The following is a 60,077-nucleotide window of genomic DNA, read 5'->3' on the forward strand; positions in this document are numbered from 1 at the left end:
GGACACGTTTTACCATCATTTACATAGTCTTGTGCATGTTTATACACAGGAAAGAGCACTCACAAGAGCAAAATTACATTTCAGACACACCTGTAGAGAATACTGAATTTTGAACTTATATGGAATCTTAGACCTGAGATTTTTGAACAAACTGAATCACATTGATGTGCAGCTCCAAAGCGAAAGCATTCTGCTTTCTCAGATACTATACCATAATACCAGCAGTGAATAAATTGTGTAGCCAAAGGAAAAAGCACTAAACCAGGAAAGTAATTGAAAAACGCTTTCATTTACTCAAAAGAATACAGCATTTGATGACCATTTATACAAACCAGAAATCTCATAAAAGTACAGATATAAAATATATATATTACAAAATGTTTTTCCTTGGATTACCAATACTTGAACATTTATTTAAAAAAAAAAATGTGATGAGAAATAGCATTAGTTTCCAGCTGGAAAAAAACGATTCTATTTCTAACTGCATGATTTGGGCAAATAACTAAATTTTTCTCATCCTTGTTTTCAACAGCTCTTCTACCACATCCACTTAAACTGCTGGCTCTGATGGAAGGATGAATCACTCACTGTGCATGCACACAGTACTAATACCCAGGGACATGATCAAGGCTGTGATCTCTGGGCAGAACACAGTTCCAACCTCCTCTTTGACCTTCCCATTTGGGCCTACACAAAGAAGTATGAAATAATGCTTTCATTAATAAGCACATATCTTTGTGTTAAAACTTTGAAGGTGAAGGCTTGGATTTAAAAAAAAAAAAAAGTCTAATTTGTAAAGTAGCAGACAATATTTCATAAAAAATATTAAGAAGTAATTGTCACCATGCAGGTTCAATTATTCAGGATCTACAAATATGTTTGGCCTGACAGGGAAAACACTGCTTCCTGTAAACACAGTTTATCCTAGCAGTTCTCCAGTAAATGACACATAGAATTGTTTAAGAAACAGTGAATTAATTTCATATCAAAAGAATTAAAGGAAACGTAGAAATTAGGGACAGACAATATTTACAAGAGAGCAACTATAATAAGCAGACAGACTAAAAATGCAGAAATGTTAAAAATAGGAGTTAAATAGGAGATGCGTCAAACTCCTGCTTAAAAGTATAAGTTTTATATATGACTGATGTCTGGGTGGACCGGAACATCTTTAACACTGAGAAAATATGAAAAAATGTGAACAGGACTTCATGGCCTGAACATAACTTATTTGCTTCTATACGTAGAATAACAATTCCTTAAGGAAAGGCAGAAAGAGAAGGAATGCCTGAGAAGAAAGTGCAGAAGCAGCATCTTGACTACAAAAAGAGCAGTCACCTGAAACTCTGGGATCTCAACCATTTATTTCATTTTGCTCTAATTTTTAATCTAACCTCTGGTCAGACAACTTTAGAACAAGTCAATACAGGCATTCTGGAGGATCACAAGGCTCCGCAGAAACTGCATGTTTTTTGTCACACAAGATACTAGTTGGCAAATTAAGCACTTTAATCTTCCATTCAGTGCTGAAGGCTTCTGTTTCTTTCTAAGCTACGTTAAGAAGCAATCTGAAATCTCTTGCGTGAGGTTGGAGGATTTCTCTGAAAGGATTTGTAGTAATGCTGTGAGCCTAAAAAATATAAAACTCTGTTAATTGTGGTAGAATCTGAAAGACACTCCCATACAATATATGAGTTACTACCATCAGCCTGCTCTGATCAGTATTTGCTGATCCATCTTTATTCTCACAGCACCTTTTATATAATTATTACAATCAGATAATTATTTAAACTCAAGGAACTTCCAAACAAAAATGGTTACCTACAAGCACTTAAATAACCTTGTCATAATTGTAAATATTTTTATTGAGATTTCAGTGTATAAGAGGAGTGGGACATCATTTTCTCCCATGGCATAACAACCAAAGATGCTTTTCAGGGTTCTTAGCAGTCAGCTTGGGCCATCTCAGACCAAGCAGTGAAAATGAACTTCAAAACAAGGCACAACAGATCCTGCCAAGTACACCCATTCTTTTATAATGAGATGAGTGCTCTCCCTGAGCACTTTATTTCTCCACTGTAGAATGAGTTAGTAGGTTTTATTGACCTTTCACCTTCCAAGTGATTTTTACTTTGCCTACCTATTAAAAATCCTTACCTGTCCCTCTACGGTTAGCAAAATCCATGGGAGTCAGTGATCTTTTCTGAGGTGTGTCTGTCTGTAAAAAGGAAAGAAATACTATTAGATGGTATGGTATCCTTACCTGCTGAAATGGTTTGACAATCTATTTTTTACGGTCTAGTCCAGCACAGTCAGCCCAACCAAGCAGTACTAAAAACTGCACACTTCCATGCAGATTGCCTGAAAGGATCTGTTTAAGACATTAGACCCGAGGAAATCTCTTCCTCATACGCTGGCCTTGCTTTATGTTCATATTCTCCCAAAGCCTTTTAACATCCTGCTGTGTAGAGGGAGCAGGAATCCACGTACACTGGAAATCAGGAGACACCCAGTTAATGAGACCTTCTATAGACCAACAATGGGCATAAATCAAATGGACACTTCTTCACTTTTCCATGCCTGTACTTACACTGTAACATACCCTGAATGTATGAGTTGTGTTGGGCCTTGAAAATTGATCAATAACAACAGTTCGTTCTCTGAGCGGCTGCTGTTCTGTACTGCCAGGCACTGCGCTTGATACTCTGCTATAAGCATATTGTCCTCGATGCTGAGAGAATTAAAGAGAGCTCTGAGAGAACGCAGCGATTGAATTGGTTAAAATAATGTTTTCATTGCCATACAAAAAGGCACAAAAGAAAAAGAAAAGAAAAATATGTTCTCACTCACCAAGAGCACTGAATTAAAGTCATTTAAACCTACTCATGTTTTTCATACAGATTTGAGCCTTTACCTATATACCAGTCTATAAACCCTGAAGGCTTATATTAGAAAAAAACAACTGTACTTGTGTCTCAATTCAAAACAGTATTCAGAAGTGAAATAATATCATAATGCCAATTTACTTCTGTTCTTGTTACTTATTATTTTTTCTATTCTTCATAAGTAGGCCAGAATCAATTTGATTTACATTATTTCCAGACAGTATTATCTTCTAGTTCTCACACACTAACAAAAAGAACAAAATACTGAAAAGAGCTATTTAAATCCGGATGCATAGAAATACAAATCTGGTTGTTTGGCTATTTGTTTAGTTTTTTTACTCCGTTTTCAGAGAAAAGTTTTTACTATGATTTTTTTTTTAACCTGAGCCTTTAAACTGGTGTCTCTTGCATTTAAATGTACCCCAATGTACTACACATTAGCACATTAAGACCAGGTATTAAGTAATAACCAGCATGAACTGTAGAATTGCTCATTTCAACCAGTGATGCAGAACAATTTGCTTATTTTCAAACAGCCTGAAGTTCTTTACAAGTACAAAACGAACACTACTTACATAGCTCTGTTGTAATCGAGGGACTGAAAGATACTGTTCAGCAGCCTCTGAGTTTATTGGTGGTAACTTGTTTCGGGCTGTATGTGCACCACCAGAAGATAAATGATCCAAGCCAGCAACCCTACAGAATTTTAAGGGATTCTCTTTTAGGAAAATTCACATTTAAAGCTTCTTCACTGTAGTAATGTGAAATTATTAAGCAGTTCATTTCTTAATAGAGCTCAGCTACAGAAATTAACAGCACTTAACACAGAAACAAAAAAATAAAGAAGTGCCCCTCCTCAAAAAACACAGTTCTGCGTGCTATATTTTTCTCTCTGAATTCTAGTATCAATAAAAAATCTTGTGCTAGCTCTCAAGGTTTTTGCTAAATCCTTCACTGGTGAAGGTTCAGTAAAGTTCTGAGGAAAGCAAAAAATAAAATGAAAAAACTCACAATTTAGTCCCCCTAAGGATTTCATCATTGTACATATTAGGAGCTTTTGAGGAGGGTTGGTCAGAAGTGAGAGAAGGTAACCTACGATGGCTTGGTAGCTTCCTAGAAGATGCCAGCAGTACCCGAGATGATGAGAGAACACAGTTATCAGCAATTCTCCCCAGTCTAGTGCGCACTGAATTTGGAGCACTGGAGCCATTCTTGTGTGGTTTGTCTTGCTCATTCCTAGCAAAAAAAGAAAGGAGAATGAGATATGGAAAGATGGGAGAAAAAGGTAAAAGTATTTCTTATATTTCTTGAGTATCATTGTAACCCTCTGCAAATCTAAACATTGTCACACTGGTGATGCACACAAAGATGGATGCCTTTTTAGAACTGCAAAACATCTTTCATGTTATTTGAATTATGCTGCATTTTAGATATTTTCATACCAACACTTACTGTATTTTTTCTGCTGTGGCAATGTGCCTCTGTTGGAGTGGTTTTGCTTGAATTGTCATCACACCATTCAAATCACTACAGAAATTGCTGGAGAAACGGTGAACCTAGTAAAAGCAACAAATATGCATTAAATTTTCTTTTTCTGAGGGAAGATTGCAAGAAGCACATACTTAAAAGATATTTTACTTGTTTATTTAGAGAAGCTTCTGTTAAGAAGGTTTGATAGAATTCAAGTAGCAGGTGAAGCAAATACGTTGTTTTGCTTATTTCAAAAAATCACACAAACAGAAGTTGGGGAAATTAGTTATTGAATTGAAATTTAATTTGCAATGTAAGCTTCAGCTGAAACTGGAATTCAGTTCTCAGACTTTCCATTTTCCCTCAGCACAGTCCAACTCTGGGGCACTGAGTCTGAGCATTACTTATCTGAGCATTTTACTTCTTTTGGCTGCTGGGACCACTACAGAGCCAAGCATGCCAATGGGGCATGTGCTGTGCAATCTCTTCTGTGTTTCTTATCTTGTTACCTAACAAGTGTTGAAAAAGATCAGATGGAATAGAATGAAGTTGCTTGCACTGAATGCACAGACAGAAAGAAAAAGAAAAAAAAAGCCACAGAAATAGCAGTTGGAAAAGAACAAAAATGTGCAAAACAGGAGCAAATGGACAAGGCAGGAGGCAGCAAGCAGAATAACAACAAAAGTATTTTACCAATACAAATACAAGCTTCCATGAAGACAGGTATGCTCTAATGCCAACACTGTGGTGTACTGCAAAGTCCTCATTTGAAAGAAGCAAAGGAAAAGAAAAGGAGTGAGTCTGAAACACACAGGGTTTTGAGTACAGCAACTGAAGTTGCGGTTTCACATCCCTGCAGTCCAGGGAGGAAATTGAATTTATTTTAATTCTACGAAGAGCATAAGACTCAACCACAATAAAAGCAGAATTGTTTTCTCAGGAGGGAATACAGACTTTTACAAAATACAATTTGAAAAGAAAAATAAATAAAACAATAATTCCAAATCAACTTCAGCAATATCTTAGTGGTAATGGTGCCCTTAGGAACCACAAAATAGGAACAAGCAATAATGGGAGAGAAGTACTTTAATGAACTTCCCAGAATGCTGCTTGAGGTTATTTTTACCTGCAGTGATGAAACAGAATGAGATCCAAAAGATACACTTCGTGCTTCAGAGCCTCTGGAAAGGGGGACACTGCCAGCATCTGCTGTAACTCGACCAACAGGCAAAAGTGGCAGTTTACATGTAACAGCTTTCAGTTTCTCCACCTGTTTGTCCTTCTCTGTACAACAGAAAAAAAAAAAGAAAAAAAAAACAAAACAGAGGGAATAAGAGCCATTTTATATCCCAACAGACAGAATGTGCTGATCCTAGCAATATGAAACTTCACGGTAAATAATTTCTTATTAAGTTTCCATAATATTTAAGTTGCCATGATATTTTAAAATCTACCATAAATGATGGGTTTTTTTGAAAACATTTCCTATTTGTTTATGATTTCTCTGACAATGAGGAACAAGCTGATCTATAAGGATAAAGTTTGTTTTTTTTTATTGTTGTTGTTATTTTTAAAAAGTACTTATAAAGTTTCTTAGAATTTTATTTTAAAATTCCCAAAGAATTTTTTAAGCAGAAAAAAAATTACTGACAGAAAAAGAATAGTTTATTGCATCTATACTTTTCTGTCAGCAGCTAAATACTTTTTTTTTCAGGAGGGGGGTATACATCATCATCTTATTTCTATTATAAACTCAAATCACAGAATCACAGAATGGCTGAGGTTGGAAGGGATCTCCAGAGATCATCTATTCCAACCCCTCTGGTATTTGGGAAGCTATGGATTTGTCACAAGGTGATGCCCTTCATAAAGATAAAGGAACTAAGCTGTCCTCTCCAAACTATAACATTAACCTAAAAAACACACTTGTGGTGTGAAAAACCGTTTTCTACTTTGGTAACACATGAAACATTAAGTTCAGGTGCTGAAAGTATTCTGAGAAATTCTGCCATTTCTTATTTTTTTTAGACTTAAATTTGAGGCCGAGTGTAATTTCCAGTGCTTACACCCAGATATTCTTCTGCTATTGTCCTTTTAAAAAATATTGAAAGAAGAACTAAACTCTCCCTCAGCCTCTAACGATAACGTATGCACACCGAGGAATAGTTTCACTTCTACTAAGTTTTCCTAGCTTTTGCTTTTCTTGACCACAGTCTGTTAGTACTCCAAAGGATATACATATAAAATTATAAAAATATATAAATTTTATATATAATTTATATTTATTTATATATTTATATTTATATATAAATATATTATATTTATATATAATAATAATTTATATATATAATAATTTATATATTATATTATTATATATAATTAATGTTATTATTAATAATTTATATATAATATATAATATATAATTATATATTTATATATAATAATTTATATATTTATATAAATTTATATTTATATAAATTATAAAAATATATAAAATTTATATATAAATATATATATGCGCATCACCATTTCTTCATCCCACATAAAACTCTTGAACTCCTGCACTGTCAGCAAGGCTGTCTCTCTCTGTAACAATCTGACTACCTAAGGATTCCTTTTATTAACAAAGGTCAAACACTGAGGATTAGAAGACTTTGATTCTTAGGTCCCAGATTCAGACCATGTTGTCAGTGATCCCCTTCTAACAGTGCCAATTGGTGATTATGATTTAAAACCAACCAAACAACAACAACAACAACAAAAAATGGTCTCCAGAAATGGAGTTATTTTGGTCAATATTGTGCCTTTTTTAAAAAACACTTCTAAAGCAAAATTCACTGAAAAATAGTAGTTTTTTTTGATTATTATTTTGTCAGGTGCATTTGTGGGGTGGCTTCTAGTAAAGCATTACATACATTATAATGCTGTACTACAAACACAGCTATCTTAAAATACTCAGATTTCCCAAGCTTTATTTAAGGGAAAAAATATTTTTGTCAAGTTAAATTGTATCAACAGCATATCTAAAAATATCATATACCTGTGATATTGGTTTCCCAATTTTTTTTAATCAGTTCTTCCAGTATTCCAATAACATTGCTCCAGATATGATCAAATACTTCAGAAGCCACAATATCTTTGATACAGGCATTGGGAGAAACAGGGGGAATGCCATGCTTACTCCTCTTCTCAGCAAGATGTGTACTCTTTTGTTCCAAACTCTCATCACTAATAAATGAAGCCAATTGAAACAAATTACCAAGGATTTTGACTATTTTCTTTTCTTTCTAACATACTCAATAAATAGAAACATACATATGGAAGAAAATAGTCAGATGTAGATCACAAAAAAAAATTAGAAAATCAAACGTACCAATCAGCTATGCAAACAGTACCAATCGAATATATACCATGCTTTCTATTTCTTTTGCTTGCAAGTGAATAATAATTTATAAAAAAAGTCAAGGTATTACAACAGAAAGAAATGCAGCTCTAGAAGAAACAACTCTAGAAGGAAGGCACTTAGTCATTTGAGACTAAATCCTATGTCTTTTACCATAAAGGAATTATTGTCTGTTGCATTTGGCAGGAGGACCGTCACACAAAATATTTCTTTTACATCAGGTCCTGTGTACCTGTATATATCTACAGCACTCCACTAGTGATCAAAACCAAACAACTTTAAAGGATTCCTGCTGCCTCACATGAATACCAGAGCCCATGACCTCTTTCCTTTCCCCTACCGTGTGGACAGTTACTTTTTTTTCTTCCTATCTACATATGGAATTATGGTGTAGCAACACTTCCTAATTTGGTCTTCTAATGTATTTCCTAGGAAGAAAGATTTAACCTATATATATATATATATACACACACACACACATATATATATATATTATGCTATCATATTTCCTTTTAAGGAAATGCATTTTTTTCTGAGATTACAAGGATGATCCTAAATTCATAATGGTTTCTACTACCTCCCTTCCTATTTTCAGTCACTTCTTCCTCAAACTGGACTGCAATTTGAAGACTGAGTTCTGAGACTTGTCTGTATGGTCCAACTCACAAAATGACCAAGTTATTTTCATAGTAGACTTTGTAATGCCTAATGTTTTAGTTAGGAAGAATAAAAATATTTCAGGATTGAATCACAACAACAAAACAAGAAATATGATAACAGGAGGCACAGAGTAGAGAAACACACCTTCATCTGAGTCCCTCTCCCAAGCTTTTTGCTTACTCAGTAAAACAAAGTGATACATCACTTCTAGGAGGACTTTCAATCCTTTCAGCTTCCAAAAAGGCAGGTGCCCACACCCTTTCTTTCAAAAACAGGATTAAAAGAGTCTATCTGGATCTCCCTTTGCCTGGTTCCTCAGTTTTTCAGAACAACCATGTATTTTCCTATAAGTGCCTCGAGCTTGAGCACAAAAAGTTATGCTTTGTGCTCTACTAAAGGTTCCCCCTCACAGAGGTCTTTTAGAAAACAGACTGTTACAGTCTTTCTTCTACCCATTTGCCTTCTTGCTTGAAAATTCAACTGGGCAGGCCACGGGAAAACTTGGTTGCATTTTTGAGAAGACACTTGCATTACTCATCACTCAAGAGAATGCTCTAAATGCTGGCTGTATCCTGTGCCTCTTCTTGTAAAGATGTTCTGTGCTCCACAAAAAAGGATTTAAGATTCATTAGGGCAGACTGAAAACACATCCAGTGCAAAGACCCTAAGCAACCTGGTGGTCAAGGCACTCACCTGCAGAAAGGGGATTCCTTCATTCTAATCCCTGTCTCAAAATTAGTCACTTTATTTAATCTCCATGTACAAAATACCTCAAAACAACTAGTGGTTAAGGCATATTCCTCTGACAGGGGAGATGTGAGTTTTAAACCTCTAGAAAGACAACATAGCTTATCTTCCACATGCCCAGTGAGTGCTTTGACCATTCTGCTACTGAATACAAGTAGAGAAGGAACCATATTTTACAGAAGAGAAACCCATTTTATGAACCCTGACCAGACTTAATGAGAATTTTTCATGATATTCAGAAATACATATATCTGTTATTTACAGCTCTCTGTTGTCAAAGGCAAGGTATTCTTCTATTTTTCCATCCACATCATAGATTTCTTCTTCCAGGAATGAATACATGGATGAGTCAGAGGCAGAAGTCATAGTGGAAACTAAATCTAGTGATTTATGTACTGGAGGTGCTGTTGGAATCAGTTTAGAGCCTGAAATGCAGAGCCTGAAAAAATATCAACGAAATGATAATTAAATACTCAAGGAAACAAGAAAGCGCATATTTAATTATACTGAAATGTTTCAGTAATATACAAGTAATATTTGTACAAATTTCTGAAAAGAGAAGATCAAAATGAAACTCAAAAAAAAAATAACATACTCTTTTATATTGATAGTACATTCACGGAGGCCAGGTAAACACTTAGCGTTCACAGAGCTATCACTTGGGCTCTCAAAATGCTGAAAGCCTTCGTCCTTTGGCAACAGGAGCTGCTTTCCTATAACCCTGGGGAGAAAAGAAGAGTGAGAGAGAGAGATCTTAGATGGAAATCCACTGCAGGTGCAAGTATCAAAAATACAAATATCTGTAAACAGTAGGCAATGTAAAAGCATAACTTAATTAAAATTGCTTTGAATAAGCACAGTATGGAGCAGCCATACAATACACTGCCCAGTATTTAAGTCATTAAAGTTAAGCTCGTTTATGAAGACAAGACACTAGCGTACAGCTTTTAAGAGCAAATAAAGTCAAGCTTATCAGATTGCTATAAAGGTAGATGAAGTAAAAAAATCATTCTCCATTTTATGGATGTTTATTCATAATTACACTTTATGAATGTTTATTCACTTTTACAGCATCTATAAATGGGAAAACATGGATTAACGCTAGTGAAAATTGCCTCAGATTCACTTGATAAGTTTCTCTTATTCCTAAGAAAGTATGACAAGCTTTCTTAGTAGATTTCAGTTTAATTTGCAGAGGCTTATGACTAGTAAATACATATAAAAGCATTAAAAACATCACTGTTATTGACAAATTCATTTTAATGGTGTTAAAAAATTATTAACTAGAATATAGGCACATGAAGGTCTATGTCTACAACAGCCAAGAGACACCACACCTCACTAAGAATGACATGCAATCATTTATGAAGGCAGGAACAGTCCACAGCAGTTCCACACTGACTTCTGTCCTCTGTGCTGTAAGAAGCAGTCATTGCCCTACCTGGACATTTTTCACTTCTATGTAAAACAATTCTCTTTAATCATATATGCATCCTTGTATCTGTTCACTAGGTGTTGCTGGGCTAATATCATACAGTGTTTTACACTGATGTACATAGCCTACATGCAGCATATTTGAAGCATGTGGTTGCCTTCATTTTTTATTTCTTTTTGGAAGAATCAGTAAAAGAATTAGCACTAAATTTCTTGGGATTTCACAGTATGCCTTCACTTACAGTAAAAACAAATGTTTCTTTATAAGATGTATTCTTTGACTAGAAAAAAAACCCTTTGACATTATGAAAATGGTGCATTATCATCTTCTCTTTACATCCTGCTAAAATATCTTTGTTTGCAATCATTGTATTAATCAGAATAAAGAACATTGACTGCTTAGTGCACCACCCCCCAGAATTACTGTTTAACAATGGCACAGCTCAGTCCCTGAGATCCACATTTGATTGCAGAAGTGTTACTGATACAATACATCAAGAGCAGTTCATATGAGGATAGCCCAAAAATTCAAATTAGAGTGATAACTGGTTAAAACAAGTACCAGCAAGAAATTTCCTTACCTTAAATGAAGAGACTGCTCAACCCAGTCTGCACATTCTGCCTGCAGGCTCTGAGTTTGGGAGGTCACTTTTCCTTCAAACAGCATTTCATCAATATCCCAAAATAGCTGTTGCACTCTCTGTGTGTTGGCTTTATCAAATTCCTATAGATAATAAAAATAATAGTTGCCAGCAAGCACACATATTGATATTAAAAAACAATATTTGAAGAACAGGACAACTTAGACTTGGCTAGGCATCTCAAAATGGATCTTCAGACCACCTGCTTTGGACATAGTTCATATGCTGCAGTACGAAAAGAAGAGGTAGGTGGCATAACCTCTTCTTTTTTTTTTAAACATATCAACTGCACTGATTATCAATTTGCAAACAAAACTTTTTTAATATTCAATTGATATTCTTAATCAGAAGGCTGTTATGGTTGAAAGCAATTAACTCTTCTAATAGGACATGTGCTGCATGTCCATTTTCTGAAAAAAAAAAATAATAATCTTTTCCAGAATATTTAAAGTAAACTGTAAAAACTTCTGTGACGTACATCATCCCTCCAGGAGTAAACAGAACTTCTTTCAGTAGACAACCCTGTAGTACAGCTTTTTATTCCAGACCAAGAATTATTCAAGTCTGTGGGTGTTGTATGACCACTGGATGAAAGCGATGAAAGCGTTTCACTGTGAAAAGAAGACAAAATGAAAAATTAAATGGTTTTCTATATAAACATTTTAAAAATAAAGCAACTGATCCCATAAATGGACAGTGATACATATTCCTGTTGGGTGCATGACTTTCAGGACATGCTATTAGAGCTGATGTAAAGAGTTTTAAGTGTATGCTTTTAAGTACAGTGCAATGGGTACGTGCTTCTATTGGTACCAGTTAGTGCCTTAAAGGCAATTTCTTCTACTGTATTATGCATTTGTATTTATGTATACCATTGTAACCATAATGACACTCTAGAACATGCACAGATATTCCAATACATGCATACACACACATAGATGTACCTACATTTCCACCTCTAACAATTATTTTGTTTTCTCCAGTACAGTTAATGGACACACAAAAACTACCTGTTAAAGATAACATAAGCCCTCTTTAACTCCATTAGAAGCTATCACAAGAAAATGATGTAAAACCAAGCATTAAGTCTCTACAAATGTTTCAATTAGCATGGAGCTACATATCCATACAAAGTGGCTTTTATTCTGTTAGACCTGGTAGACTTTAAAACGTGAGGTCTGGGATTGCAGCTTCTCAGAAAGCTCAGGTTGGTTCCTGTGAGCCACCACCAACCCTGGAATGCAGCGAAAGCCAGGGCAGTCAGACACGTGGGCCTGGCAAATCCTAACCAATGTCAACTGGAATGAAATTTCTTGAAAGTTAACTGACCTGCAAAGCTGGTTTGCATCATTTGCATTTAACCATGAAGTCTGAGTTCCCATCCAGGCTTAATTTCTGCCCTTCATTATCCTCTAAAAATATGCAAGCCCGTAACACAAACCACGAGTAAAATCCAAGCCCACTAAATAATGGTTTAGGTCAATTAATACCCTAAATTCTGTGTGATCTGCACATTTCTATACATTAAGAGGAATTACTCAGCTGGCAGAAGCAGAAAGAGAAAACAAAGCAACATATTCTAAGCAGGAAATATACAAAATATTAAGTAATTTATGGAAAGCAAAGGTAAACAGACATTTTCTTACTCTTAAATAAAAAATAAAAAATAAATAAATATAAATAAATATATAAATAAATATAAATAAAAATAAATAAATAAATTAAATAAATAAATAAATAAATAAAAATAAACATGACTAATATTTAGAATCCTGAACAAAGCTATCTCAGCTGATTAAACTGCTGTTTTACTTGCAAATTCAAATAATTTCAGAAATCAAATTCCTTACTTCTTAACTGTCATCCATGAGAATGAGTAAAAGCATGACTGGTGAAAATTAATACCAATCTTGAAGTAAATATTTAAGCCAAGATTCCATTAATGAAGTACTTATTCAGAAGTTAATGCATACCAAGTGTAGTTATTGATGGCTTCCTGCACATTTCTTTCAAAAACTGCTGGAAGAGATTCTCCACTCTTTCCTGAAAGACACTGATTTGTGGAACCTCTGAACAGTCCCTTCCTAATAAAAATAAAAAAAAAGACATAATTTCATACAATTAAATAAACTCACACCTCCACTGGAAAAAGACAACAGCAACTCTTTGAATTTTTCAATCACAGAATTGTTGAGGTGGGAAGGGACCTCTGGAGACCATGTAGGTACCTGGTACCATTTGCTCAGGGCCATGTCCAGGTGACAATCCTATTCATCGTAGATAAACATTTGCTTGAAACTATCGTGTTTTAAAATAGGTTTTATTTTACCTTATTTACATGTAATTTGAGACTTATTTTACTTCACATGCATTCTACTTCAATTTTGCACTTTAAATTTTGCTATGAAGCACATGCAAATGCTTCATTTGCAATGAAGCAGCAGCACCTCACTACTCCCAGAACAGAGCAAAGGCACAAAATAGCAATTGTCCATACAGTAATTACTTAACTGTGTTTCTGTTTGACCATTAACCCAAAGCCAGTTTTCTCAGATGTACATCTGCATAAAAAGTTATATATATGGCGCCAAGCAAACAATGGTCTTAACTAAGACTATGAACACTCAGCGTGGCTGTTCTGTTTAAGTGAACTGAGAGGTTAGTACAGCATCAAGAAACATGGGCATATACAAATGGGCTCAATATAAAACCAAGCCAAAGGCTTTCTATTATTATGCCTTTGAAGCATAAAATAATATTAATAATAATAATAATAATAATGATAAATTCTAGAACCTGACTTTTTTGGTTCTCCCAATACCTGAACACTTGTTCAAATTTTGAAACCATATCTTTCAAACCACACTGAAGAGTAATAAAATGCAGTAAGGAGCAGGAGTATCTCCATCTTTATTACTAGTCTTAATTGAATACCCTTTAAGAGAGGAAAAGACTTTTAGCTGACACTGTTAATAGTTATATACTTCTGTAATTCCACTAAATTCCGTCCTAAACAAACTAAATCCACCTCTTCAGAATATATACAGATGTGTCAAAATGTTGCTCAGAAACACTTTTAGAGTAACAGATTACTTCACCTGTGAAACTACCTATTTTCATTCCATAAAATCCTTAAGTCATAACCATGAATAGCAGCATGATTGCATCAAAGTACATTTGTGAATGAGTAACTGTAAGGAAACAGCTCACAGTTTACGAGTTCTCTCGATTTCTTTAACCAAGAACTATGCACTGGCCCTGCAACAGTTGGGATTCCTCAGCCTTCCTCCTATCCCTTGTATTTGCCTTGCATCTACACAGACTACAAAGATACAGACCTCAAAATCCAACTGCCTACTCAAACAAATCATGTCACACATCATCCTACTCCTATGTCTTGGCTAATAAGCCTCCAAAAACCCACCACACGTTTGAACTTCTCATCAGGGAATAAACACCTTGACTTGCAAATCCTTGGAGGCTGGGACGACAGCAATGGAAAGCATCTCTGTGTGCTTGCTCTGACCTTCCTCCCTCATCCCTGCACATCTGCTTTGGGCCACTGTCAGAACCAAGGGGCCCCACGGAGAGTGGCAGAGCCCAGCCCCATGAAAACGTCATGTTTCCTGACACCAAGCCCTACCACGCCGGCAATAATGGTGAGCCCACAGCCCACCTTGCCACGTGGGAAGCTGGTTCCCCCGCCCTTGTGCATCTATCTCTGCCATTTCATTTGCCACATTATTGCCCAGGCAGTTTTCCAAGGTCTTTCTTCATTTTTTCATAGCTGACTCTTGCCTTTAGTGCCTTTCCACAGCTTAGTATCACCACGAAGCCTTTTCACGTCACTGCTCACCCCCTTACCCGGTCAACTAGCTTGAATTGCCCAGGACCCAGTGCAGACCTCTATGAAACACCACTGGAGGAAGGAGCTATGTGCTTCCTACTGTAGTGACCTGCCCAGGCAAGAAACCTTCCCTCTTGCATCCTGGCTGCTTCATTTACTGGCAAGTCTTTTAGGAGCCCCACTGACCACATCTGCTGGATCTATAAGGATCTATATCCTGATTCTTCACAGAATCTCAAATGCTTTTCTGGTGGCTTCAAAGGCAACCTGAAGCTACAGATGCACAAAACAAGAAATACCACCAATAACATCCCTGTGAAAAGACGCATATAGATGGCATAGCGCGGTGCGTAAGATGTAGCAAGAAAGCCTTCCTGCTGCATCACTGCGCTGCACGCACCCGTGTTACCCCGGGGAGCACATGACACCAGAAGCCGGGCCACGAACTGACTGCAGAAAGCCCCCAAACCCCCTCACAGCACCCTTCCCCAGCTCTGGGACCAGCAGCAGCCGGCTCCTGACAGCTCCCCGGCCCTCCCCGATGTCCCTGCAGCCGCACGCACCCCGGGAAGCCTCCGCCTCAGCAGGCAGCGGCGTTCATCTCCCAGCTGCAAAACCCAGCCCCCCCACGGCCCCTTCACTCACCCCACGACGAGGAGCCCCCGCGGGTCAGCGTCCCTGGCCCTGCTCATGGGGCTCGGCACGGCTTGGCACGGCTTAGCACGGCAAGGCACTGACCGGCTCGGCAGCAGCCCCCGCCAGGCCTTCGCGCCGCCCCCCGGCCCGCCCCGCGCTGCCTCGCCTCGCCTCCCCCCCTACTACTTGGGCTGAAGAGGGCCTGGAAACGCCCCACTAGGTAAAAGTCCGGTTGCTCCACTGGTCTGCATGACAGTGGCAGCAGAACATCATTTTTCAGGGAATTTCACAGAAATCTGGCAGTCACTGCCCCGCTGCCTTCCCTCAGACGTGAAGCCAGAGCTGTGCCGAATTGCTCAAGGTGTAGCGCGTTGCAGTGAAAGGACGCTTTCCACCCTGTTCCACCAATTTATACCAAAAAAGTTAATAGGAAAAAACACAATACCAACTGCATTTCTCTAAGCCAAGCCTTTTCTTTCTCCCTCCCCACCAAGACAATGATAAATGTATAGATAAGAAATTGAGGAGTACATTATTATTACTACCTTAATTTGGAAGCAGAGAGCGTTACAAAAGGAGATGCCAAAAAGTATTCAAACAGAGTTTAGAGAAATCAATGAACAGAGAAAAAATTTACTAATTTTACTATCATGCATGCTCATCAGATCTCTCTATCAGATGGGTAACATCCTATTTTTTAGCTTCAACCTCTGATGGAAGTATTTACTATACATGATCACATTTTGGACAGCATATAATATCTCTAATAAACATGCCACCTCGTTGTCTTAAAGAATTGATTTTCTCAGATCCCCCATCTCCCTTACATGCTCCTTTCTATTTTGCAAGTGTGATTTGTAACAAATGTAAACATACTAAATCCATCATACTCTCACAACATCATGTGCTTCCTCTTATTACCTGATACAATTCATTTCATTCATATTTTCACTTTCCGACTGTTGCTCCATCCCACACACAGTTTGTATAACCAAGAGATAACTATTAGGTGTATGACAGATTTATAGAAAACATCGATATGAGACTATAAAAATCAAAATACAAGCTCCCTTTAACATAAGTATATCTATTGGAATGAAGTGATTTTGGAATCACACCATCCTTTCTTACACTGATTTGGGTCAATCACCACTGGAGCCTATTTCTCCCCTTTCTTTGAAGTGAAATAATAAACGGAAGCTGTACTTGCTACTCCATAAAACCAGCCTGCTTAAATATTCCTGTCTAAAGGGTTACTGACAACACAGAGCCCCTTCAAGGAGCAGCTTCCTGGAAGTGAATAGACCACTCATGGTCACTGTCATGTTCACAGAGCAGAATGCACAAAATTCATTACAAACAGCACACTGCTTCATCGTCACTGCACAAACGGGCCCTCCTGCATCTCCCCCAGCTAACGTTGCTCCACCTGTGGAGCAGGGAAGAAACAAACATGACCTGGCTTCCTTCTGAACGATGAATGATATTCCAGGCATGCAATGCAGCAACTGAGTTGAACATTTATACCACAGGAAGTACAAAGTTCATTGGAAATACACGCACCCTTCTCCCTCTAGGTGAGGCAGCCATCCATCTAACTTGGTTGCACTTGACCATGGCACACTTCTCCTGTGCTGCTTGACAAGACAGATTTAATTGGGGTTTTTGTTGCCGTTTGTTTTTAAATAGACTCAAAGGACCTTTCAGAAGAGCATTTTTACCCTCTTGTAACAAGTTCAGTGACCACAAACTGCCCAGTACAACAGACAATATTGAACATCATTAGCAGATCCTAGAGGAGGTGTGTCTGAAGAGTGCTCAGTAGCAACAGCAGTCAGGGCTCAGGACACTTTATGACAGTGCCAAATTCTTCCTTCAGCAGTCTGGACATTTTTATGAGACAGACCCCGTGACCCTGAGAATTGCTGAAACACTCAGTTTGGTTCAGCTTTTAGTTATTTACTGGAGTAATGGAAAGGAAATGAAGGTATGTGACAACCGTGCCTGTTCTGCTTATACTCCTTACTCTTCAGCTTAATCAAAGATAAGACAATTGCAGCAATTCTTGAAAAGTCATTCTTGAAATAGTTCAGTTGAGGTAACTTCAATGGATGCACAGAGAAAGAGGCAGAATCATAAGAAATTTAGTAGATCTTTCATCTAGCCAACCACAGAAAATTGTTTTAAGACAGCTACAATATCTGTCTTGCCTCTTTGCTTAGAGATGACATGGCTTAATAATGGGGAAAAAATCTACCTTGGAATGAGGTATAGCAAATATTTACCTTCTAAGCTTCCAACAACACAGTATCTTTATCGTTATTATTACTGAAAATGCTGGAGCCTGTGAAGACTTGACAGCTAGCAAAATGCAGCATGAAAAGTGACAGCATGTGTAGGTTGATGAGCATCACTCCAGACCCAGAGATGATGTTTATTTTGCTCTCTTATCTATTAATGAGCATTTCTGTACTTTCAGTTATCTTGCTCTTTGTTCAAGGAAGTACTGACTTTATTTGAAGTTCGAAAATTAGGATCTTTATCAGAATTTTTCCTTCTGATAGCCTTTTATCATACCACCCAATTTTGCAGAAATGGCACTTAGTATCTTTGAACCTATATATGAATTACTGATGCTTTGATAATTAGACTTCTCCAGGAGTGTTCCAACAATTGAACTTTTAGTGATTTTTCAGGTGACAATCTTTTCGACCAGACCAAATTAGTATAATTTGCCCCAATGCAAATTACCTTCATATGAAGCTAAAAATCTTTTCCTAAATAATCATGAAATTCACGCCTGATTCAAAAGGAAGATAGCTTTGGAATATACTGCCTTCATCTCCAAAGATGAGGTATCTTGAAAGATTTTGCCAAATGAATATCATCACTCATCAGTGTGACACAGCTAATCAATACACATCCTAACCAGGATGTGATTCTGCAATGGCTTGCAATGGTGATGGTCTAAGGCAAATGGCTTCCAAGAAGGCAATGATGAGATTTTATGTCTCAGCTTTGGGGAGCTGCATAACAGCTATGAGGGAGTTTAAGAAAAAAAAAAAAAAAAAAAGTCTTGTCCAGCAGCATGTTAAGAGCCCCCCTGCGGCTCCAAATCACCCTTCCTCTCTGCTTGCAGGTGGCAGAAGGTTCTCTCAGAACCCGAATCCCAAAGCACAGAGGTTCCTCGGGGCTTTCCAGCATGACCATCTGTAAGCTGTTCGCCCTCCACAACAGCCTCCTACACACAGCATTCAGTAGTTGCACCTGTTTTACCCAAGACCTACTCGCCCTATGGATACAGTCGTCATTTGACATTGTATCTGGAGTGAATAGAAGAGAATGTAACCTCTTTAAAACCACAGACAACACAAACAGTAGCATACATGTAGTATCATCCTTCAGGGCTACTTCTAAAGAGGTGGAATAAGGTAAAACTGGACATCATTTTTAATACCCTAATAAGAATAGCATGCTGTACGTACAACACTGTCTTAAGTGGACAGCAGTACTACATCCACCTAGGTGGAATGCTTAGTATTAGGCATTTTCATACTGAAACCTGAAATAGATTTAAGGCTCTTGCAACCATGACCTTTGTTGCACCCTGCTCCTGTCTTTATAAGATAGAGAAACAACATGCTCTTCTGATTTTAAAGCTAGGCTTAGTTCTTAAAACTATCTGCATACACTACACTCATTTTATTCTTCTACAAATTTTGAATGCATTTCAAAATTATAAAGCCTTTAACATGGCATGGGTTTGGTGAGTATTTTATAAATACATATATTTTATATTTCTAATATTGGTTCACTGTGAAAATGAAAACACAAGTATAATACTTGGTTCCAGAAAATAAACAATTTCTGAGAGCAAAATATGCATATTAAGTACTGCTTTTATTTATGGAAGTAAATCTGACTTTTTAATATAAATTATGAATTAACATTAAGAAAAATACTATCATCTTAATTAACTACAATAATAAAGAATGCTAATTAGCATCTTAGAGAAGGTGTTTTATTTCTTTAGATCTGATAGGAGGCATTTACTGCTGAAGGATCAAGTGTCTGCAAACAGAGACAGGGAGAGAGTAGCAGCCTAACAAAACACTTGGAAGTGGTCCACAAGGCTTCCCCCATGTCTTCTCATTACTCGTGTACATTTGAAAACTCAGTTGATGTTTTTTCTTATAACAGACTTATGCAGACGAAAGAAGATCATGGAAACAGCTCTACAGTACACAGCGGTATGCAAGCAATGCAAGCACGTGGAGACCTTAGTCTGTATATGCTAAGGTATACAAAGCACCTTTCTCTTTCCTCTGGGACCAAAGACTCCATTTCTTTCATATCAGGAAGCATTAAAAAGGACATTTGATTCATTTTAAAACACAACTGCTCATTATGTATATATGCTGAAATAGAGGTCTATTGGCCAGAGGAGAGGGATTACATACTGATGATGGATAGTCTCCTGCTGTATATCTATGAGAAATCCCTCGTGCACACAGTCACTTTCTGTAAAGTAAAAATGCACCTTGACCACCAGTGAGCTAAAAACACCAAAGAAAATTGTCAAACCTGCTACAGCCAAACACTTAGAAACAACAAAGTTTTTCAGTTTCCCAAATCAGCCTACTCTCCATGCCATCCAACATCACTCCCTTCCTGTTGATCCCAGCTTCCACACACTTCAGCAGCACCTCCCACCTGACATTGCAGGAGTGCTGCCAGTAAATAATAGTAATAACCCTGGGCTCTTCCTCTTTTGCTTTCCATCACTGACAGTTGTGATCCCACTCACGGAGTGCTGGCTCAGAAATGGAGCACGTTTGTAAGCATAACACCAGTCTCTCCTAAACAACACAGCCTATTATTAAAGGTAATAGGTAGGTTCTGGGCATCTGAAAGCAATAAAAACACTTTGAAGAAAACTGGCATTCTTTGTTTTTAGCATTTTTGGCATTTATTCTCTGACTAGCTACTTGCTGGAAACTGCAGGAGACTTTACCAAGAAACTATAATTACATAAAATACTAGGAAACACTAAAAATTACTTTTAATTCCATCCATCTAGAAGAATGCTGAAATCCTGACCAGTAGTATCATGTAAAAATAATACCTCTAAGCTCTTTTACACTTATTTGCAATGAAAAAAATGACCGAGGCAAAACACCACATCATTGCATTTGCACTTTTAGATCAGTACAACAAGTGCAATGAGAAGCAAAGTAATGCTACAGTGCTCTGTATAGGTTAATATGCATTACAACATGAAAGGGATCTATTCCTATTAATGGTTAAAACAGGAGACAGGGAAGCAGAGTTTCCATTTTCTTCTGCAGCTCATCAACTTGCCTATACCTGTACTTTCAAAGGTCATCATTTTGAAGGCCAAATCTTGAGCTACTGAGAAACAAAAAATCTGGCAGTAGGCAGCAACATTTTTACATCACAGATAAAGCTACCCTTCTTGTACCACATTCACAGACATGTTCTTCAGGCATTAGAACTGTCCCGAAATATGTACAGCAGTTCAAGCAATTTCTACAAAATATTACCCATTCCTAAATAACATAACTAAAACCTTGTCTGATTTATCTTTAGATCATCTAATAGCTGTTATCTCCCATAGTTATCACAATGTTTTAGGTTACCAATAATCACGTTTCTTAAAAAGGAATTGATGTATCTTGATGTCGCCAACATGCTGTGGTAAGTGTAGCATAAGGTATCACATCATCCTCCTAAGGATAATGTGACCTTATATAGCTTTTTTGTTTGTTTGTTTTTCACAAAACAACAGTAGTGCAGGTGGACTTTTCTCCTTTAAAAAAAAAAAAAACTATTACTGCTCCTTCAATGGGATTAGAAGGATATGAAATCAATATGTAAATAAACAGTAAATACAAAATCCTATAAACTACTGCTATGGTTTAGCCCTATACTGTACTAGGACTAATTTTGGTCATTGCAGAGCTGAGAAAATTGAGGGACTGAAATATTTAGAGTACCCAGGAAAGATAGGAAGAAATCAGTGCCAGATTTTCTCTGTTTTGCTCTCTCAGTCATCTTGATTGTTATTGACTTGTCAGCAACTAAAGAAAAAAAAAAAGTAAAATATGGATTTTTATTATTATTATTAACCAGTCACTCCTAGTTAAATTGCCATTAATGAAAGTGCAGTAGTCATTGACAATGTCTTCTCAAACGTTTTAAACACCAATAAAACTTGTCACGAAGGAATTTTGTTCAGGTGAGCAGAAATTTCCTACATGAAACTATCAAGGACATAACACTGCATTCTGCAACTCACAAATTCAAATCTGAACTGTAGGCAAGGAATACTAAAGTTTTCAATATTTAATTGAGATACTTCTTCTACAAACTTAAGTGGAACCATCTAATTAAAAAATGCTAATGTGGAGGTATAGACTTTCCTTGTCAAAGTGATGTATCTTATTCCTTCTACATCCTTCTGGTTTGGTTTGCATTTTGTGTGTGCGTGTGTGTGTGTGTGGTTTTGGTTGGTTGGTTTTTGTGGTGTTTTTTTTTTGGTTTGTTTGTTTTTGTTGTGGGTTTTTTTTTCAAGACAGACAATACTTTATCAGAATAAGCTTGACTGCTATGAATAAAATATTTGAAATGCCGCCATGCATACAAAAGTATAACGATTATGGAATAATGAGGGAATATCAGTTAGAAGTGTTTCAGTAGTAACCTGGAATAAGCATTTTGCTGCACACCAACCAGTTTTAATGTAATAATGTTTATTCTTCATCCCAATACAAGCAAATAGTTTAAGAGTGTCATCCTTTATTTATTTTTTTCAACAATTAAAAAAAAATCAGCCCTTTAACAGGAATACCAGCTCAGACAGCATTATACCCAGCTTTATTTTTGGTATTTAAATAAAAAATAAAATAGTGGGAAATTACAGACAAACACTGACTTGGTTCTAATATTATTTATAGAAAGCATCAAATACATTTTAAACAGAACTCTGTCAATACACCTCAAACCACATTAATCCCGCTACTCCAGAAAGGCTACTATTCTAAACAAATGCAGAAAAATGTTAAGCCTGAAGGAGCTTACAATTTGTTCTGAAATAAAACCCACAACTTTAGATGGAGGTAGGAGGAAATAAAAGCAGCACAGCAGGGAGGATGTTACCCTTCTTGTATTATTCTCACAAGTTACATAGCTTAGCTATCAGGCAATTACAGTATCTCAATTCATTTATTATTTGCTAAAATAAATGTACAAATACCTTTAGAAAAGTGTTTATTTACAAATAGCCATTGGCAATGGTTATTCAGAGAAAAACAGGCTACATCACCTTTACATGATGCTGACATTGGGACTAGCAGGTACAGTTCAGAAAGCAATCCTGGAGTCATCACAGACTCAATATGCAGTGACAGCCAAAGCCACCAACAACACATTGGTCCAGACCAGGAAGGAGACTGACATGGAAAGCATCTCTTTGCTGTGATGTAAAACCTTCCTGCCTCCCCAAAGAGACTACTGTGTGCAGTTCTGGTCCCTGCATCTCAAGGACAGGCAGCACTAAGAAAAAGGCTACAAACATGGTTAAAGGCATAGAGGGGTGCCTAAGAGATGATGTGCTCGAAGTTTCCAAAACCACAGAAGAGGCAGATAAATCAGAAGATGATCAAATTTTTATACCTTGCAACACAAGCACTACAGTCATTCCTTGAAATCGGTGGGAGATCAGTTTAAAAAGACACGAGGAGAAAAAAAATAATATATATATATGAAAAACCACTTTTTTCCTCTCCTCAAAACAGAGCAGACAGTGCCTTTCAAGAGACTGTTGTTACTAAAGCTTATCAGCAGGTTCACAATCAGATGCATTCGCGGACATCAGGCCCATAAACTGCTTCCAAAAGCACTGGACAGGTGCCTACCTTCTAACACACCTACTGTATCAACCGTGAACACGGGGATGAGCACGGCTTCTCTGCCGGGGAAACCCTGAGGACTGTAACACAAATATTCTGCTACGTGGAAGCCATCCATTATTAGTATTTTTTCTAGGGGGGAAGTACAAAATACACTTCCAATGCAACAGTGTAACTACTACAGATTCTAGGCAGCTATTCTGCTTTACATTTTCTAGGAAACCTTTCCGCTTTGGTTCAGCAAACAGCCACGAAGTGAGCCCCCCGGCACACACCCCCCTACATCACTCAGGAGCTCTCCAAGCCGGGCACGGGGCGTTTTCCCTCCACACCGCCCAGCACACACCGAAGGACCGGGGCACCCCCCGGGCCCGGGGGCGCTCCCCCTGCCGCTCCCTCCCCGGCTCGCACTCACGGGGGGCTCCGCGGGCTGCGGGATCCCTCCTCGGCGTCGCTCTCCTCCGCCGCCGCCTCCTCGCCGATGTCGGGCAGGGTGATGAGCAGCGCCCGGCCGCTCGCACGGCCCCCGGGCTCCATGTCCCCCGGGGCGCGGGGGGCGGCGGGGCCGGGCCCGGCCGGGGGGCGGCGGGGCTTGGTGAGGGCCAGGTTCATGGCGGCGAGCCCGGGAGGGGCGGCCGGGGCCCTGGCCGGCTTCGGCCCGGTCCTGGCCCGGCCCCGGGTCGTTGCTAGGCCAAACAAAGCCCGGCAGGGCACGCACCGCCCAGCAGCGAGGCCTGGAGGCCGCCATCGAGCCTACGCGCCCCATGGCCGCGTGGTGGTGTAGGGCGGTGATGGTGTAAACGCCAGGGAAAAGGTCCCTAAAGGCAGCAGGGTCTCCGTTCATTCGTCACCCTGCCAAAATGTCTTTCCCCATACCATAGTAAAAACCAACCTCACTGAGCACTCAGGTGGGTAATGTGTTAGTCCTAGCTGCATGTCACCCGTCTGGGAGCTTGCAGCCCTAACATATCCTGCATTAAAACTTAGCGCAGAACCGATTCCGAATGTCACTAACTTGTTCATTTCTCTCTGTCATGCAAGAACCACAGAAACAGGCGGGTTTCACCCCAAATCTACAGACTTCAGCATTCTACCTCACTTCAATCCGTTAGATATTCTACTTTCAGCACCTCTGTAGTCCAAGGTAATATCTTCGATGCTACAAGTTTGATACTATTTTTCATTTATTTGATTTTCATCTCCTCAGCAAATCACCATAGTACGGTCTGATGCTACCCAGTGTCAAGAAAACAAACAGCTCAGATACATACTGCTAATCCTGAAAGGACTTACAACTCTTCACCATAAGTAAACCCATTTATTTACTCTCAGTAATACTGAGAAACGTATGTATAGGAGCAGAGCAGAAGTAGAAAACTTCCAGACAAACAAAGAATTTTTGTACAAACATATATATATATACACATATATATATGTCAAGTATATTGATGTTTTATCATTGGTCTTGTGCTTAAATGCTTTTGTGCTCTTTTTTTTTTTAACATTAATTTAATTCTCACTGCAACCCTTTATAATGCCTTCTTCTGTTGTAAATTATTTTAAATTGAATGTAAATACTAAAATAACTTTTTAGAACTCACTGTCATACTTCTATCATTTAAAATGATTTTCATTCATCAGCAGTTACACTTACTTTGTATTCTTAGCTATATTACAAAAGTATCCATAACACATTTACTCAGTTTTCCAAGACCAATTTGGGGGGCATTTGGAGTAACAAGGGTGTCTTTTGAGAAATTAGACGTGATGTCTTTTAACACTTTAATGGCCAGAAAAGACCATTCGATCATTTAATCTGACCTCTTGTATCGCATTTCACCTCAGCATTTATTTGTGCATTCTCCGCAGTGTTACAATATTTTTAATATACATGCGAATATAAACAATTGAGTTGAAATGAGAAATTCTGCTTTTTTTGTCATTACAGATGTAGGAAACATAGGTACCCTTTCACGATAATCATTAAATAAAAGAAAGGACAATTGACATGGTGCATACCTGGCACCCCATCCTCACCGCCTTGCCTCCTCAACTTTCACAGCCTATGCATGAAGAGAGAATTTGTCACTTAGCCTGAAAAGGACAGAAAGATGAGATGAAAGCATCACAATGGGATAATCCTATTACTGTAATTAGGGAATCATCATCTATCACTTCATCTGTAAACAAAGCCTTTTGTTTTCACTCCAGGACTTCCTGAGCAAGTGAAGGCAGTCAACACTCCTTTCACTCTTCCTGCGCATGCAAAACCTGTTTCATTAAATATTTCTCATTTATTTTCTGTCATCATGGGACACAGAAACCTATTAAAACCCGATGTTTTTCATCTATGAATGTAAAAAATCATAAGAAAAGCTGCTTAAAATGTTAACTATCGAACCATCTGAAATCTATTGTCTAAAGCAGTAAAGCAACATTCTTGGAATAATGGTGGTATTGAAGCTGAGGAGAGAAATGCTAGGGAAAAAACAGTAAAAATATTCCTCAGCTAACGAAGGACCAAACAAGTACTAAAAATTGATGAAGACAAAGTTTGAAAGGTCCTCTGAAGGAGCAATTAAACATTAATAGAAATATACAAATAACTGTGTAGAGTCAATAAGTTGTGCTCAAACACTCCATAAAATTGCAAACTGTCTCAAACATGATAAACATCATTTCAGAGCACATTTCCCTCATTCTCAGCTCTCTCCAGATCAAGCTACTAGCCTGTAAATCTGTATCTTAATACTAGGCAATTGCCTACTACCCTGTGCTTCTGAAAAGTACAGAAGAAGGAAGGAAGAAACAGCCAAATTAATGTATAAGAAATTACAATACAGCGTTCTGTCTGGTTTGTTCCTTTTCAGTGGCTTTGACTACAGAAATAATTTCCATGTTACTTATTGTGTTTCATATAGAAAGTTTTTCAAGTTTAATCTCTCTGAATCACCCCTTCTGCTTTGAAAACAAATAGTAGTGTCCATTCTACTTTCTATTGCATTCTCTTTAACATACCCATTTAAAGGGGAGAGCCCATGGCTTTTCCACATTATATCAGATGGACATTTTCCCTAGGACTTCAGTCATTCAGAATTTTCAGAATTCAGTCATTTCACAACTGCTTTTTGATACACAGACTGAAATGACTATCAATTGTAGTCCACTTTAAATAATGCCACCTTGGTGCAGGTGAATTGCACTGTAGACAACTAAATTTAAATTAGTGACTCTTGTATTTTTCCGGCATGACAAACTTTTTTTCATTTTTTACTGACAGCTTGCTAGTTTTCTAATGATAGAAAGCTGACAGCTTGACTATCAACATTCACCGTGCTTTACTATTAGATTTAAGTGCCATCACTAATTGCTGATGAAATGCATTGACTCTTTCTTTCTGGGCTGGCCACTTCAAGATGCAGCGAGATCTGAACATTCCTCTTCTCAAGCAAAGTGCATGATTCAACTTGTAATCTTGGATGTCATGAAGAAAGACCAATATGATGGAGTCCCGACTTTGTTCAATAGCTTGCTGAACAGCATGATACACCTTAAACCTGAAGCAAAAATAAGACAAAAAATGCATTTTATTTCATGTTGGGGAAAGCAAGGACAAATAGTTCTTTTGACAGCTCACATATTAGCACATTAGACCCTGATTTTATAAAGTCAAATGGGTTTTAATGTACATTCTGTGATAAGAAAGTGTCACGACTTATGTTAAATTAGTTACTTTTTAACTACAGAAAAAATTACATTCTAAAAATATAACCTAAATCGTACAGTCTTTTCCTTCCCTTTCAAGATCACTACAGAGAAGTAATGAAAAGAGTTGTTTAAAGATAAATAAAAATCATCTTTGTATGCTAGTGATCTCACCAACAAAACTTGTTGTGTTTCAAATGTGTAATTTTAAGGAAAGCAATTTACAGAGGTGATATTGACAAAGGTTCAGATATCCACCAGTGTACACGTAGAGCACTTAAGTTCATTAATTTTGTAACTGTTCAAAAATTATGATATATTAAAGTAGAATTTGCATTGCATTTTTAATTAATCTACATAGCAAAAATAAAGATTACCTTATTAAAAATCTGTTAAGAATTTTTTCCCCTTACATACAGTGTTTTATATTCTACTCACTTCTTGCACCAGGGATCCTTTAAGAGATGCTCAGTCACAACAAAAATAATCTTCCTGCTCCTTCTTATACAGTTAATTATGGCTTCAAATTCTGATATGCCTGCTTCAAAGTCCCGTTCTTCTAAACAAAACCTAACTTCAAATTGCTTATTTTTTTCCAGAGAGATGAAATTCTTCAACACCCAATTCTTGTCGTGTCTTGCATGAATAATGTAAGCATCATAATCATACTCTTCCTGTAGTCTATCAAGTTCTTTAAAACCAAGTATTCGATTTACTGAAATGTTCCAGTAGAAAGCTATTCTCCACCCTTCAAAATGGATGAGAAGAACAATGAAAATGAGTAGCATCACTACTGTAGTAGTGATCACAAACAGAAGTTTAAATGGAGCGCTGTCTTTGCAGGCTGAGCTATCAAAATGCAACACCAGAGTACCATGATACTTAGGAGGAGTGTTGCAAATGTACTGAGACTGCAATCCAGGTACATATGCTTGGGTCGCATTAAGCCAACTAGCAAACCAAGCAATACTTTCACAGGTGCAATCAAATGGATTGGAATCCATCTCTAGCTTTCTCAAGTTCTTGAAAGCTGGGCCAAACACCACTTCTTCAACTGAGGTTATTAGATTTTTCTGAAGGTTCAATGAATTCAGAGAGGTTTGGTCATCAAATAAAGTTGCTGGAAGCAGATTCAAATTATTTGATCCTAAATCCAAATATTTTAACTGAAACAGACCCTTGAAAACCTGAACTGGAATCTCATCAAACCCATTTGATTTTAAATTTAGAATATGCAAGTTGGGAAGGTCTTTTAAAAAAAGAACAGGGCCTCCTGGATTTGCATGTTTCCAAAGCCGAGCTAAATTATTGTGCTGCAAATTCAGAATATCAAGTTTGTGAAGTCCATCAAACAAATCTTCCTTTATGTTTGCTATGTTGTTATTGCTGACGTCCAGGACAGTCAGATTTTGTAGAGGATGAAAAGGTGAAGGAGAAATTGCCAGATTACTGCAACCTACCTTCCTTAGCATCAGCATTCTAAGGCTTGGAACAAAAGAGAACGATTCACTTCGCAAAGTCAAGTTTTTGTTATAGGAAAGATAAATATACTGTATATTATTGAGACCTTTAAACTCATGACCTGTGAGCTCTTGACTAATTTCATTAAGACCAAGATCTAGAATTTTCAGGTGTCCCAAGAAGGAAAATGCCCCACTTTCTATTGTAGAGATTCTTGTTTTTGTGAGGTTGAGAACCTGCAAGCTGGAATTAGCAAGCGATAAAAATGTTGTATTAGTTATTCTTTGTAAGTTTATGTTGCAGTTAGAAAGACTCAGGTATTTAAGGTTGTTCAGACCTGTGAACATATTAGTAGTGATTCGTGGAAAATTGTTATTATCCATTAAAAGGTACTCCAGGTGGTATAACCAATGGAAGGAAAAATCTTCAATTTTCCCAGTGAGCGAATTTATCAGATTCAGATGTTTGATGCTGGACAATCCATGAAATGAACGTGAAGATACACGAATAATGTTATCCTTCAGGTTTAAGTACTCTAAATTTGAAAGCCACTGAAATGAGTCGTCTTCTATCACAGAAAGAGAATTTTTGGAAAGGTTTAAGACTGTGAGATTTGTTCCTTGCAGTCCCTGGAAAGTTGTCTTGTTAATGTATGAAAGCATCACATGGCTCAGTGAGAGGTTCTGAATTGCTGTGTTTGATAACTCTGTACAAAGTTTCTTTGTGCGATTTTCACCAAGTTCAACATTGTTCAATATAAGGCCAAACAGATTTCCAATTGCACGTAAACATCCTGTGTGAAACTAAAAGAAAAGGAAAAAAAAATGGTCTAAGCAAGGGGATTACAGAAGAGATTTGACCCGTGAAGCCTAAATTTGGGAAGCGTATTCAAGTGAGATCATCAAACAGAATAAAACTCCCAACTTTTTCCACACCTGAGTTTAGACAAACTTCTTGATTTACTGTTTCACATGCTAGTGGTTCTAAAATTCTAATATGATTATCATAATTTTGAGTGGTACTATTTTAGAATAAATAAAAGGTTTCTTAGTCAGATGAAAGTTGATTACAATTGCGTATCCAACTAGCGAAAACCTTTTTGCTGCAAGTATCGTAGAAATATAGATGATCTCTTTTAAACTTCCTTTTATTGGTTTCTGCTAAGGATACCAATATACCAGAGCAAAAACAGATGTAAAAAAAGTGATTTAGGCCTTCAGTTAACCAAGAAGAAAACCAGTCTCTTCGTCTGAACAAAATCTATATTCAAGAACCATGATACTACACACTTCCTTCCGTGATATAAATTGCAGGCCTCTGTTATAGTGCTGGCCCCTCATCTTGATTTCAGATGTCGGTGGAATAATTACTTAATTATTACTTAATTAATACTTAATAATTAATAGTACAGTGCGATTAAAATGCATACGGCTGCTTTTCAGATAGCAGTACTGTAAATTCAGAGCAAGCTAAACTAGCATAAAGTAGCTCTGCAAAAGAAAGTCCCATCCACTTATCCACCCGCTGCACACTTGTGCCAGTATGGGTATTCATGTGGTCATATGGTGAACCAGATAGGGAACTAGCCTAGCTACAAGATAACCAAGCCAAGAAATCTGTAGAGTTTCCCTAAGTGAGCCAGTCCATAGCCTCATTATAGTTTGCATCAGCAACAGGGAGGCATGAAGCCTAGAGGTGAACCAATTTAGACCTGCAACACTTAACATTACTCTTTAATGAATTGTGTTTTAACACTGAGGGGGGCAGAGAGAACAAGGTAGAAAGCAGTGAGGTAGGTGGCAGAGCAAACAATGCCTTTTTTTCTTTTCTTTTTTTAAGTAAAGAGTGAATATACTTTTCTGTAATAATTATTTCTCTGGAGTAGCCCATATGCACAAATGAAATTTCTCTCTGATAAATAGAAAGGGAGACCTAGATTGTTTAATTAGTCTTGCATAATATCATACTTTCTCCCTGACTTAGAAAGATTTTTCCAGCTGTTCACCTTCAGTTCATACAAAAAACCCACAAACCCTGCATAGAACATACGTGATGACGGCTCACAGAGGTAGAATCATAGAACGGCTCAGGTTGGAAGGGACCTTAAAACCATCTGGTTCCAACCCCCCAAAGGTTCCAACCCCTGTTAGTTACTCAATCTAGCTCTTGCTTGAGACTTGTGATCTACATGAGAACACCTCTTGCTGATAACAGTGTCAGAAAAATAATTGTGTATTACTGTTGAGGGTCAGGAGCAATGCTGTATACAATAGAATGGTTTCAACTTTGATCTTGGTGGATTCAAATTATATATATAAAACATAAGCCATACAATCATATGGGATAAGTCAGGATAGTTCCATTTTGTACTTACACCAGTTGAATTCTGTTGAAATACTTCCTACCTCTTTCAGGGGATTTGATGACAAATCAAGACTTTTCAATGAAGTGTTGCTAAGAAAACTGAGGTCCTCCTTTTTTAACTCAGTGATTTGATTGCCACACAACACAAGCTCACGGAGGTTCTGCAGCTGCTGTTGCAATCCTAAATTTGCTGACTTCAAGTGATTATGAGTTAGATCCAAAATATTCAAGTTCTGCAGAGAAGATGCAAACAAAATTATAAAAAGTCTTTTTATGTAATAAAGATATTGAAATATTGCAGTTGTCTAATTCATGAGAAATTGGCTGCAATACTACAAATATTACTACACCAAAGCTGGCTGTAGTCCTTCACACTTAGTCGAGAGTCATGCAAGCAATTGCATTTTACATAACTGAACTGGAATACTGAGTGTGCCAGAAATGTTCAGCCTTGCCCAAAACCACAGCTGTGCTCATTAGAGCACTGTAGGACAATTAGTTCCCACACATTGTCTCTATGTTCTTTTGTCCTTAGGCCCTTCCTTGACCGCCAACCTCATAGATGCTACAGAGAATTTTTAACCACATAAGAACTAGCAGGAAAAACAAAGGCAGCTAAAACCTTCTTATTCTCTCAGTCCCTGAAGCCCTGGGAGACACTACATTTAGCCTAGGCATCAGTCTTATCCGTCTGAGTGTTTACACCTTGACCTTGAGAATTTAGGCTAGCTATCATTTTTAGACCTCATGCAACTCAGACTCCTGACCAGCCATTCCACCCTATGCTTCATCTGCTGCTGCTATTCTTTCAGCACAGATCCTGTATGGAGAGATGCCTCAATCGGATGCAGCAGAGGAAAGGGGAAGGAGAGCATTGGCTCACAAGGATGGCCGCAACTCCAGTGTGTTCAAACACAAGAAGCCGCTAGGCCTTTTCTTTAGAAAAAGGATGAAGAAAGGTTATATGCTGGGTATCTTCAAATGGAAATAGGCAGCTGTTTCTACACACACACATATATACTTTATTTACAGGAAAAGGTGCATTTTTAGCTTACCTCCAGGGTTTTGAAAGGATCATTTTTTACATCTATTATGTTGTATCCTAGATTGAGCTCAGTCAGGTTGGTGCAAGAAGCAAATGTTCCATCAGGGAGCTCATGCAATTGATTATGTTCTAGCACCAAAATTTGCAACAGGGGCAAATTTTTGCATAGTTCTGGTTGCAGTTTAGAGATGATGTTGTATCCTGCGTTTAAGTAAACCAGCTTGCTGTACTTGGTCAGATTTGCAGGACATAGTTTTTTTAGCTGATTATGAGAAATGTCCAAAACAGTTATATTGTTTGGGAGATCAGAAGGAATTTGAGTCAGTTTTAGGTGACTGCAGTCTGCCATTGTATTTCTGATTTGACATTGCTTTCCGACCGATGCACACAGCAAGCAGACAGACACCAGTCTCAAAGATAACCTGTTCCAACAAAGAATATCACTTCCCATGGCTTTATCTGCAAAGGCAAAATGAATTTGCATTACAAATTACAGTCATTTTGACACAATTCATACATTATAACTTAACCCGAAGGGTAAGCAAGCCAGGCACAAGAAATCATGTAGTTTTATACTGAGCAAACACTGATTATTTTTTACCTATAGAAAAGGTATGTTTAATAATCACTCTGCTGAAAATAATTATGTTTAAAAATCTACCAACAATTTATCTATAATGAGTGCAAATTTTCAATTGTTTTCCATTTTCTGATTAATTTTGGATTGATTTAACATGCATAAAGTACAATAAATATGACAAATTATGCACAGGCCCTTCAGTGTTAATTATCTGTGCTCTGAGCTTTACTACGCTTAAATTACTTATAGTTATATGCAGTAAGAATACCTAATATAAATGCCATTTTATTTTACAATTCTTGCCAGTTTTTGTTTTACAAGTCACTCACAAAATTCTAACCATCTATTAGTTTTGTTGCTTGTCTAACTTTAGTTACAGCTATAATAAAAGAAGGAATACCAGGCTATAGAAAGGTGTATGAGAAAGAACAAACAAACGCAATCTATACCTACCTAAGCAAAACAACAAAAGTGAGAACTGTAGAGAAAATGCTGTCCACAGACTGAAGGCATTTTTAAGATAATTTATAATGTCTTAACAAAAATTCAGTTCCTTGCTGGGCACTGCACGTGGACCTGTCCTGTCCTTTGCGGCTCACTCAGCCTGGCTCTCTGCTCACCTGCTGCTGGCAAACAAACAGGGGAGGTGAGGGGACAGCAAATATCTGAACCTGGCAGTCCTACAGGCAGCTTGACCTGCTAAAGCTGCTGCTGAACACAGCCCCCTATCCCTCCAGCTGAGGAATATGAAGGACTAGTTTTCCTTCCTCATTCCTCTGCAACCCAGGAGCTGGAAGAGTGGAGGAAACCAAAGGGGGAGCTTGTTTGATGCCTCTAGTCTGCATGCGTTTGAGGGTTTGTTTTATAGAGATAAGGTAACTGCCAGGCTCCTCGGTAATTATTAGCAGTTCATCTTTAAAGTTTGAAAGGAGCAAGAAACACACTATACAAACATAAACCCAGTTCTTTGGATGACTTCCAGCGAGGCTAACAGGGCTGCCTCCTTGTGCTTGGCCATTTTCATTGCAGCAAGTCTGGAGACAGCTTTAACTGTTTTATGCTTTGGTTAGGAATCCAGTGAAGTAAAGACAACCGCTATCAAATTGGAAAGACAGGGTTACAGAATAATATTTAAAGGAGAGCAGACAGAACCAGAACTGTCAACATTATTAGGAAGAATCTTAAAATTGGAAAACTGCAGCAAGGGAGCCTCTAGCATCTTCTAGTGAGTGATATTCCCTCTCCACCGGCGATGTTTGCAATTTAACATAAATACCTCCTGCCAGCTGGGGTCCTCACAGCTAGACACAAGCACCCAAGCACGCTCTCATTAAGCAAACAGCAAGGGCACCGACTTCGTGCAAGTTCAGAGAAATCTACAACCAGGGAAACTGCCAAACTCCTGAGCAGTGCTTTAGCTTCGCCTCTCTGATAGCTGTATTTATTACAAATACCTGAAGAACAGCATCAACTTACCACCGTGGGCTTTACCTCCTTCAGTCTGGGGGCATCCAGGCACCGCACAAGTTCCTCAGTGCACAAAAACCATCAGGAAAAAAGCTGCCCGGAGCTGGAAGGAGAAGTGAAAGCGAAAGTGAAGTAGGGCAAGCCTCCGTGCCAGCGGGGCAGCTGCTGCTGGGAGTGCACAGGGGTTTCACAGATGAGCAGCATCACACAACCCAGTAACAATCCTGGCTAATTCCCGTGTCTCTGAAAAAAACTGAGGACATATCCCAAAAGCAGATATGTTACTGACAGGTTACTGGCATAGGGATATTACTCTTATGTGGAAACAATGCACCAAAAGGGTTCTACAGAGCCAAATAAAGTATGCCTCTTTAAAAAGGGAACTTAAGTGACAGCATAATATATTAATAATATATTATATATAACACCCTTATAGTAATAATATCATATATTATATATTATATTATATATAATAATAATGTTAAATATATTAATTATTAATTATAATAATACATTAATCAAATATTTTCTATTGTAATAAAATAAGGAAATGTTTTCAGAAGTCCAAATAAAAGTTTCAGGTACAGCTTTTAGATGTTTTTCCTTTTAACGTCACTTGTGAATTCACTTTTTCCAGGGACCTGACCATCACTTTTCTGGAGAGAGAGGACTTGTCCAATACATGCTTCTGGCTGTGACAAAAGGTCCTGCTGCTTGAGCTACATTGGCATTGGTGCACCTGTGTGTCACAAATCAGGAGGCTCACAAACCTCTTACTCAAGAAACCTCTGCAGGTCTTATCCAGCCATAGGTTCAGCTCACATTATCAGGTAGTAGCGCTGTCCCTCGAGTGGAGACAGTAGCTGCAGCAGTTGCCTAGAAAAGAGTAAAAGTGGGCTGTAATCCTTCCTTCGAAGTGTTTGAAATCACAGCCTGAAGGAACATGTTAACCCCCCACCTGCCAGGAGCTCTGGGAGGGGGGGGAGGCTGTGCTGGCTACCATCCTGCATCCTGTTAAATCTGGGACCACTGGCAGCTTGGCAATGTTGGGGAGCACAGGGAGGCAGAGCAACTGCCTAGTGAAAACTATTGCTTACTCTTGGAGTTAAGACACCAAAATGGACACCAGAACCACAATCCTTTACAGCTAAGAGGCTCTAAGGCCTGTTTCATTCCCATTTCATAGTCAAATTTTTGTCTTCCATTTTAGCTTGCTGTGGGAAGAACAAATTTGTTCCATATTGCCCTGTGTGCTTCTGCAGAGATAATTTGATCGTAAGTGCAGTCACACTAAATTACTCTGAGGAGGGTTTTCCCTCTGTGTTTTAAAACTCTGCTGCTCTGGAACAGATGGGATTGCATTGGTGGCAAAGAAACAGAATAACTAACAACCTTTGCAGAGCATTGTTCTAACACAGCAATAATGTCAGGTATTTTGCATACCATTTCCCTCTACACCATAATCTTTGCAAGGTGAAAGCTGCTCTTTGATCTCACCTCTCAACTGATTCTTGCACAACACCTCTAGCCATTTTGCAGCATGATTTGCAAGAACCAGCAACTTACAATGTGCAAGGCAGACTCTAGGGCATACACAAACAGTTCAGATTCACCAAGTACAGGATTTCTGAGGCAGAGGACAAAAGTTGACACATCTGTGCCTATTTCAGTGGTGTGAAATCACATCAGGTTCTCAAGTTTCCATAACTTCACTGTAAATTAAATGGCACTTGTGTTTTCAAGAGCTGCAAAGGACATGGTAAACTCATAGGGTAGGAAAAAGTCAAGCACTCCACCTGTCCTAAGAATATTTTAGGGAAAAAGCAGAGCAAAATTAAGCAATGACCCCATATGGTGGGTGATGAAAGCAACTCACGTCAGTTGGTTCTGAATGGTGACAATAGGCAGCAGGGCACAATCCTGGATATGTAGCCATTTCACTCGTAGCTAACAGCAGAGAGCAGCCAGCTGCTGCACAGACCTAGTATAAGTTTATTTGGACTCCAGGCACAGAAGGGTGGGGACATAGGTGCGGTATCTGATGGAACACTCCCAGAACAAACATGCCACCGAAACCTAGCATAGAAAAAAAGAAAAAAGGAAATTTACTAATCTTAATCTGGTCTTTAAATACATACAGGTGTTAACACGGTAGCATGCAGCTAGTGGGACTTCAGTGTTTTCATAAACTGAAGTCAGACTGCAAGCATCAGGGGAAGACCCAAAATAACACACAGACACTACGCATGGCTCATGGTAAAAGCTCCATATATTGTGGTTGGGTATAGAAAGAAGTGTAGAAAGAACTGAAAGAGTTCTGGAAGCGAGCCAAGCTACCAGGAGAAAGCAAGCAGGAAAGAGCAGAGAACTGAACAGTTAAGATCTGAGGCAAGGCTTGACAAGGGACATCCTTCAGCTTTGAGGAAAACTGATGAGAGGACAGTGGGGCAGATAAAGCAAGCTTCTATCTACCTCTAGGGACAGAAGAATAGATGTTTTTCTGTCACTGTTCTTAGACAAATTCAGTTGTGCTGCTGAGGAATCTAATAGGTCAGGTGCCTTTTGGGTGCAATGGTTCCTTTAAGGCTGCTCACTCATCGTTGTTAATTTAGCGGTGACAGGTGGTAAAAATTGATTTTTTCCATTAGCTTTTTGTGGGTGCAGAAGTGGAAAAGCATATCTGAGGGCTGACATGCAGGTAAAGTAGACCATATGCTTATTTTAGTGTATTCCCAAACTTCTGGGTACTATCAAAGACAGGAGAATGTTTCCACAATCTTTTTTTTTTTCCCTAGCTGAAGACATTGCCTGGGCAGGTGGCTGAGAACTCAGTCCATAGCTTGGGTTTTAAGCTACCCAGTAGCCAACAATAAACAGGATGAATTATTCATCACTTGGAAGTTACATGAAAAATACCACTGGACACAGATAAACTCTGCAGCAGTTGCTCATCAGCTCCAAGAGCAGTCACAACACTTCCCTGATGCGCTGCAATGACTGAAGATCAACTGCAACTCCACAATAAATCACATTTACTGCAGGACAAGCTGCACTTTACTTTCCAGCCAGGGAACCCTAATCCCAGAGAAACCTGGAGTTGCTTCCAGGTTAATATTTTAGTCTGGATTAGCAAAGGTAAAAATGTTTCACTTTGGTACATTTTTTTTTTTTTTTTTTTAGGAGTTATCAATATTTCATGTTTGCACCGCTGGATTTTTTTTAAAGTATATATATTTTGCAATGAAATGTTTTAGCTTTTTAGATACTAACTATTAAAGAGATTTGTACTTGGGATTTGTATGCATTCCCATGTTGTAGGAAAAAAAAAAAAAAAGCAATTTCTGGCTCTAAGAACTCTCCAGCGAAGATGGCAACCTTCCTAAAATCTTGTTCTTATCCAGCTCTAACAATTAGGCATGCACATCAAATATTTCTAATTTGCAATAATTTCTATTTCTCAGGATTTTCTCACAGCATTTAATAGTTTGGTTTCAGAATCCCTTCCTTTTTCAATGTTCCCCCTTTTTTTATGGCAGATTTTCATGTTTGTGTTCACAGTGTAACTACTCAGAAATATTTCCCTACTAAAGGTTATACCTTTAAAGGCTATGTGACCTCCAGCTTCTAAAGTTAAACTGTACTTAAAAGAATCACAGCTGCATTTGACCTTTCCATTTAATAAAATCTGTATTCAGTTATATCCAGAACCTTTTTGAATTGCACCTTTCCCTCAATATTACTGTGTCCTGAAAGCCCTAGAAGCCCAGATTCACTAAAAGCTCAAAGCAGTAAAATGCACAAGCCAGGAATACACAAGTGAATGAATACACAAACACACCCATTTGGTTCACCCTTTTCCTCCTCACCCTCAAGAAATATTTTGCTTTGTTGGTAACTGACTTCAGATGCAAAAGAACTTCTTTAAAATGGCCCCAGTTACATCTGTTGACCACACCTATTCACTGTTGTTTCTCTCATTCTCGCTTCAGGAATAAAAGAAGTCATTCTTCAGACTTCCTTACCTTTATTCCACCCAAGATGCTGCATCTAACTTCATTTACAAGGTGCCAGACAGATACTGAGCATGCTTCTTAATGCAGTGAAGATTCTTTATATTGCTTTCAGTAGCTATAATCTTTGGGTTGCTTAGCAGAATAACCAAATAAATTGCTACTTTTTTTTTCCTCTTTTTTTTTTTTTTATAAAATCAAATGTTTTAGGGGAATAACTACTTGGACAAAGCTTTTGAGTAAAAATACCAAATCGTATCAGTGGAGAGTTCTTAGAGGCAGAAATTGCCATTTTGACATGCTAGTACTTCATTTTAGTAATGGTAAACATGATCCGTATATTTTAAATATAACAAATGTAGCAAAAGCGATGAAGTTCAATACAAGCATAGGATGAAGTAATACGATTCAACTTTGCTGAAATGAAACTCCTGCTCTACCAGTGTTTTAAATATCTTTTTTTTTCATTCTGAACTGGAATGTACACAATGACCATTTGAGCCCGATACAGAGCCCTTCCAGCCTCTTCTCTAGCAGTGCCATTACGTAGCCCCTACTCTTTACAAGTGGCTAAGGCTCAGTTAGGAAAACATTTACAGGGAATAAAACCAAGCAAGATCAATCATAACTGTTATCAGAACTATCAGCCTTTAACTATAATTTTGTTAGGTTAAAATCTGAGGACTGAATTTCAATATCAGTGTGTTAGATTTTTACTAAATTCATCTGCAGAGTTTAAAATCTGTTGCTATTCAAAGATTAAGATTGTGAAATCTTTTAGCTATAAATAAAAGTGTGGAACAATATCTTTCAATTCCTTCTAGCCAGGACAAAGTCACAAAAATAGAGAAGTGTCTTATTAGAACTAGCTAAAAAAAGAATAGGTTTAATGATTAATACACATTTCCAAATTCATTTAATTTGCAAGGCTGGTTTTGTATAAGTATTAGAAATATGGCTATTACAGACACTAATTATGTCTACAAAAGGTTAGAAGTCAGGAAAACATTTTATAAACAAAATATAAAGTACTGGACCTGATTCAATGACTTAAAATTAGACTTTTTTTTCCCTATATTGCAAAAGACGCATTCCCCGAGGCTAATTTTTATTTCATTTTGCCTACCACTTAATGCTTTGAGCATAGAAAAATACATTTAGAAAGACTTGTTTGCAAATTCAAATAGGCATTGGTGCCCATGGCTTAGCTTTGATGAGCACATGAATGGTATATCCCAGCTGAGAGCTGATCATAACCCAAGCAGTGCATCCTGTCCCAACACCTGGAATCACTAATGTGCAACATTCATGGAAAGAGGCCCTAGCGTTCAGTTATGACTGAAAGACTCCTCTCAAAGGGAACTAAGATCCTACGACCTGAAGTCGGTTCAGTATACAGATGTTAAGGCCCCAAAAAATGAAGAAAGGAAGACTCACATTCCTTAGCTCTTAGTGATTCCTGAGCAATGTTCTTTTGCATCGACTTGGAGTGAATATTAAAGCTTACTGGTAGAAACATTCATAAGCGAAGACGTTTGGGGCTTTGGGGGATTTGTTTTTAAATATAAGTTTCAAGTCAGTGAACCCAAGTGCTGGAAACTAGTCTCTGTTGCAGCATGTTATGTGATCCTAGCTCATAGCAGCTTAAGTCTTGCATACTAAATATTTTTGGTAGTATACAAACATGCAATACATTAAGAATCCAATCACCCTGATTCACTGCAAAACCAGTCCGTATACCAGGGCTTAAAGTTCTGTTTGAAAACCATTCAATTAGTAAAAAAGTTTCTACTCAGCTGTAATATTGATTCCACTGACATATCTTGAAAATTAACACAAACTACATGAAAAACGTCAGAAAGTCACCAGGCATCAGGAGAACAGTATTCCTCAGTACATAATAATACATACATAATTCAACATGGAACAAGATACTGACTTCTGAGTAACATAGCCTTCCTAGTGTCTGGATGTTACATTGCGTGCTTACACCCATCAGATTTCAAAACTGAATGAAATCAGAATTGCTGAGTTGCTTAGCAGAACAGAGATTAAGGTGCTGCTTTTAAATAAATTCTGAGCTAAAACCAAAGCCGTTTTTAACATGAGAATTACAGATTTTAACATACCTAGCAAAATATGTCTGTGCATGTATTCAGAGTAGCTGTTAACTTTGTGGTGATAGTATAATATCTGTATATAGCAAGGCAGCAAACTGATTTGAACATTGTCCTTTTCATGTCAGCCTTCTATAGAGTACTGCTACTTTGCTATGTAACAGTTCTGAGTTTTAATTAAAATTCAGTGAGCAAAAATCCTGACTTCAAAGGACAATTTCCAGCAACTCATTTTATTCTGAGTTGATACTTGTATTACTGTTTCTTCTTAATATCACACAAACCTCAAGCAGAGCTATAATGAGCATAGTCTAGATCAGAGGTTAATCTATTTTATGATTAAATTTTTAAAATATTTCAAATTCTCCAGCTTCATATAAAAACTAATGTATACAGCCACATTTTGTGTCTACATTTGAAACCTTTCAAAAATTTAGGATTGAGAGTTTAGGCTGTATGCCACAGGACAAAGTCACCATTTTTCTACTCTATCTTTACTGGAAGCCAGCATTTGGACATCCGGGAATTTGGGTGAGAAATGAAACTTCACTCTGGCTGAATAAACTACTTAAGTTCAGCATGGATGGCTTATGTCAAGTCTACAGTGTAATGCATACTGGGGGAAGTAAAGCACACGTGTTGGGCTGCATAAGAAATCACCTACATTTAATTTCCCTTTTAATTATAACCCACAATTTGAATGTTTTGTGCCAGGCTATTCCTGACCACATTGTGAAACCCTCTGCAAAATGAGGGTCATGGCCACGGTCATAAAAAAGACAATAAACTCAAATGCATTCCTTTTCAAATTCAGCACCTTTAATCTGCCTAATATCTGTAGATAAAATGAAAATATATGAATGTGTATGCAGAATCAGAAAAGGCATCTCAAACTAGATATTCGTACCCCTAAACTATACAACTAAAGTACCTGCTTTGCAAATGATCTTCCTTACTAACATTGTAAACAGTAGGTACTATGCATCTCTTCTGATTGTGTTCCCTGTGTTAACATGCACGTAAAAACATCATTTGAAAACATTATATATATATATATATATTTTTTTTTTTTTTTACTTGGAGCAACCAGAAGCAACAAATACAGCAGATTTCATGATATATGGTACTATATGATCAAGTACAGAAGTAAAATACTGAACATATTCACTGAAATCCCTTTAGCTTTTGAGACCTGTGACTATTAATCACTGCTTTATTATGAGTAATAGATCAAATGTAGTTTAATGAAAAATAATTTATCCAGAGTATTTTAAAAATATTTCTGCACTTGCAAAAAAAAAAAAAGCTAATAACAGATAATATGGGAAATATATTTCAGGTACTTTAACTCCAAGAAAGATAGGGAAAACACTAAATTTTTTTTTATCCTTTCTATGCAAGACAGTAACACCCTTTGAAAAGCATAGCATTAACATTAGTACTGACGTTTTTTCCACAGTCAGGCTTTTTATAACAGTCTCATATTTTAATAGATTATTTTGAAAAGACATCGTCAAAGAATCAGGTTAGCTGTCACATCTATTGATCAATCCACCAAATCTCAGTTTTTTGTACATGCAAAAAAACACCACTAGATGTCAGCATTAACTTTCTCCAAAAAAAAAGATACGAGCCATTTGATTTCTATTTTCTGGTAGATGTAAACCTAAAGAGTAGCTCCTGAAGTCCAAAGCTCCTTAAAGGAAATGTTTCTAGCATAAAGACTGATCTTGCAGCTGGCTGGGCATCAGGGTTATTTGCCCTGGCAAGTATATCACAGCTTGATTTGTTGAACCAAATTTGGTAGAATTAAAGAAATTCCACATTCATACTCCTAATAACTGAACATGTCATGTACACAAAATGAATCATCTTATTCAGCTGCAGCTAGGAAAAAAAAGCCAAGTCCACAGCCTTAAAGACTCTGGGATGTGTACTGCCATCAACAGTCTCATAGGCCTGCTGCTGCTGAGTTTACCAGATTTTATCTAAATAACATAAGGAGTAACATATGGACCTGACTGTATGTAACAGCTTTGAATTTTACAGGAACTGCTGTTGTAAATTTGCTTCATTATGACAGTGGCGAGATGCCTGACAATCCCTTACTACTCCTAAGATAAAAGCCGTAACCTCCCACAAGACTGACCACAAACTATTTATCATAACAGTTTTCTGGGAAACAAATCATAAAAAAAATGCAAAAACAGAGCTGCAAGCACTTAAGGCCTTTCTTCTTCTTTTTTTTTTTTTTTTTAAACTGACAAAGTATCTGAGATTTTCTCGCCTTCTGATTCAGTTAAGTCTCTATGTGCATACTTTGTTTACTACCATGAGGACAAACGCCTTCCTAAAATGCCCACGACCTGTTTGTCCTTTCTGAATTGTTGTGCTCATTTGTATAAGCAGGCAAATACGGACAGCAAATAAGAAAGTCCCCAGTGTTGGCAGGCTATTTGAATCTGGACGTTTACACTGCTTTCCAAAGCACCTTCAGGACACTCTAGTTATCAAATTGATTCACACATGGTAATGATCATTTGTTTTGAATTTGAAGTATAGTTAGTAGAACATTTTTGGACTCAGATGTCAAGACAGATTTCTGTATTTAAGGACAAGTACTGTGGGAGCAGTGGTGAATAATATGGTTAATATTTCTGTCCCCAAAAAAACCTTACTAGGAGATTCATGTTTGATTGCCACTGAAGATAAGAGCAACATATGTGTGGCAAATAGCCAATATGCGAGTCAGAGGGTATTTAATCATTTGAGGTTCCTATACAATGTAAACCTGTACAGGCCATTTTACAACCCTTTTCTCATTTTTTTTGTATTCTGTAGGTGTTGGTGAAAATCGTTTTCCATTTTACAGAGGACTAGGGCATCTGCAGTCATCTGCAATACCACATTATTATTTGGATGCACAAATATAGCTATCAGGAATCAACAGCTCAAGAATCTATTTTTTCAGTTCTTCCTACGAGATTTTTGTCACCTGTATTGAAAACGAACTGACCATGAAGTGTACAGCTTTATCAGCTTCCCTAAACACACTACTGTATTGCAATTTACTCCATTCTTTTGCTCCTTTCAGATAGCTGTTATAGGCAGGTGGGTATTGTGTGAATTAATTTTAGTATCCATGAATTTTCATAGCACCTGACAACCTTAAACCTTGGACATTACCACAATGTTAGTGTTAGCTGAAAGATTAAAATTTGACATGTTAAAAAATATATGCGAAAGAACCAGAAGACAAGCTCCACTCTTCCTCAGTCCAAGAATACTTCAAAGTACACAAGAGCAATGCCCTGGTTCACCTCAGGATGGTCGGACATACCTAAAAGCACACATAAAAGTCAGAAGCAAATAGTGCTTCTTTGAGCTACACTGTTTAACCTCCTTATAATTTCTGCTTCTAAGGCCACTACAAAGGACAAAAATATTTTTTTCTTCCCAAAAGGATTTATTCTGTATCTTTCCTATAAGTTGCAAATAAAATTACTTCTATCAAGAAGCAAGATGATCCACAGGACAGTTCTGTAACTTGTCCACCTTGTAGATCAAGTAAAAGGTGAATTACAAAAATCAAAAATGAGGGAAGCAAACTATTTATACAGGCTTTTAAAAATAGAGGGGGGGGGGCTCAAATCTTTTCTGTCTCTTGTGACCTGGATGATTTTTGCAAGTATGAATAATTAACAGAAAAAAATAATGACTTTTTATGGAATCTGGGATTTAACAGTAAAATACCTCAAAATAAGGCCTTCTCAATAGGTAATTTTTACTCGTAAGTTAAACAAGTAGAAGAAAGACTGCTGCACCCATAGAACAGCACATTTCAATAGTATTGCCAACTGCGACCATTACATAAACATGTTTTGGATCCCTAGAAAACCTGAACTTGGCTTTAAATTGACCTTATATCAGAAGTAAAATTTTGGGATAAGAACATGTTATTACTTTTGCATGTTAATCCAATGAACGTGTCGGCCAGATGGCTCTGACATAAGTATGGCAGCCAAGGACTCGCCCTCCAAGCAAGCTGAGATTGTTCCAGGAAAAAAAATAAATAAATAAATAAAAGATTCTCAGAGCTGTAACCTTAAACACTAAGTAGGAACCAGCAAGAAAGCTACAAATCAGGAATACCACAAACACACAAAAATGAATGTTTTTCCTATGTTTCATAATTTCTCGTTTTTAAACTTTCCTCATGCCTCCTGTTACAGAGACGCCTGCTCGTACATTCTCAGAGCAACTATTCAAAAGCAATTTCTCTCCATCTGAAGCCATGCTCCTCGCAATACTGACAAGGTCAGTGAGGTCCACAGGAAGTTATTTGCTGAGTAAGTGCTGGTCACGCAATTTACAGCTGCTTGGATGGGCAGTTTTAATTTACAGCATAGTTTTCCAAGTTGCCAACTTGTTCTAGGGAGAAATCACCTGAAAAATTCCAATCACAGCTCCATTGTATCCTCCCCATATGTGAGAATATTACCCAGCTTTAATACCAGATACAAATAGGATTATGCTTTTACATGTCATGAACTCACAAAGGAAGTAGTGCCCACTTTATGTAATTACAGACAATTTTCATTCCTGTCATGGAACATGAGATGAAGAAATATGAGGTAGGAGAGCTCTCAAAGCCATTCGGGAAATAATTGAAGGAATGATTAGCGCTGCTGCACAGAAAAGATCTCCTTAATCATTTGGATACAGAACGTATCATGGCTCTTTAAAAACACTTACAGTAGACATTACAACACTGTTCTCTGTGAGTTATCCTGTCCTTTTCACAGAAGTTTTACATCAACAGCTTTGAAATTTAAAAAGGGGGAAAAAAGAAGGTCAAAGGATATCAAAAAAGTTATTTGTTCTCTTAAGCAAATAAAACATTGTGTGCACAAATACATTCCTCTAGAGTGCCTGGAAACACATCACGGAAAAGTTCCCTAATAAAGTGATCATATTATTCATTAACATTTAAAAACTCTTCCAGCATACTGCTCTGTGGTATGTTCTCAGCCTGCTTTGCAGCAGTTAAGAAAAAGGTCCAAGGTTCATAGGGGAGGGCTTGTAAGCAGCTCACAAACAATGTGCTTGAAATTCCTTGCTTTTGTAGCAGGAGTGCAAAACTACAGTTGAATAATTAAGCTATTGAAGTAGGATTTATGCCGAAAAGACTAATTTGTAAGCTGTGCCCAAAGCGTCTGGGTTTGAAGTGATTTGCATATTTCTTCCTTTGGTATTCTAGGAATGCTATGGGAAACTTGCTACCCCAGGTCTCAGCAATAGGTTTCTCATGCATACCTTTCCAAACTTGTCTTTGAAAACATGAAAAAGGAGAGTGCGACAAGCAGCATTATATTCATGTAGCATATGAATACAGGTATTCATGCAACTGGAAGCAAACATGAAATTTCTTGCAACATACAATGAGATTCTGTTTTATCTAGGTTACATTAAAAATTAATCCTAATGATTTATGCAAAAGCATAAGGGGTCTGATAAACATAAATAATGAAATCTAGCCACAGAAATGTTTATTTGCCAAGATAAAAGGCAAGCTTTGTACCTCTGAAATAAGAAACACTAGTGATGACAGTGCACAGAATGGAGGGCAGCCCTGGGCATTTCCCCTGCACACATTTATTTAGTGTGCAAGTACATACCCTGTTCTTCTAACTCAAACTGAGCAAAAACCAAACAAAACAACAACAAGAAACTATCTGTGACACTTCACTATTCACATTATATTCCTCCTTTGCATAATAAATTCATTATTTTAAGAATGGGAAGTCATTAAGCTATCAACTTACATTCCTCATCCATATGAAATTACTTTTAAATGCTAGTTTAAGGAACGTACATAAATTATGGCAGAAGTGTTCATCTGGATCAAGTCCAATGGTATTGAATGAGAAAGATAATGCAATATGGTGGCTATTTAGATTAAGTAATAAAGATGAGCAAACAAGCACTAGAGAAGACCCTGTTAGACGCGTCACCAATTTTTACTGCAATGCACACATCCTGACCTAACTTACTTCGGAGTTTGATATTTTATAGCTTGTTGTTTGTTTGTTTTTGTTTTAGCAGAGTTTATTTCTTGTTTCATAACTGCGCAAGCAATTATTTTTGCATCCCTTACACAGACCAAAGCGGAATCCTTTGAAGGAGAATGGAAGATATGCTGCTTCTCTAAGGGGCAACTGAGCACGCTTAAGGGAAAAAGTTCAGGACACTGCAGGCTGTACAACTATATTAAAGAGGCCCAGCAGGCATCCTGTGCTGCCTCACTGCACTGGCCTTCCAAGGACCAGGAGCAGCCATCTCCTCTAGGACCCAGTAGCATAAAGGACAATGCACGCAGTCATCTTCAGTAAGCTCTTGATACCTGCTAAAGAGAGACCCCTGCCATCACCTCTACCCACTACCAACACTTTGTGTTTCAACAAACTGCTACAGATCCAGATTGTCAAGAAGGATGAAACTACACATCCTTAACTTCAAAACATAACATCCTTAAATTAGTCCTCTTTGAAAAATTATCATAGTAAGCCTTATGCTGTAAACGAGCTTATAACTGAAGTAAATTAAACCGTTAGCTTGTTAAAAGCGTGAAACACTTTTTCCTCTGCATCTAAAACACATCTTGAATGCTTCAGTTTTCTTGCTAATCAGTATTTTTGATTTCAGAATTGTCTAGAAAAGATATTTTTACCAAGGTTATGACCATGTTTGCCTGCAGATGAGAGCCACATAACAGAATCCACTTCAGTGCAGCCTGTAAAGTGCTTTGGTGTTTTGGATTGCAGTACATGGGGCTGCACTGTTTTTTCTTTTTTTTTTTTTTTTTAAATCAGTCAGCACATTTTTCACATAAATAATTATGTCATTAAGTTTTCCATGCTTTTTTTGAACAGCTTACCACTGAAAAGAATTTAGGCTCTGAGATAAGAACAGCCATCTCATATCTTAATAGCAATGCAAACATATTAAGTCTTCTCCATCTACTCAAAACTGCTTTGTAATATCATTGGAAATATGTTTCGTCAAATTTGACCTGCTTACCTAGCTAGTTTTTAGACTCAACTCATTTGGATACAATAGATACTATTGAAGTGACATAAAGCAAATAATGCTTTCACTTAAAACTATAAAGCAACCTCTGATTTTTTGACAATGGTCAAATGAAACACTGCCTTGTACAAAGAAGAGATGAAACTAAACTATGCAGATGCACGTACACAAGAACAATTTTCATCAGGCCTAAGAACAAATATGGAAAGTGAAGATGGGAGAAGAGTGGCACTCCAAATAATTCTGAGTAGAGGCAAGAGCCTAAGCTCATTACCAACAGCTGCATGAGGAACAGGCAGCTAAGGAAAGAAGTCCAAGCACAACATTCCACCAGCAGCTTAGAAAGAAAACATGATTATACAAAAGTTTGAGGAAACTTTTTACACAAGGCATATAAATTATGTAACTTCATAACACACAGAACTAGCCTCTGTAGTCAATCATAACAGAAGCGTTCTTAGTGTATATTCAACCTCTGCATTTCTAGTTCTTCAAACCTATTTGGAAGCAAACACCCTGAAACAGAGACTGATTTTAGAATTCCTAAAAAGGACTTGTTTTCTTGGGTCATTTTAATGCTGGTGTTTAGATTAACATAACCTTTGCAGAAGCCGTAAGTCCATCATATGGGTTGGAAAGACATAGTCAAAGATCATTTCCTTAATCCCATTGCTTGAATGGATTTCATCAGGGTCAAGGCAAGAATCCAAAAGTACATACCAACAATGCCATCCACTTACAGCGCTGTACAAGTAAGGCTTCAGAAAATCAAATCTGTAAGAAACGTTTGTTTCAAAAACTATCAGCCTTCACATGAACATATCTTGTGGGAAGTGACAGGTGAATGCAAGGCAGAAGGAGGACCAAGTGACTGCTCATAAGTACACAAACTCATCTTACATCTCTACTTACGATCTTCAATTTCAGGCTGCAGTTTTTAGAGTTGGCAAGTCTATGACCCATTTTTCTGATTCTCGGCATCTTTCCCAAAAGCCCAAGCCATGTTGCCTTATGAAACCTAATGCAAATTCACAGAACAGCAGAAGTACCTCACTAGAAGTACTTAAGGCCAATCCCGATACACCAATATGATTTGCAAAGTCCCAAGGGAATTATTAAGTCCTGCACCTGAGGAATAACCCCATGTATCTATATACACAGGGATCCATTTGGATGGAAAGCAGCATGGCAGGAAAGGACTTGGATGTCTTTGTGGAGAAGTTGCACAGAAGCCAGAAACATCCCTGGCTGCATTAGAAAGAGGATTTCCAGCAGGCTGAGGATGACCATTCCCCTCTTCTCAGCCTTTCTGAGACCACCTCTGGAGTGTGGTGTACAGTTTGTGCTCCCTGGGTACAAGACAGACATACAAGAGCAAGTCCACTGGAAGCAACTAAGGGACTGGAGTGTTTTTCATATGAGGCTGAGAGCACTACAATCATTTAGCCTGAGAAGAGAACAATCAGGGCAGATCTCAGTGTGGATAAGTATCTGATCGGAGGATGTAAAGAGACTGAGCCAGACTTCTCAGTGCTATTCAGTGAAAGGATGATGCAACAGGAAACTGAAATAGTTTAAACAAAAATATCTCTACTCCAAGGGTGATGGAACACTGGAACAGGCTGCTCAGATGCACAAGATCCGTCCTTGGAGACATTCAAAACTGGACACGGATGGCCCTGAGCAGCCACCTCTAGGTAACCTTGCTTTGTGCAGTGGGGTTGGACTAACTCCCCAAAGGTTCCTTCTTCCACTGTCAGCTATTATATGGTTTTGCAACAAAGAAATGAGACTTCATGTAATCTATTTCAGCAAGTTCAGGCCAGCCTATTTCCTCTCAATGGGTTTTCACTTGGTCACATCTCAACCTAACTAAAGAAAAGCACTAAAAATATCACTTACAATGAAAACCAGCATCAGGCTTCCCTTTACGTTATACAGCCTTGCATGTGATACTGGAAAACATTTACAGTGATAATATTTTGTTATAGCCATGAGCCTGAAATGGAGAGCTTTACACAGTGCTAGCAGGAAGCTGAAACACCCTATGTCAATAACTACACTTTTAAGCAGATTTAGTGTGGGCTATGCAAGACTGCAGCAGACCAAATAGAAATGGTGCCTGGAGAGACATGTTTTCGCTGCATATTCAAGCTCAGACTTTAAATTCAATTGGTCATATTCCAGCAAAAACAAGAATAATATAATTGTTCCTTTGAAGTTAAGGCTGAATATCTGCACCAAAGGAGCCTGGCATTTTGCTGTAATTTGCAGCATTTACATTGCACTGTTCTGGTGGCACAGAATTAAAAAATTCTTCCCAGAGCCTGCAAGTAGAGAAGAATTAGAAATATAAGTTGAATGGTGCTGGAGATTCTTTAGCCAAAGATGTCAAGGTGCTGAAACAACAGTTTCTGCTGTCCATTCCCTCTGTGGCAAGAACAGAGACAAAATTATTTTACTTAGAACATACAATCATAGAATCATTTAGGCTGGAAAAGACCTCTAAAATCAGCTTTGGTTCAGTGAAAAATGCCTTTTTTTTTTTTTTTTTTTACACAATGCCCATATGTATTAACATTCTTTGCCTTACACTCTCCACTGTATAGAGGTCTTCAAATTCACTGATAAATAAATTCAAAGCATTTAAATACTTAAGAATACAAGTTAATATCACTAAAGGAAAATAACTGCTGTCATTTTCTTGCTTTAACTGCTTTCATACTAGGAAACGTGTGGGGGCAAGAGGATTTCCTGCACTGTCATTTTTCTCATCATTTTAGCGTTCATAGAAAACACAAAGAATTTGGTACATATAGTATAATCATAAAATTCATATATGTAAGTCAACATTACAGAAGACTCTTGGAGTTTTCCTACTTATCTGAAAATAAAATTAAAAAAAAGTCAGGTGGCAAAAGCATTCTAAAGTAGATTACAAGTGATACCTTTGATTTTGACATACTCCTTATATATCCTGAATGATGCAAATAAGGGAAAAGTAGGATATGCAACTGAATGAAGTTTTGTATATTGACAAAGCCCCACCCCAAAATAAGGGACTTTATACAGCTGGTTTTAATAGAAGTAACTGTCTTTCCCATAAACTTCTCTTCACTTCCAAATGTTTTCATTGCTTTTGAAGAAAATAAAGTAGCTAATTAACAGGCAACCATAATCATCGTCAAAAATTGTTCTACTCTTGATGAGTTTGCCACACAAGACTAAGCAGCCAACACCAGCATGAGAAATCTGATTTTTTTTCTCTTCAGTACTAGAGCTGGGACATCTCCTGCTCCGTCTTTTCCAAGCTGAAGTTAACTACTGACTCCGTATGTTGGATGCAGGAAAGAAAAAGAAATACAGCTTTTCTCACTGTTCAGGTACTCTAGAACTTCATGGCTGCTCCAGCAAATGCTGAACCTGGTTTCAAATGACTAGTAGTATTGATGAGGTTCATAATACTTACTGAGCAAAGGAGAACTAAAATGATTTCATTTAGTTAGCATCTAAGAACTGTGGCAAGGGATGATGAGAGTCACTCAAGAGAAAATATTGCAGTATCCCTTAAAATAAAACCTGAAATTAAGGTGTTAACAACTCCCTATCCAATCTCTTCCTGTATTGTAATGGACCAACTCAGCTTTACTGAAGTCAATGGAGGCTAGGCCTATTTGCCTCAGTGAAGGATCTGCCTGCAACTATTTAATGATCAACAATTGTTCAAGTATTTTCTAAGGAACCTGTTTGTTTAGCATTCTTCTGACTTTGAAAACTGTTCAGTTCATGTATAAAAACTTGTATTGTTCTGGAACATAGATCTGCTTGCAGGAGGTGACTCATTCTTTTGCTACAGGACAGCATGAAAAGTAAAGCAAACTGAACTTAACTCAGAAAGGAAATAACAAACACAGTTGCAGACTGAGGACTAAAAGGCTCACTGGTGTTATGCTATTGAGTCCTAGAAAACTACTGAATCGTTTTCGTCCTGAGTAAGATTCTTTCCTTTCTTCTTAATCTCACTTTCTGGAAATTATCCAATTTACTTGATTCACCTCTCAACTTGTAGCCTCTGTTGATCTTTAGAAAAATAAGCCCTTTGGATTTTTTTTCTTCTTGTTGCCAAGGATTCTGTTTAAAAAACATGCTTGCTTGACTTTCAGGAATTTGCACCAATATAGAATAGTGATGAGTTACAACACGTTGAAGAAGTGCACACACTTCTAAGCACAAAGAAGAAAAAAAATCAGTAACCTAACCATAGTATTACAGCATTGTGGTGCACGTATTGCATCATTTATTTTCTATATGCAGGAAGGTTTACAAAAAAATCAGTTGTACAAGGTTTAAAACTAAATTCACTATGAAGATCCCAATAAGTCTGACAAACATTTCAGGATGTGCTCTCAAGTACCCTATTACAAGCCAGGCGGATATGAAAAGTACATTTGGAAAACCGACAAACTTTAACTTAACAAATGATACTGCAGAGGTTCTCAACAGGAGTAAATTTTCAGGCTAATCCTCAGAGTAATTTGGGATACTGTCACAAACATCAACTCTCATGGTTGTGTTTATTTAATTTCATATTCCAAGACTTGGGGGGGTGGGGGGAGGTGGGAGGGGGGAGGTTGTTTAAACCAGGAAAGTGAAGAGAAAAATCTTCCTTTGATTTTTGCATCACCTAGGACAGCAGCCTGTGCATTCCACAGAAAAGGACAGTCGCATGCACCACACTTGGCTGTCTTAGCTTGGTTTTCTCTCCATGTCGTCTTCTGAACTTTCCTGGCAAGGAAGGCCTTGACCCTGAACATCACAGATCCCTGAATACACTTTGAAATTAGATGGATAACCTCATCAGCTTTTTTTTTTTTTTTTTTTTTTTTTAAGTCTGACTGCAACTCTATCTTGGCTGTCAGACTTTTCTATGAAACACTTCCAAAGAAACAAAATTTGTAGAAAAAGCTTTTCAATTCCTAAAAAAAGAAAAAATAAAAAATATATAATAATGATCAGTATTTTCTGCTGAAAATTCTCACCAGAAAATCCCATATGCTCTACATTTTAAACACAGGCTTCCGTACCATGACAAAGAATGTTATTACAAGTTACTAGATAAAATTTGTTTTAAAATGCACCAGTTAGCCAGTCACTCCAACACGTGAATGATGTCACCAAGACTAAATTTCACTTCCATCCCCGAGGCTTAGTGCTCCCTGCTTTCTGGCTCCCAGCTTCACAAGATGACCAAATAAAAATGACTTCCCTATCTAAAACATGGACACAAAATTACCAGATTGAATTGTCCCATCTCACCTGCTATTCCTATCTTTGAAGGTGATTACATTTCGGACTGCTTGATGTCAGATCAAATCTTGCTCAAATAGAGTTTCATGAAAACAGATTGCTCATGCACAAAGATATGCACACAGGGTATCTTATCCTACCACATCTTTACACGCATACTTTATGTGTCAAGCAGGTGTTTAAATACATCCAGAAGCAAGTCTAAAAACCGTTTCATTTTGTGAGATGAATCTCAGTTCTCTCTAGGGAGAGAATATATCTTCACAAATAAGATAAAGTGTTGGAAAAAGTCAATGCATACAGCTTTGAAGTAACATGCTGTAAACAATCTGGTTTTGTTCTGCACCAAAAATTGTTCTAAAAACATTTTTGAGGATAATACTTCCAGCTGTGTGTTAGATAGAAAATATTAATTTCAGATATTGTCCTCAAACAATATTGAGCCATGCTTTATAGGACTGAAGGAGTCAGAAATGTAGAAGCCCCACTAGGTTTTCTGAAGAAAGCAAAGCTGCTAAATTGAGTCAAGATGGACAAGAAGTAAAATTACAAGGTATCTCATCACAGCAGAACTAAAGTTGTCCTGTTATTCCTTAATAGGACATTTGTGAGCCACCGTTCACAACATTAATCCACCATCAACAGAAAGGTTTTATTGAGACAGAGGTACTGATCATAGCAAAATCACCTTTATCTTTCATGGTAAGGAAAATCAATTGTCTTCAAATACAGCAGCAGCAGCCACCACTGACATTAGTAGTCTAACACCCTTAAACCTTGTTGCTGAATACCACATTTTTAGATACACCTCAGCAAAACACAACACTCCAACTGTTGAGCAAGCATTATGCCTGTTTTATTGTTCATCCTGTCCTTCAAAGGAAATGGACAAACTATGGGAGCACTGGTAAAAAGAGCCTGCAACAAAGGCTATATCAGTACGCTTTTACTCTCTTCTTTCCCTCTAGTGTACCTTTGGCATCTCTCCTATTACTACTCACAATAGGTAGCAGTTACTAGTAAAGGCAAGAAAAGTATTCTGGAATTCTAGGACAGGAGTCCATTTCTTTCAAAACCTGTAACTGAACACAGTCCATAAATTGTATCTGCCATTATAACACATCTGCATCCTTCCTTTCTGTTACAAAACTCATACAAAAATAATAATAGCAATGCAAAGATCTTTAATCAAGCACAAACACTTCAGTATGAACAACAAATTCAGTCTTGATTCAGTGTTGATTGTATTGGCTCCACTAAAATCCTCTGCATATGAGGCATTGTACCCTTCAAAAGGTCAAGCCAGGAAAAGTTTTGTCTCAGTGCAATACAGTCCAGTTGCTCTCTAGATGGGTCACTAACTGCAGCATGAGAAGATCAAGCTGTCATGACACATTTGAGGGCAATCATCCTTTTCATCCAAACGTTGCTAGAAGATTAAAGAGAACCAAACACAAGAGACTTCTCAGTTAAAATAGAAGACATCCAAACGCAATTTTTCATAGATGCTCTATTACTGTATATATGAAGAATCTCAATGTCTACATTACCCAAGTCAGAAAGGATTATTTTAATCTTATTTAGTATCAACAAAACCAAAATAACCTCAGAGAAAGACAAAACAGAGAATACTTTCATACAAAGAAAGCATCAGCACAAGAAAAAATAGAAACTGCCTCTTTGAGAAGGAAATACATCTTTAAAATTGGCATGGATACCTAAACCTCATTGTGTTATCTATCTCAAAGAAGTTTATAAAGATGTCTTCTACACCTTGTACTTCATCATAGCCTCAGTAAAAAAAGTAAAAGATCCTACATTCTCGTGGCTGGGGCAGGGGAAAGGGTTATTTGTCACAAGTCACTGATCTCTAATTAGAAACAGGTAAGGCATTTGAGCATCTCCAGCACTACCCATTTACATCACATCTGAATTTTTCACTGAGAAGACTACTGATGGCAGCAATATCTCCTTTTCTAAGCTCCTCTTTGCTGTGGTTCCAACTGGGTCATTCACATAGACTACTACTTCCCTAACAGGCAAGGGCAGACCCTCTTAAAGAGGGTTAAAGGCTCACAGCTTTGTACCTGACTCATTGAAACCCTTATGAAGAGTACAACAAAGGGGACAGATTACTTTGTTTTACATCTGATAAGAAGCGGAGTGAACATCCTTATGGGAGCAGATTGCTTTCCTCATCCAAATTTTTTCAGTTAAAACCTCTGCATATCTTCCTACTGGTTGCTGTATCGTTAACTATTTCTGCAGCAACTGAACTTGCCAGAGAAGATTGGAGTGTAGGTGTACTCTTAGGCTTACTATATGAGCAAAACTACTGCAGCAATTACAGCTCACAGAAATATAAAATTCAAGTACTTGCCTTGTATCTTAGGTCATTAATAACAAACCTTAAGGCATCTGAGGATAGATCTGATTTTGGTGGGACAGAAAATTAGCAGCGCATGCCAACACTGCAGCAGTCCAGAGAGTGCACAACACCAGGCAGAATCAAGTTTAGCACCTCACAGGACAGTTTTACACATCAATAACCTGAGACAATATCTGCGATTTGGTATCTAGATCTACAAGGCCAACATAGCTGAAGAGTGATCTGTTAGGCTGAGAGAAGTCTTCAAAATAGTACTGCAAGACTATGAGAACACTGAAATATTTCTTACGACCAGTGATTGTAACAGCAGATGTGTCACTACTGTACCTATTTCTGCAGCATACTTCTGTAACAAAAGTTTTCATTACTTCCAAGAGATTCCTTAAGAGACAAGCACTAAATAAACTAAAATATTACATTTTAAGGTAACTTATAACAGCATATGCAGGATGTTTTCAAAAACAATAAATCCTGACAATTTTTTAAGAATTACAGCTTTAGCATAAAGATTCTTTGTAACAAGCAGTTTTTCCTGCCCTATTATGTTAGTAGGCTTTCTGAAGGACAAAACCCATATCTCAGCTAATAAGAATGCTTATGTCAGATTTTTTCCCTTCTATTTCAGCTTTTGCCCAGCACTTCTTTCCTCTACAGCAAACAAACATTAATCAGTGACCTTTGCCCTGCCTGTGGATACCCCTGGTATAACAGCATGCTTGGCACAGTGGGCAATATTTGGAATGAAAGTAGTATCATACCAATCAAGTTAAACTATAACCCAGACTAACCTCAGTCCAAATTCTAAAAAGACAGCATTAGACAGCATCAAGTTTGGGATTTCTAAACTTGGAATTACAGCCAGATGTTATACGCCAGTAACGTCTTCTTGGCAGTACAAGGACTTGCAGCTTCAGAAAATCAGCTTGTAAAAGCCTAACTTCTCAAAATCATCTTCCTGGTTCCACATGGAAGTGGCATAAAGGCACCAGCAAACAGAAATCCATGATGAGTTAAAGAAATTGGAAACATGTGGGTCCTAAGAGGGCATGTGACACAGCTGGGCCATGTGGACCCTGCACTTCTGCCAGGCATAAAATAGAGAACAGGAAAGAAGAGAAAGGGCAAAGTGTGATAGTTCTAAAAACAGGTGTTGTGAAGTAGGGAGTCAGGGGAGTTTAGGAGAATAGAAGCTAAAGCCTGAAGGGGAGTTACTGCAAATCTGTTTGAAGAGGGGCTCAGGTGGGTAGAAGGCTCCTGAGAAAGCTTCCCCAGGCTATGAGACAGCTGGGAAAAGCTGCTTAAAGCTAAGGAAAGTGACACTGCAAAAGCCCATAGAAGGTAACATATGAGAGGTTAACTGTTTCTAAGATTGTTACTCATTTTTCTTACTTCTGTAAATATACTTAAAATGTGGGAAATGCAGGTGGGGAGTTAACCACCCCCAGCAAAAAGCTCAAGCACAGAAATTCGAGGCACCTCTCCTGCAGCTTATGCCACCATCACAGGCATCTGCCACTCATGGGCAGTTGCCCATCCACCACCATCCATTCCCCATTGCTGGAATAGCAATTTGACATGAAAAAAGACATTGCTGGAATTTTTAAGATGAACTCCCCCAAGTGTAAGTCACTGAGTTCGTAAACTCCTCTGCCCCCAAACATGCCAGTGCCTACAAACACAGAAAGCAGCAAACAGAAGCTGACCAAAGGCAGCAGTCACTCCAGGATAGGGCTTTCCTCACCCCAAAGGACATGCCTTTTTGCATGTCTACAAGCCTGCCCAGACAGGCTTCACCTTGATCATGATGTTGTCACCATGGCAAGCTCTTGCCTCCCACATCTCCCCTCAAAAGCTTCTGCCACTCCTAGAAAAAGCTACTCCTGAAAAATGCCCAGCCCTTCCAAATGGAAGCTGTGCACTGGCATTTATACCTAGACAAGGTTCTCCCCCTTCTCACAAACAAAATTCAAACACGATTGGGCATGAAACACATAGCACCATTGCCACTGTATGATCCATACTTTCTCCTCTCTCTGAGATACCTGCCCCTCCACCCTTTTGAGCAATTTCCTTCCTGCAAGGCTGCAAGCTTATCCAACTGCCTCCCAAACATGAGGAACTTAGCTTGGAAACCCCATCATACCCTCTATTGCCCCAAACTTGGAACAGAAGACATGCCCTGGTGTCTGCCTCTTCCATGCCAAGCTTCTCCACCACACTCCAAAGGGTATCTTTTCACCAAGTCTCAAAGACCCTCACCCTATGTTGCTGCCAAACCCCTGACATCCCCAGAGCAAATGGAAGCACTGACATCTGCTGCTCAGGGGCAAGACTCCTCACCACCCCCAACAACAGGTCCTCTTGCAAGACAAGCCCACTGAAGCATGAGGCACTCAGCTCATGAATATCACTGCACTCTCCTGCCACCCCCGCCGCCCTCACAACATATGGAAGCTGCACACATGCATGTGTCAGTCCCAAGGAAGGCTGCTCTCCCCACGTGTTTCTCACAAGACAGCAAGCAAGCCTGCCTGAATACCTCTGTTCATGAACACATGCTGCTGCAGCACACTTCACCATGCCTCCCTGAAAGGCATCTCCTCTTTCTGGGAAGATCTCCTCCACCCCCTTGCTACAGATCCCTTTTCCAGAGACCAAAAGCCCACCCAAATTACTCTCGTACACAAGGCACTTTGCTAGTAAATGCCATCACCAATGCACATTCCTGCCTGCTCTGCTGCCCTCACAGACCACGTAAACTCACACAAGCATCTGCCCCTCCTTGGAGAGGCTAACCCTTTCTACAGGGGACATTTTCACAAGACAAGCCCATATGAACACTGTTCACATCGTTTGTGAGCATCAGTACAACCACACACATCCTGCTACCTCCACAAACACAAGTAGCATGCAGGCTGCTCCTCCTGTGCAAAGCTTCCTTGCCATCCTCCAGGAGGTACCATCCCCACAAACCCACAAGTCTGCTCACACATCACTCATGCTCTGGGCACTGTTGCAGCCATCCTCCTGCTGGCCCCACAGCAGCTGGAAACTGCTCACAGGCATATACCACTCTTGGACAACACTGTACTCCCCTGCTAGCAGTCCACTCCCACAAAAACCTGCCCAAAAAAAAATAGTGCCTTCTCTTACAAATACCACCACATACTTTCTGCCTCAGATGCCCACACAAGTATCTGCCAATCCTTGAGAAGGTTTCTCCCACATCACACATTACTTTTCCCTAGTCCCCCTCAAAGAGAAGGCAGTTAAGTTCAAGTCATTGCTGCCACACACTCCTCCTGCTCACGTTGTCTTCACAGCATACAGAAGCTGCAGACAGGCACCAACCCGCCTCCTTTTCTTCCAAAATACTATGAGGCCCTTTTGGACAAAAAGTATTTAGATACTCCTCCCACCTCCACAGCAAACAAAATGCATATCAGACACTTGCTTTTCCTCTGGAAGACCCTGGTCCCCCACAGGTTCCTTCTCATGAAACTGTTAACTGCCCCAGCAGACTTGAGGCACTTGTTTTATGATGTTATTACACAATCCTGCAGCTTCCACAGCATAGGGAAGCTGCTTGCAGGTGTGTGCCACTGCTTGTGGGGACTTCCCCCACCCCACATCTTCCATTCTACAACCCCAGCACTTCACAGGCTGCTGCTACCACTGCACCCTCCTGCCTCTCGTGTCACTCACACATCTACCACACCTGGACAAGGCTCTGTTCCTTCATTCCCTTCTCACATTACTATAGCCCCACCGTTTCCGTCACTTAGGAACAACATCACACCCTCCTGACAGGCAGGACCGGACCACCCACAGGCCTCCACCCCAGAATGTTCCAAGGCACCACCAGGCCTGAGCATGGCTCCCTGCCACAACTGGCTCCTTTTTGTCTTACTACAAAAGTCTTTCTGAAGGTGTCTCTTGAAGCCAGGCAAGACCTCCCAATCCCCCAGCAGACACAGGTGCTCACCCACCTCTGCCACTGATGGACTCTCACAGAACCACAGGCCTATATCAACACCTCCCAGCACAAGGACCTTTGCTCACGCAGACCACCCCTGCTGCACACTCCTTCTGCCAGCAACACCCTTAAAGTCATCTATCGCACCTGTGAAAGTCTCCTCACAACTCAAGGCCCTTTCCAGGAAGCCCTGAGCCACCCAGACAGCTGCTCCACATGAGGTATTCAAGTTGCAAACACCATCAGATGTTTTCACCTCCATGTTGCTCCCCTTAGTAAGCCTCCCCAAGCAGGCAAACCCACATGTACACCAGACTGAAGGCCCCAGCAAAGCCCTTTGCAAGGGCATGGTATGCACCATATAGATACCATACTCACCATCTACTTTGAACTTCTTCCCTGAAACATGCACCTTTGTGCAATAGTTGGATCTCTCCCTGGTTTTTTGAGGGGGAAGGCAGGGTCCCCAGCCCAGGAACACCAGTCACAGCATGCAGACCCATCGCACCGGCTCACCCCGCCATCACCATCATAGGAAAGGGGGCAGTATCCTGCAGCCTGTTGTCAGACATCCTCCTGCCCTGGTCCCCATGGCTCTCTTCTTGTGAGGTAAGACCAGACTTATAAATGGCTGTCAGAGGGTATATGCTGGCTGTTGTTGCCTCATCCTGCTGCTGGTCTTTGTTGGTCCTATTGCCATCACGGCAAAGGGTAGTGCTCCTCATGGCTGCCTAAGTCTCTGGGAGATTGCGCTTGTAAATAGCAAGGTCTTAATTGTGGGGATTATTTCCTATTTAATATAAGTGTGGCAATAAAAGGTATAGGAGGCTGTGGTGTTTTTATTCAAGAATAGCTTTTTTATTTTTTTTTGTTCTCCTCATCTGCTTTTTGTACATATCAAAAGGGAGGCCAC

At 38.4% G+C, this 60,077-nt stretch overlaps 2 protein-coding genes and 1 long non-coding RNA gene across 18 annotated transcripts; 1 reads left to right on the forward strand and 2 right to left on the reverse strand.

The window, feature by feature from the left end:
* Nucleotides 1-272: 272 nt before the first annotated feature.
* On the reverse strand, nucleotides 273-24,267 carry FAM149A (family with sequence similarity 149 member A). Of its 6 annotated transcripts, none has more exons than XR_013950457.1 (14): nucleotides 24,070-24,267; nucleotides 13,214-13,324; nucleotides 11,719-11,851; nucleotides 11,181-11,323; nucleotides 9,761-9,886; nucleotides 9,428-9,604; nucleotides 7,396-7,583; nucleotides 5,482-5,639; nucleotides 4,338-4,441; nucleotides 3,897-4,121; nucleotides 3,461-3,581; nucleotides 2,603-2,752; nucleotides 2,158-2,218; nucleotides 273-1,630 (listed from the first exon to the last, which is right to left on the reverse strand). XR_013950457.1 is itself a non-coding variant. In XM_080590163.1 (14 exons), the coding sequence occupies exons 1-14, from the start codon at nucleotides 24,264-24,266 to the stop codon at nucleotides 1,557-1,559; spliced, it is 1,947 nt and encodes a 648-aa protein (XP_080446289.1). In that variant the 5' UTR covers nucleotide 24,267; the 3' UTR covers nucleotides 273-1,556. The 6 variants fall into 6 exon arrangements, 5 of the variants coding, with proteins under 5 accessions (XP_080446289.1, XP_080446288.1, XP_080446292.1 ...); XM_080590163.1 differs by having other exon boundaries at nucleotides 2,603-2,731; XM_080590162.1 differs by having other exon boundaries at nucleotides 2,591-2,731.
* Nucleotides 24,268-24,440: 173 nt separating this feature from the next.
* LOC308194873 lies at nucleotides 24,441-26,249 on the forward strand. Its single transcript, XR_013950959.1, has 2 exons — nucleotides 24,441-24,562; nucleotides 24,696-26,249. It is a non-coding gene; the product is annotated as an uncharacterized lncRNA (long non-coding RNA).
* On the reverse strand, nucleotides 25,479-59,681 carry TLR3 (toll like receptor 3). Of its 11 annotated transcripts, none has more exons than XM_080590149.1 (9): nucleotides 59,543-59,681; nucleotides 36,153-36,352; nucleotides 35,047-35,152; nucleotides 34,286-34,379; nucleotides 33,263-33,435; nucleotides 32,240-32,688; nucleotides 31,226-31,417; nucleotides 27,798-29,623; nucleotides 25,479-27,211 (listed from the first exon to the last, which is right to left on the reverse strand). In XM_080590149.1, the coding sequence occupies exons 6-9, from the start codon at nucleotides 32,678-32,680 to the stop codon at nucleotides 26,983-26,985; spliced, it is 2,688 nt and encodes an 895-aa protein (XP_080446275.1). In that variant the 5' UTR covers nucleotides 32,681-32,688; nucleotides 33,263-33,435; nucleotides 34,286-34,379; nucleotides 35,047-35,152; nucleotides 36,153-36,352; nucleotides 59,543-59,681; the 3' UTR covers nucleotides 25,479-26,982. The 11 variants fall into 11 exon arrangements, with proteins under 11 accessions (XP_080446275.1, XP_080446282.1, XP_080446281.1 ...); XM_080590156.1 differs by lacking the exon at nucleotides 59,543-59,681 and adding an exon at nucleotides 59,178-59,303 and having other exon boundaries at nucleotides 33,263-33,432; nucleotides 35,099-35,152; XM_080590155.1 differs by lacking the exon at nucleotides 59,543-59,681 and adding an exon at nucleotides 59,178-59,303 and having other exon boundaries at nucleotides 35,099-35,152.
* Between the last annotated feature and the right edge of the window lie 396 nt (nucleotides 59,682-60,077).

The sequence above is a fragment of the Anser brachyrhynchus genome (assembly GCF_964034855.1).
Source record: "Anser brachyrhynchus genome assembly, chromosome: 4".
NCBI lineage: Eukaryota > Metazoa > Chordata > Aves > Anseriformes > Anatidae > Anser > Anser brachyrhynchus.

Excerpts from the sequence above, each read along its gene's own strand:
- FAM149A (XM_080590162.1), bottom strand. The coding sequence starts at position 24,266 with ATGAACCTGGCCCTCACCAAGCCCCGCCGCCCCCCGGCCGGGCCCGGC. Across the intron at positions 11,324-11,718 it reads TTTACTCCTGGAGGGATGAT|GAATTTGATAAAGCCAACAC; the intron begins GTACGTCACAGA and ends TATTATCTATAG. Across the intron at positions 9,605-9,760 it reads TGTACTATCAATATAAAAGA|GCTCTGCATTTCAGGCTCTA; the intron begins GTATGTTATTTT and ends ATATTTTTTCAG.
- TLR3 (XM_080590149.1), bottom strand. The coding sequence starts at position 32,680 with ATGGGAAGTGATATTCTTTGTTGGAACAGGTTATCTTTGAGACTGGTG. Across the intron at positions 31,418-32,239 it reads ATCCTTTCAAAACCCTGGAG|AACTTGAATATTTTGGATCT; the intron begins GTAAGCTAAAAA and ends TCTTCTCTGCAG. Across the intron at positions 29,624-31,225 it reads CATCAAATCCCCTGAAAGAG|TTTCACACAGGATGTTTACG; the intron begins GTAGGAAGTATT and ends CTTTTCTTTTAG.